The 72,089-nt window shown below is 37.6% G+C and overlaps 1 long non-coding RNA gene and 1 pseudogene across 1 annotated transcript; one reads left to right on the forward strand and one right to left on the reverse strand.

The window, feature by feature from the left end:
- Positions 1–33,237: 33,237 nt before the first annotated feature.
- On the forward strand, positions 33,238–34,963 carry LOC145548736 (uncharacterized). The gene is made up of 3 exons (XR_014084741.1): positions 33,238–33,777; positions 34,262–34,376; positions 34,471–34,963. It is a non-coding gene; the product is annotated as an uncharacterized LOC145548736 (long non-coding RNA).
- A 17,563-nt stretch (positions 34,964–52,526) lies between these two features.
- LOC145548562 (uncharacterized) lies at positions 52,527–56,030 on the reverse strand (annotated as a pseudogene).
- Positions 56,031–72,089: the final 16,059 nt, after the last annotated feature.

A 72,089-nucleotide genomic window follows, 5' to 3' on the forward strand; every position in this document is an offset into this window, starting at 1 on the left:
GGTGTGTTTCTGTATGTGAGTCAAGACATCTAGCCTCCAACATTACAATATGTCTAAACTTGATTTTGTGACATAACTGTAAATGTAAGAATTCTTATGAGTCAGTGTTATAAAATTGTCTTTTCATTATGGTCAATTTTAGAGCAGTTCAAGAAAATTGATTTGTGCAAAGAAACATTTGCACAAGAATTTCTGGTAAAATCATAGCAATGCAGTAACAGAATGAATTTCACAATTATTGCACAATTATGCTTAAATATTTAGACAGCAGTACATCAATTTTAGGGACTGGGGGATCTTCTAAAAAACATTACAAATAAAGCAATACAGATTATTTAGGAGACACAGCTAACTTCCAATTTATAAAGGCTTTATACAGAAAAAGAGGACAAATAAAACATTTGAGTCCATTTCAACTCTCATCTTCACCCAGAGCTTTTCTTATAAGGCTGTCATATGGTCACTCCACAAAACTGGCCCTCAGGAAGTCAATGTGAAAGAGAGATAAGTTTGTGGCCTTTAAAATAAAAGAATAACAAAGAAAACATATTTGTAGTGTCTAAGTATTTGCTTCACGTTAGTGAGGGACATGTTTTACAGAACCACTCCATATAAAATTTATATGGAACATATGGATGCATTTAAAATCAATGGCATTCATTAAAGAAATAACTGAAATTAACTGTTTTAGGTATCTTTCTTTACAACATCGTTTCCTAATTGTACAAGATAATGAATGTAATTAATTTATTCAAAACACAAAGTCATTTTTAAGTGGATCAGGTTTGCTGATGTCATCAGTTTACAACAAAATTCTGTACAGTAAAGGCTCCTGAAAAATCTAGTGCAGATTGGATGGTCTAGATTCTGGACCATCTAGACTCTAGAAGGAGATATAGCTAACAGAATAGCCTGGGGAGTGCAGTGGATTGAAATTACAATTTAATCCTATCGGGCTCTTTACAGGTTGATAAAAGTAATCCATAAAAAGTTCAGTGTCAATCCCATGATCCATGTATGATTTATAAATGACCGTATGCATTCTGTATTTCATGGGCTCCTATTGTGTTTAAGGTTTTGGGAGAATATGTTTATCTGAACAGCTGGATTTAAGTGTTATCTCGTAACTTATGTTGACATTAACAGCATTGTGTTTTCAGCAGGACTCCCTGGTGAAGTATGCAACATCTGGTGAAGATCGGCCGTTGTAGCGAGGAGATATAGCTGATGGAATAACCTAGGGGGCGCGGTGGAGTCAAATTACAATTCAAGGCTGTTGGGCTCTTTAGCGGTTAATAAAGGTCATACGTATCCAGTTTGCTGCCAATCGGAAGGTGCATTTTATGATTTAAAGACAATCGTGTGCATATGGCGAGGGACTGTCATTTGGCCACGCCCCCACAGGTCAGAAAGCATTGACAGAGTTCATCATCAGGTCATTTTATGACATTTGGCAGAGGATTAATTACATATGAATAATACAGTAAAAGTAAGACATACAGTAAAAAAAACAGGTGACTTCCTGTCGGAAGTGGGCGGGGCTAAGGTTACGTTGTCATATGACCATGAGAATGTCATGAGTGTTCGTCAGTAGTGAGACATAGGAAGTCTTACGCAGCTGTGACCTTCTTTCTGGAAGTTATCTCACTTTAATGTTTCATGGCAAATAGTCAAAGTTTGGCACTTGGCTACGCCCACATGCTTTGAAATACAAAATCTCTTGTGATAAATTTTGACCTTTAATGTCTCAACTCTCTGCTGACTGTGTTTGAAGTCTGTATCTCAAAATGCGACATCTATAAAAAACAGGAAATAATCAAAAATGGCCGACTTCCTGTTGGTTTTGCACCATGGTTCCAAGAGACTTTTGTAGGGCCTGAGAAGATACACATGTGTACCAAGTTTTATAATTCTAGGTTAAAGCATGGCTTGGAGCTGATAAATTAAATAATTATATCGGATGCTATAGAGAAATTAGGCCACGCCCATTATCGACTTTTTTGGATTCCTGTTGGGGGTTGGAAAAGGATGCATACTAGTGATTTTGGTGCAACTGGGTTGAAACGTGGAATGTAGAGTCAAACGTGTATTGGTGGTTTGACCTCTGATTCGCCTTGTTGCCATGGCCACACCCTCTTCTGAACAATCTTGGCGCTTTAACGCAAGTGAGACCAACCTGTTATCTGTCATCCAACAGAATCATCTTCATTAGGTTGAGCTTTCCAATGAATAAATGGCATTTCCTTTTCTGAGGGGGCGGGGCTTAGATGACGTGAGGCTATGACCAAATATGATCGTAAGGGATCCAACCAGGATCACTCATGTCATGTTTGGTGCAGCTCAGCTGAAAATTGTGGAATCTAGAGCCAAACGTATGGACACGGCGTTACAGGTCAATTCGCCATGCTGCCACGCCCACCTACTACAACGAAAACTAATAAGGTGGGAATCCCCATTACATCAACATGTTTTCTGTTTGTGGACACAGTTTCATGTTAATTAGGTCAAAGGGGTCAGAAAGGTACTGTTAAGGGTAAAACATGTTACTTCCTGTTCTCCGGGGCGTGGCCTAAGTGATGTTATCATTTGACCATTGCTTATTGTTGTGGTGTTAATGATATGTACAGTTAAAAACTACAAATGGCCACCTGTGATGACATCACGGGGCACGTCAGGCTTAAGTAGACAGGTGACGCTGATTGCTGCAGAATGTACATGCTGAGAGTGGGTGTGATGCGAAATAAACTAATCACGATGATACAGTTGGACTGAACGCACTCTTTTGTCAACACGACATGGTGTCAGGAGTGGCGCTGTAAATCGTCATGAGGCTGTAACTTTATTCGGCTACCGGAGACATGGCTGAGGACGACGTACAGAGAGTTGGTTCTGCGGGTCCATCTGCAACGTTCAGTATCCAGCCGCCAGAGTCTTTCGACTTCACAAAGCCGCAGGAGTGGTCCAAGTGGATACGGCGATTCGAACGGTTTCGTCTGGCAAGTAACCTGAACTCCAGTTCTGAGGAGAATCAAGTTAACATGCTCATTTATTGCATGGGAGACGAAGCTGACGATGTTCTGCGGAGATTAGCGTTATCTGACGCTGACAGGAACACGTATCAAGGAGTTCGTGAGGGTTTTCAAGCTTTCTTCGTTGTCAAGAAAAATGTTATTTATGAGCGAGCCCAGTTTAACATGCGCAAACAAGAAGAGCATGAAACCGTGGATGCTTTTGTTACTTCACTGTATGCGCTAGCAGAACATTGTACGTATGGAGCGCTACATGATGAACTGATTCGCGATAGACTGGTGGTGGGACTTCAAGATAAAAGGTTATCGGAACGTATGCAACTCGATCCAGATTTGACATTAGAAAAGGACATTACTTCAGCAAGACAAAGTGAAGAGGTGAAACGGCAGCAGTCCTGCCTGTGTACTGATGCTAGATCAGAAACAGAAAATGGCAAATCTGTCGACAAAGTGTACGAAAGCGGTGTTAAGCCTCGTAAGACTAAATATCGACCTAAGATGCACACTGCTATAAGTGCAAAAAGAGAGGTTCCGCAGTGTTATAAGTGCGGTGGTTCTCCATCCCATCCCAAACGTGACTGTCCAGCTAATGGGGAAAAATGTCATTATGTGGAAAAAAGGGACACTATAAGAGGGTGTGTAGAACGCTCAAGACTGTACATGCTGTGGAAAGAGACGATTTTTGTTTTTAGGCAGCATTACAACGGAGATGAACCTTGGAGGATGGATGTTGAAGTAAATAACCAAATGATTTCATTTAAGATTGATACGGGTGCCGATGTTACAGTTCTGCCATATGCCAGGTTTAAAGACATCTACAGAGATGCAAGTTCCTCCATTCTGAAGAAAGTCACTAGACAGCTGCTATGACCTGGGAGAAATGCACTGGATATTGTGGGGGTTGTTGAGACGTTAATGAGAAAAGGGGACAAGGTGATACATGAAAGTGTATATATTATAAAACATCTGCAGACTGCATTTTGGGCCAGCCATTCAAAAACTGGAGCTTGTAGCTAGATTAAATGAGATAACTGCTGAAACAATGAAAGCTAGCTATCCAAAGCTCTGTAGTGGTCTGGGAGAAGTGAGACAGCCTTATGCCATCAAACTGAAACCAGGAGCTCAACCATTCTCATTAAAAACACCCAGAAGGATTCCACTTCCTTTGATGGACAAAGTCAAGCAAGAACTGTCCCGCATGGAAAGTATGGGTGTGATCAGTAGAATTGAGGAGCCCACTGAATGGTGTTCAGGAATGGTGGTTGTTCCCAAAAGACAGGTGCTGTACGCATATGCGTCGACCTCACAAAGCTGAATGAGTCTGTGTGTAGAGAGAAGTATATTCTTCCGTCTGTAGATGAAACACTCGGTAAACTGGGAGGAGCTAAAATCTTCAGTAAATTAGATGCTAATATGGGCTTTTGGCAAATACCTTTAACTGAGGAAACAGCAAAATATACAACCTTCATTACTCCTTTTGGTCGTTATTATTTCAAGCGGCTACCCTTTGGTATAGCGTCTACCCCTGAGCATTTCCAAAACAGAATGGTAACAGAGGTCACAGAGGGTCTAGATGGGGTAGTATGCCATATGGATGATGTGTTGGTGTGGGGGAGAACACAAAAGGAGCATGATGCTCGTCTGCATATCGTTCTTGAAAAGATTCAAGACACTGGTATTACACTGAACATCGATAAATGTGATCTTTAAAAACACACCGTAACATTTTTGGGCCATGTTATCTCTGCAAATGGAGTTAGCCCAGATCCCAATAAAACAGAAGCTGTGAGAAAGATGAAAGAACCAAGAGATGTGAGTGAGTTAAGAAGCTTCCTTGGAATGGTTAACCAGCTGGGGAAGTTTATTCCACGGTTAGCAGAGAGAGACAAACCTTTAAGGGATCTCTTGTCTAAGAAAAACTGTTGGATATGGGGAGTTGATCAGGCCAAAGCATTTCAAGATCTGAAAGAGATGCTTTCATCCCCGCCAGTGTTAACTATGTACGACACAAACATGGAATGCAAAGTTTCAGCAGATGCATCAGCTTATGGTCTGGGGAGTGTGCTGCTTCAAAAATGGGGTCAAGAATGGAGACCTGTTGCATATGTGTCACGAGCATTAACACAGACTGAGCAGAGATATGCACAAGTGGAAATAGAACCTTTGAGTCTTAGCTGGGCTTGTGAAAGGTTCAGTAATTATCTCACTGGCAAACATTGCCAAATGGAGACTGATCATAAACCACTTGTGAGTCTGTTGGGTTCTCAGAGGTTGGATGCCCTTCCACCGCGCATTCAGCGTTTTAGAATGCGTCTCATGAGATATTCCTATTCCATCTCATATGTGCCAGGGAAACACAGCTGACACTCTGTCACGTACCCCCATGACAGAAAACGTAACAGAAACAGAAACTAAGTTGGTTGAAGACTCAAATATTTATGTGGACAGTGTGATACAAAACTTGCTTGCAAGCACTAGCTACCTTGAAGAGCTGAGAGAGGAGCTGAAAAGGGACAGCATATGCGTGCGGGTGATGCAGCTATGTGAAGGAGGATGGCCTACACACTACAACAGTGAACCAGCACTTAGACTGTACTGGGCTGAAAAGCCATTTCTTACAGTGAAGGATGGTCTTTTGTTAAAAGGAGAAAGACTTGTTATTCCTTCCACTATGAGAAACGATGTGCTCATGAGACTACATGAAGGACATCAGGGAGTGGTGAAATGTCGAGAGCGAGCGCAGCAGTCAGTGTGGTGGCCTGGACTGATCCAGCAGCTAAAAGAGCTGGTTCTAAAGTGTCACACCTGTAACAGAGAGAAAGTAAATCATATTGAGCCACTGATGCCATCACAGTATCCAGACAGACCATGGCAAAAACTTGGGGCTGATCTGTTTACTTTGCAAGGGAAAATGTATATTCTGGTTGTGGACTATGCATCAAGATTTGTGGAAATTGCTCAGTTAAGTCCCACAAGGTCAACAGATGTGATTCCCCACTTGAAATCTGTGTTTGCACGTCATGGTATTCCCGAAGTATTGATCACAGATAACGGTCCCCAGTTTTCATGTGCTGCTTTGCTACATTTGCAAAGTTATATGGATTTCGCCATATTACAAGTAGCCTGAGATACACCCACAAGATAACGGGGAAGCTGAGCGTGCTGTTAAAACGGTAAAAAACTTGTTGAAGAAAGCAGCTGATCCATATCTCGCCTTACTCGCCTATAGAGCAACACCACTTTGGAATGGATACAGCCCAGCAGAGCTTCTTATGGGAAGAAGACTTCGCACGACGGTGCCAACACTTCCATCTTTATTGACACCAGTTCTTCCGAATAGTAGGATGGTTGCTCAAAAAGAGAAAAAGAGGAGGACACAAGATGCAGAGAGATATGATTTACGCCACAGAGCAAGAGTTCTTAGCAAACTCACTCCAGGACAAGGTGTGTGGATTAAAGACCAAGGCACAAGTGGAGCAGTGGTTACCAGTCATTCGACTCCACGCTCTTATATTGTGGATCAATTAGGCGAAATCGTCATCATTTGGTTGCCTTGGAGCCTTCGACAGAGCCAGAAGTACCGGAAGGGGACCTGGCTCCAGAACAAGCTTAACAGAGTTCCGAAGAACCGACACAGCAGAATCTTCCTGAACTTTCACCTACTCCTAGAACCAGGTTTGGGAAACGGATCGTGAAACATGATAAACTGAATTTATAGTGTTGGAGCTGAAATACCATCTAAGGAGTTGTTTTTGCGAAAGGATTCTTGGCAGTTCTCTAGTTCAAACTGACCCAACTCCCTTCCTTCCATTTGTGTACAAAGTGCACAGATGGACTCAGAAGGAATGCGGTCTCGACGGATAGCATCAACAAATTGGTCTGTTTGGTAGTTCTGAGAAGGAGCAGATGATTAGGTCTGTTGAAATCATGAGGTCTTATGTCCTTATTTGGACTCGTATTAAAGGTCGCCCAACAAACACTGGAGGAAAGCAGCTGAGAGTCTGTTGGCAAAACAACACCCTTTCTCCATTGGTTGAAACCTTCCAATGAACACTTGAGAGTATAAAGACTGTTGAATTTGAGACTTGAGAGGGATTTTTGGTATGGAAGATTTTACGTGTTGAACTGACGAGACAGATTCCTTGGGTGTAATAAATCTCCGGCTCGTCTATGGCCTAGCAGCAAGAACTACATCTATGTGTATTATTTTCTTTACTTATATATTTGAGAGTAGCCACCCTTTAATTCCTCAATATAAAAGGTGACACCCGACGTTTGATCGAACAATTGAACAAGCAAGGGAAGAAAGGTGGCTCGCTTCAGTCTGACTGCAGACGGGGTCGTCTGGGCCCAAATCAAAGCAGGAGGTAAGCTTTTATCTCTTTTTTTTTTTTTTAAACAGAGCGGTTTCCTGTCTGCTGGCGGTCTGAAGTGCTAAAGTGTGATTAAGTTTTTCTGCTCCCATAGACGAGTTTTTTCTTTGCGCAAAGAAAGAGCTGCAAAAATCTGAGACTCATAGGTATCTCATACATTCTGGAAATAAACAGCTCGAAAAATAAACACTTTTTCAGTCTGGTCTCACCCATTTTGGTGACGGTAACTAAGGAACTTTCCACTTATAAGTTACCATATATCAGCCCATCTGGTGTAGTTCACTTGAACAGGCATTTTCATTGTGCTGGCTAATAAATAATATATCGCGATTTGTTAAATTTGGCAGGAGGCCAACAATCTTAACCTTTAAAACTAGCTGAAACCACAAAGAGAGATTGGGATCTCTGTGAAAAGTGCTATAGAAATAATAAGAGGCCAGGAGGGACATTTATTATGCTGTGTGAAAGCCATCGTGTCTCTCGGGAGAGGGGGACGGTGGGTTTCCGTAGCGGAGAAGCGTGTGTGTTTTTTCCCCTCCATGGAGTGACCAAAGCCTATTTTCCATTCATGACAGCCGTCTGGTGGAGAAGCTGTAAAATCCTCCATGTAAAAATAAGTAGGCCTGAAGATGAAAAATGAGAAGTTCAAGTGAATAAAATAGAGTTTTTACAGATTATTTTGTGAGTTAAACTGCAGTAATTGTTCTTTAATTTTTGTCTGAGATTTTGGTGAGGAGTTTTAAGTGTTTCTGTCAGCCTTGGCTAATATAACTGAAGTCCTACTATAATTAATTGTGTGCACACATTAAAATTGGATAATGGCTAATTGAATCCATAGACAACTAAATTTATATCTTTATAATAAATAGTATAAATCCCCGGGGAAAAGACAGAGTACAGGAAAGTATAATAGGAGTAAAGTGCGAATGGATGATTGTTGCTGAATGAATGCTGAATAATTGGGAATGTATGTTGTCTGTTTGCAAGTATTGATGGCATGCCTGTAAATCTTACTGTATATATCGTAAAATTCTGAAATGTGCATGTTCTTGGCTTATTGAGTAACCGACTGCTTTCGGAGTGGCGTTAAGATTTAGTCTTCATTTTGAGTGCAAATGTTTTACGCTGTTGTAACTTGTAATATTAAGCTGTGCTATATAGATAGGAAATATTCATACCTCACTATTAAATTTAGGAAGGTATTACAGTTGTTTGCGAGGCAACTCTTTGCTGGAGCTTCTCCCTCTTTGGAGAAGAGAAAAGAGTTTCTTGGCTGATTTCCCAGAAACACACATACACACACACAAAACTTCCCTCCCAACCTTTCTCTCCCTACCCTATCCCTCCCCCTCTCTCTCTCTCTCTCTCTCTCTCTCTTTCTCTCTCTCTATTTTCCTTCTCCACATTTGGTCCAGGATCCCGCGAGATTTGTTAACACCCTTTTGTAGTCCATAAGATTTAGGACAGCCCACTTCCCATTACGTGTGGGAAGTGGTTGGCCCCCACCTTTGCTCATTTCGGTCAGGCAGTCTGAAACTTTTTTTTTTCTCTCTTCTGCTCATAACGGTGAAGAGATTTTAAGCCTAAAGCTTTGAATCAATTTAAATAATACAGACTTTTATCCAAATAATCATTGTTTCTGCAACACTGAACTATGTTAAACATTCCTCAAATGTACATTTTACTGTAAATAGAGTGAATAATTGTTAAGAAAAAACTTGATAAACTGTTGGATCTATTAAAGAGCAATTAATATACTCAACAATATTTAGCAACTATACGCAAAAATACTACAGGAAAAATATAACAAGTACAACTAACCAAATCAACTTATTTTAATAATTTTTGAAAATTAAAAGTGAAGGAAACAAACTGCAGAAGATAGTAAAACAGAATTCTAATAGTGAGACAACTACTAAATAAACAAAATGAGCAACATACCGACTGTCATTATTGGTTCAAAAAACCCAGAATATGCTTCTCAAATTCCAAAATGTCTAAGAAATGGCACAAACAGACTTCAATCTCCGTGGCCGGAAAATGGGAGCTTTGACTTGTCTCTTTGTGAACAGATGGAAACTCGGATTGCAGACTACAAAGCAAAAAACAAGGGAAAGAAAAGACAAGCAAAAAGAGAACTAGAATTAAACATTTTACAGCTATTCAAGGAAGAAGGTGAAAAATACAGAAAAAACGTAAAGCAGCAGTTTGTTGAGCTGAAAAATAATTGTGAAAAACCCGATGATGATCAAATGAACCCTGCTGTGTTGTATCCAGCCCTGACAGGAGTTCTGAATATCACAGGTGATTTTGGATATAGGAATGATGATCTAATTATGGACTTTAAACAAGATAAAAACAATGAGAAGGAAACTCAATCAGGTAGATCCTCTACAGGACACACACCACGATCAACAGTAGTTCAAACACCAGCTCCACCCAAAGATGCTCCACAAACGAGCACAGACGCTACAGATAGTAGCACAAATAATAAACACTCAAAAAGTATGGAACCAATGACGTCATATGCAAATGCGGATGGTTATAAGCCAGCTGGCAGATATGACACATCATTACCACCGTTCCAGACCAGAAGTCAAACCTCTGATGCCAGATGCTCCACAACACGGACAGTTGGAAATGTAAAAGTTATTGATTGCTATGCAGGAGGTAATAGTTCTAATAAATATTTTGACGGCTACGCAAGTCATCTGAAAAGACGCAGAAGCGGAGATGCTTAGTGGTTGAAGTTAGGCCCAGAAGTCCTTGATATAGAACGGAAAGAAAACCGAACACAGATACAGGAAATAGAAGAAGAAATTGATGAAGGCCTTATACAGTTAGCTGAAAAAGAGCAAAGATGTGACAATGATGAAGACGGAGCGATGGCTGGTCCATGTACAAGCACTCCAGTTAAAACACAACAAACCAAACCAAAAGCACCAAACCAAAAAGAATACGATTTGAGATCCAGACCTGACATACGCAAACCTGATTATTACAACCCCTCAAAACAATTACCAATTTTATTAAAAGGAGATATTGCTCAATATTTGCCATTTGCCTCGATGGATCTGGTTGGGTTAGTCGCGCGGCTGCCAGACATTCACAATGGTGCAGGGAGATGGATAAGAGCACTTGAAGAAGAGAAAGTTGGCAAAATGTTGGCACTTGGAGACATCAAAGCCATTCTTGCAAAAGTTCTTGGAATTCCCACCATGCAGAGCATCTTGAAGGGTCATCCCTGGATGTTACAAGAAAGAGCAGATGGAATTGAACTAAATGCATGCCGGACAATGATCTGGACAGCCTTGAGGCCAGAATTTCCAAACAAAGTGGACACTAAGAACTTGAAAGCGGAACCAATTGGTGACTCGGAGAATCCAGCATCCTATGTCGCCAGCCAGTTGAGAAGGTGGAACGAGGAAATGGAGTTTGACGTTGACGAGTACCCAATGATTGCAGGTGTGTTTCAGAAGTCAATGGTGGATGTGATGCCAGAACCAGTGCGCATCAAACTCGAAGACGTGGTAGCTCTGATGTCTATGCCACACAAGAAATTTCGTGATCATGTGGTACATGCAATAGAAAAATACAGAAAAGATTAACAAAAAGTCACTGACCAAGACAAAAATATTCAAAGGAAATTGGCTCAGTTACAGCTTGGAGAATTTCAAAGAAAAACAAAACTAAGACCCAAGCTGCAGTGGTAAGGGGAGATCCAACCCCAAATGAAGCCAACCTTCCTAGCTCAGTGAGTTCAGCGCCACAGATGTATACTCCAGTTCCACAGATGACTCAGCCTTTCTCGAGGGAGACAGCAAAGAAGCCCTTCATGGCCAAACAGGGGATGAGGCCCAGATCATCCGGAGCATGCTGGATATGTGGTTGTTTTGGACATTGTGCTGACCAGTGCTAAAATGTTGACAACTCATTCCAAAGACAGCCACGTGACAGAGCCAGACCAGGTCCACCGTCCCATACAATCTCCAAGCAGTTCCATATAATCAACAGGGAACTCCATACGATCCTCAAGGAATCCCATGTGATCCACAAGTTCAACAAAATTCACCAGCTCAATACAATCCACCAAATTTTGGATACTAAGGATGCGCAGAGGGCCCTAGGGGAGAAAGTCAGTACCCAATTCTAACTACACGTGCTGACGATGAACCAATATTGAAAATTCAAATTGAAAACAGAGAAACTCCAATGTTAGTCGATACAGGAGCACCTTACACTTGTGTAAGTCCAAATTATGCAACACATCTCCCCATGTCTGATAAATTTGTATCAACAGTAGGGTTCTCGGGAGCAAGACAATTAATTCAAACGACAGCTCCAGTTCGACTTACAACAAATGACAATGAAATAAAAATACCAATTTTGGTATCTGATCAAACACCAATAAATCTGTTTGGAAGAGATGCTCTATGCAAATTAAAATACAAATCTGGTGTTCTCCTCAAGGTGGGTATGTTGAAAAAGAAGGTGTGGATCTTCAAATGTTCATGCAACAACATGAAGCCAAGGTTTATTGGCTAGGAGACATTAATAGCTCTAGGAGGTACTTTCTAGATGGGAACAGTACATTCAAATTCAAATTCCAGAAGCTAAAAACCATCTCTAGATTATCATTGCACAATGTACTATGACATTTCAAAAAGTACAGAATTTGAAAAACAATGGGACAAAGAAACACAAGGTGAAGCGGTGAACCTTGTGTCTCAATACATCATTATTGGGACACAAGGAGCAGCGTTAAACATACAAATGAATGATTTCATTTCTCAATGGTACAATGTTGCAGAATCTGTACCACACATAACATTGTTTGTAAATAAAAATTTCCATGCCAAAGATCTTGGACCAATGATGAAAATCGTGACACAGATTAAATGGGAACAAACAGAAAGCCCATTAATTTTCCAATCAGAAGATGCAACAATGATTAAAATGAAAACCACAAGTGGTAACAGTACCAATTACTGACACAGAACAAACAAAAGAAAAAAATGAGTCTGATGAAAACCCATTAATGCAGGACATGTTAAAGCAAGTTCCTGAATCAGTATGGTCAAAACATGAAACAGATGTAGGATTAGTGAAATCAGCTAACCCATTTAAAGTTGAACTTAAACCAAATGCTAAACTTCCATTCTCTGTCCTCAATATCCATTCAAACCAGAAGCAGAAGAAGGTATCAGCAAAACCATAGAAAGATTGTTAAAAGCAGGAGTGTTGGTGGAAATTGAAAGTCCATGCAATACCCCAATTTTCCAGTTTTGAAAGCAGACAAGTCAAAGTATCGCCTGGTACATGACCTTCACACAATAAATGATGTAGTGGAAGACAGATCATCGGAGGAAATGCCCAACCCCCACCCACTTCTAACAGAAATTCCAGCTGAAGCACAATTTTTCACAGTAATTGATCTTTGTTCAGCATTTTTTACCATTCCTTTAGCGGAACAATCTCGATACCTGTTTGCATTTACTTACAGAGGTAAGAAGTGCAGTTACACTCGATTACCACAAGGCTTCAAATTCAGCCCACTTTGGTTCAATCAAGTACTCAGACAGGACTTAGAAGGATTGGAAATAAATAGCAAATTACTTCAGTTTGTTGACAACATTTAATTGCGTCACCTACATTGGATGACTGCCATCATGACTCAATAAAAGTCCTTGAAAGACTGGCTGAAGGAGGATATAAAGCCTCCAAAGACAAATTATGGTATTGTCAGACACAGGTAAAATACCTGGGTAGACAACGCTCAGAAGGGAGCATTGGCATATCACCTTCTCAATTAGAGGGTGTCAGCAAAGCTCTATGTCCACGAACAGTTGGAGAAATTATGACATTTCTCGGCATGACAGATTTCAATGCTGATTGGATAGAAAGTTATGCAGTAAAAACAGCATCACTCAGAGAACTCATGAAAGAACCAGGTCATCAAAACCAAAGAATCTCCTAAAATGGACACTAAAAGCAAAAGTAGCATTTGAATCCTTGGAAAGTGAAATGCAGAGTGCACCTGCACTAGCAGTTCCAAACTATAACAAACCATTCTACCTATATGTTGCAAACAAAAAGGACATGTATGTCACAGCAGTTTTGATGCAAGAAACATGTACAGGTCGAAAGAAACAACCAACTGCTTATTACAGCACAAAATTGGACAATGTAGCACAAGGCTGGCCACCATGTTACCAGGGCTAGCAGCAGTCTACCATGCTTATGAAAAAGCTTCAACCATAACAATGGGTTATCCAGTTACAATATTAACTCACCACAAAATCGCAGAGTTAATAAACCTAGGAAAGTTTGTCGTGACACAAGCAAGAATTTTGCAGTATATGTTATTTCTGACATATATTGACATAACTATTCAAAGATGTATCACCAATAATCCGGCAAATGTGATTCCTCTGGATTGTGACGGCGAACCACATGAGTGTGTAGCGGAAACAATGAAATACACAAGACTCAGACCAGATTTGGAGTCCACTCCTTTGCCTGACGCAGAAATCACATACTTTGTTGACGGGTCATGTTTCAGAGATAACCTAGGTAACCACGCAGGTTTTGCAGTGGTACAACAATTAGGTGAAAATTTTGTAACCGTCAAAGCTGAAAGATGTGATCAACCATGTTCTGCACAACTCGCGGAACTTAAAGCATTAACTGAAGCCTGTAAGTTGCAATGACATTGTTGTAAGAGGTAACAACATGGCAGATGAATCAGCAAAAATGGCGTCCAAGAGCCAAATGGCCTTCTTGGCACCGGTACTGGCCTTAGAACCAGCCGTAACACCAGAAGATGTCATTTTGATGCAACAACAAGCGAGTAGCAGTGAATGTGATCTTTGGGCATGGAGAGGTGCTACAATGAGTGAAAATGGCTTATGGAGGTCACACCACGGCCTACTAATAGCATTGTTAACATTATTGGTCTCAGAAGCCCATGGCTTAGACCACTGTGCCCGAGGGAAAGTCATGGAAAAATTGAAAAAACAAGGTTTCTGGTCTCCATACATGCAAGACATGGTGGACGGAATTCTAAGCCAGTGTGAAATATGTGCCGAAAACAATGCTCGGAAAGGCATAAAACCAGGTATTGGACACATTCCAGTTCCAGATGGACCTTTCAAACACCTGGTGATAGATTATGTAGACATGCTCAAACCAGTTCAAGGTAAAAGGTACATGTTAGTGATAATCAATTGTTTCAGTCGATGGGTCGAAGCAGTACCATCACATACCTTAGGAGCAGACACAGTTATCAAAAATTTGACAAGAGAAGTAATTCCAAGATTTGGAATTCCATCTGAAATCAGTTCAGACAATGGCTCAGCTTTTGTACAAAATGTTGTTAAAGGCATTTTGCAGAAGCTACAGATCAAACAACGTTTTGGCGCGGTCTACCACCCTCAGAGCCAGGGAATGGTGGAGCGCATCAATGCCACGTTGAAAGCTTCGGAAAATTTGTGCATCAACTAAACTAAACTGGGTAGATGCTTTGCCATTAGCACTAATGAGCTATCGCATGCAAATGCACAGAAGCACGCATTTAACACCGCATGAAATGCTGACTGGCAGGCCTATGCCTGTGCCACAATGGAGGTTACCTTTCAAGGGACCTCCCCTCGAACAGTTGCAAACTGAGTTGAAAGACTATGTTGAACAACTAACTGCTATCCATAGAGCTATCTATTTGCAGGAAAAATCCAGAAGTCCAGATTCGACGGTGTGGGAACCACCGGTGAAACCTGGCGATGACTCAGAGACGAATGTTCACGACACAAGATCCATCTCCAAAGATAAGTACCACACACCTTATAAAAGTTGTTAAGGAAGAATTTTTATATTACTGGTAAATTTAGCAAAACTCTGGCTCTGATACTTCCTTTGATCCCGGGTTTTCTCGCGTGGCCACGTGCGGGGACAAAAACACAACAATGCGTGTTGACGTCACAGAATTACAGGATTTAATCCAATCAGAAGAAAATATAAGATAGTACAGGAAACTGAAGAAAGACAGATACAAACATTGTTACCTGAGACAAGAAGACAAAGAAATATCAAGGACGTCCTTGGAGAAAGAGCTGGTGCAGAAGTAAAATAAATCAGCTTTTTTCTGAATTGTTTCACTTGTGCACAAACTTTTATACCTGTAGGTGTATTTACCTCTTTAATGTATTCAAATAAGGCGTATCTCTACTTGACCAATTGGAAGGCATCTCTGGCCCTTTTAAATTTTAGAAAAAGTCCCGCAGTTTGGTCGCAAGATCAAACACCTTTTGTTAAATAAGGTGGAAGCAGACTCTCCGAATCCATGGTGGTTTATGGCTTCACAGATCAGTGTGAAAAGCTAGAACTTCCTACTGATTGTTTCCAGACAGACAAAGAGCAGATCAGAAGATCTTGGCAAACAATCTGCTTTAACTACAGTAAAATATATCAATAGGTCAGAATATGTTATAATTTAAAACTATAATTATTGTATTTCAATCAAGTCATGATAAATTCTAAAACTAACTTATTTTAAATTTATTTTCTTAACACTATCCGGCCTCCTGTGGCTCTACAGCCATCTGGGCAAAGAGAAACAGATGCAGGAACCTCACAGGTAGCTGTGAAATTCTGGTTTCTCTTCTGCTCTGCCAGGAACAAACCTTTAATACTGTACTTTTAATTCAATGAAAAGTTCTCCAAAATCCCAATTTGTTCTTCTGCACTCAGCATCTCCACAGTTTAGTCCTGATATCAAACCAAAAGCAATAGATAATATCAACAGAAAATAATGAAGTACAATTCCTGTTTTCTAATTAGGAATTAGAAACAAATAAGAATTACGACATTCATTCACCATAAACCTAAGTATTTTCTCATACTAAACAAAACATTTTCATGTGATTCTAATATAGTCAGAAATAATACAATTTCAAATACATTCATCATTAACTAAATTAATTCTAAAACAAGATAATAGAATTTTAGTCAAAACATGTTATTAATAACTAAGAAAAATGTCTTACAAATTAAATGTTAGTGATTTAAAACATTTTATGTTATATTCAGTTTTTGCACCATGTCAGATGTTAGTTCTGGAAGACTTCTCATCCTGGTTACGTGAACCGACCAAAGTTCCCTTTCTCAGAGTAATTCAAGTGATACTGTCCTCCACCTTCCTGCATATGTTAATTTATGACCTCCTGTCTTTAATGATAAGACCCCAGGGGTCTGAGCTGAAGCTCTCCTGCAGATCCTATAGTTCTTCGGGTTTTAAATCACCAACACAAACCTGTTCAAACTTAAGAAATTCGTTCTAAAAAGGTTTAAACTGTGTTAAACACTCAAAATAATAATTTTTCTCAACAAAGTCCAGACAAGTACATACCAGTGTTCTTTCCAGCAAGATTCAACTTGGATGTTTCCAGAAAATTGGTTCGTAAAACTAGACATGTGCACTCACAATGGAAATGGACAGCAAGTTTAACAGATGTCAAATTTCAACCTAATTCAGAAACAGAGTATGAAGGCCATGTTAGCTATGCCAACCAAAAACGGTTTGGCAGAGCTCTTAAAAAACAGAGTGAAAGATACATCACAGATCAATGTTTAATCGTTATGTACATTGGAGATGAAGGATTTGGCATAGAAGTGAAAGTGGGAAGACGGTGGAGTGCAGACAGTGAATTCAAACATGACATGATAATGACAAACTTTGATACAACGACTTCAATAACAAGTAAAGGAGATTTAAACCGAGTACTAGACGCAAGGAAAGAAGGTATTGTTGAAATTATCAATGACAGAGTTAAAATACATATTTCAACTGATGATGTTGGTGACAGCATGTTAGGAAGAGAACTAATACTCTCAAGGATAGTGTTCGAAGGTGATCATTGTGAGATATGTAGATGGTTCATGAATGTGGAAAGTAATGTCTTAATTAAAGACCAAAAAGATACAAACTGTAACTTAAAAGTCATAAAAACGACTTGCGATTGGACAATTGAAGCAAATGTTTTAGCTTTTCGAATAGATAAATCATACGAAATAAAAATTACCCAGGGTGTAATGGAAGAGATTAAAGTTATTTGGAAGTTACCAGGAATAGAGACAGCAGTAAGTAGTTGTCTAATGCTCATTAGATACACTAACAAACCAGAAACAACTGTTAAGCCGATTACCACTGTTAGCATAATCAAACCTGTTACCAGTGCAGCTCATACAACCATGAAACCTAATGGAGAGATTGAAATTGATGAGGAAATTCCAATAGTAACACTCAAAATTGCTACACCCGCATCTCTTATGAAAACAGCAGCAAAAGTTCAGTCTATCTTAACAACGAAAGCCTTGCCTACCCAAAGACCTTCAAAACCCAAACCAATTGGGTTTGGGTTTTGAACCAACAACGTTAATTGATGTGACATTGATGTGACCCGTAATGGCTCTTAAGACAGCAGGAGATTCAAACAAAAACTCAATTATTGAAAATAAGCAAATTGTGACACCCAAGACACGGACACTCACTACCGTGACATCTAAAGCTAATAAAGTAATCGACACACATGACTCCATCGACAGCAGTGATGATTTAGATTTTATTCAAACTACACCGGCGCAGGACCAATTGGCTACTGTGTCAATTTCAAATAAATATGGATGTTCTGAAAAGGAAGGTTGTCATGAATACCATGGTGGTCTAGATACATTCTATAATGAAAGACAGGACACTAAAGTAACTCCAAGAGCTACTCATGTATTAAAGGACATTAAATGGACCTCCTTTCGGCCAAAAGGAGATCCACTCTGGCAAAGAGCAATTCAAAACACATGGTACACGTGGTCTTGGTATACTGCAAGGGAATTAACAAAAAATGATTGCCTAGTTTGTACTACTGCTCCTGGAGCACCACCAATTGTTATTCCAGAGAAATACACATCTACAGAATGTGCACTAAGGCAACGACAAATATGCAAAACAGGTAAATTTGTTCCGGAATCTAATGTAGTTGCGTTCTTTAAGCTACCAATGTGTGGTATGAACTGTAGATTATTGTATGGTTCACGTGATTCACACCATTATTTGGAAAAGTGGGCAGGTTACAAGTTTGAATCTGTTTGTGCAGAGTTTAATATTACCACTACGGAGTCTGGTCCTCCAGTAGATTATGAAGTAGATTATGATGCTGGATATGAATGTTTTGCAAATGGCGGATTAGAAAATAAAGGTGGAACACCGGTAGGTAATACCACAGTTCATTGTAATGTCACTTGGGTTTTATCTTGGTTCAAACATGCTAAGATGACACCAACATTTGTCATAAACCCGATCTGGTATCAAAATCCGACCTATAAAGAACAAAAATGTGTCAATTTAACTAGGACTGTTCCCAAACTATTTTTTCTCGGTGATCAAACATATCCGATAGCAGACAGTTACTGGATGTGTGGCGATGACGTTTTAATGAACACATTGCCCTTAAAATGGGTAGGCCTCTGCGCCCTTGTTCGAATGAAAGTACCAGTAACCCTAGTATATGAAGGTGTTAAAGACTTGGTAGGAATGCACCGTAATAAAACAAGGCTTCGAAGAAGCCTGGGGGATTATGGGTTGAATGAAGGAGTATATTTGAATCTTATAGGTCAACCAAGAGGAATTCCAAATGAATTCAAGGCGCAACATGAAACCCGCGCAGGTTTTGAATCTACCTTACCTTGGATCACAATTAACAAAAATGTTGAATGGATTAACTATGTTTATTACAACCAACAGAGAATGATCAACTTTACAATTGAAGGATTTATGGCCCTAGGACAACAACTCCATGAAACAAGTAGAATGGCAAAAACAGACAAGCATTAGATTGGATCTTGGCCAATATGGGAGGAGTTTGCCATATGTTTGCTAATGAATGCTGTACTTATATCCCTATGAATACTTCGCTAAAAGGTACATTTAAAGCGGTAATGACTAAGTTGCGGAAACTGAATTTGGAATTCAAAGAAAATGCAGGAAAGAACACCTGGTCATGGAAACGTCTGGAGGAAATTCTAGGTGAATGGGGAGCCTTAGCAGCCAAAATAGGAATAACTCTGGCAATAATACTAATTGTTATCTTTCTGCTTGTGTGTTGTGTGATCCCTATTATGAGGAAGTGGATCTTGGGGACTGTATACAGATGGATGACCAAAGACGGTGAACATCAGAGGGACTAAGCACAAGGCCGCCCGGACCAGTGAAACCATGACCAATTCAAAGGACTGCTGAGCTCAAGGACAGTAGATGCTGAACTAAAAGCTCGACGGGATATCAAGATCTAAGAGTTCAAAGGAAATGAAACAGAACTGGGTTGGAATAAAACAGACTCATGGGGAAGATACTGTTAGCATGCACCGTTACACATATTTGGTACACAACTTATATACAATTTATATACAATACAACACAGGTGGCCCACACATAGTTAAACACACTAGGAACATGTGTGAATGAACATGAATTGTAAAACAGTATGAGTGAGTGTAAGAGTGCGTGAATGAGCACAAACATCAAGCGACCATATGATTAGTATTTCAATCACACAATCACTCTGATTATATGTGCGTTATGGACACTTCCTCATAATTGTCATCAAGATTATGTATTAATGTTGCAGTATTGGCCATTACCATGAATATCTGATTTGGTCACTGTGGATACATGATTGTATTACATTTGTGGAATACTGGCGGTCGCCCATGACGAGCGGGGACCATAAGGTAATTTTTCCCTGGAATTAACACAAAATCTACAAAAGGCCAACAGGGTTTTTGACCTTATACAAATGGAAGAACAATCATGGAAGCAATGCCCAATTGTGTTTAATCAATGTAATGAAATTGTTATATTAGTTACAGTTACTCAAGAAAACAATGTTTACCCCCACTGTTCATTATTCCATTTTTAATTGACTTTCTTATATATTTCTAAGGTTATATACAGAGTTATGTTCACAGGTAACCATGTAAATTTAGTATAGCAAATAACAAAATCAACTGCTAAGGTTAATTAGGATTCCACTTAAAAGCGGAATAGGGGGGATTATGTTGGAGCTGAAATACCATCTAAGGAGTTGTTTTTGCGAAAGGATTCTTGGCAATTCTCCAGTTCAAACTGACCTAACTCCCTTCCTTCCATTTGTGTACAAAGTGCACAGATGGACTCAGAAGGAATGCGGTCTCGACGGATAGCATTAACAAATTGGTGTTCATTGGAAACCTTCCAATGAACACTCATGGAGACTTGAGAGTATAAAGACTGTTGAATTTGAGACTTGAGAGGGATTTTTGGTATGGAAGATTTTACGTGTTGAACTGACGAAACTGATTCCGTGGGTGTAATAAATCTCCGGCTTGTCTATGGCCTAGCAGCAAGAACTACGTCTCCGTGTATTATTTCATTACTTATATTTTTTGAGAATAGCCACCCTTCAATTCCTCAATAATAGTCAAAGGGAGTGAAATGATTTGTGTACATGTTACGCTAAAGTTTAGGAATGATTAAATGTGTATTTCTATTTACAATGTTTTCTAGTCTTAGGTAGAGACAGACCTTCCAGCTACAGAGGCAAAATAATCCTCTAAGGTCTGTTTAATCAATGATAGATAGTCCACCCATTTATTTTACAAAGGGGAGATGTGGTATTAATGTTATGTACAGTCAAAAACTACAAATGGCCACCTGTGATGACATCACGGGGCGCGTCAGGCTTAAGTAGACAGGTGACGCTGATTGCTGCAGAATGTACATGCTGAGAGTGGGTGTGATGCGAAATAAACTAATCACGATGATACAGTTGGACTGAACGCACTCTTTTGTCAACACGACAATTGTAGGGGACACGATGATGATCAATCACAGAAAGTTTGGTGCCTCTGTGAGTTTTGGTGTAAGAGTTATAAGAGTTTTGTGTTTCATGGCAAATAGGTGAACTTTGATCTCAAGAAACCCCACTTTTGCAGGCACAAAAACGAAATGTTTCTGGTAATCACATCGCTTAAGGCAGCTTGTCAGTTTCACAGTGTTATACCCCTAAAATGATTCCTAAACAAATATGTACGGACCAGCACAGTATGCACTCTGTCTTGTTTGAATAAGATTATTCAGCATGTGTGAAACAAAGAGATAAATCATGCATTCCTTCCCACAGCTGTCATCAGCATCACTCAGTATAATCTGAATCTGTCAAATCCCCCTGCTAATTCCTAAAATGATGTTTGAAGTAGATAAATTTCAGCCTCTAGGGGAATACTAGTGTCAGATTTTTTGTCTTCATTATATCCATATTCCCAATTATGTTCACTAGACACGGCTTTGGAGTTTGAAATGCCTTTTTTGTTAGGATGTCTCAAAAAGTATAAGGCTGCTGGTTTCAGGAATACCTCCTTTTACACAGCACAATGAGATTTTTCCATTTCTCATTTGATCAATACAATAAAAACTGTTTAAACATCAATTGCATAGAAAATATATATATATATATATTCAAATTGAATAAAGATTTTACAAAATTGTAATTGTTTAAAGTAATCCAGTTTAGGCTTCATCAAGCAGAATACACACAAAACTGTATATTATTTGTTTAATAATATTGGGAACTCATCATTCCTGGATTTGAGTTACCGTCTTGGAAACAGGCACAGTTCTTTATGATCTTTGTGGATGGAAAGATTAGTGCCAGATATCAGGGCAGTTATGGAGATTCAGCATTGCACCAGACCCCCGATGACAGATCTATTGTCATCTGGGATTGACAGAAGGTCTGGGAGACGATTTTGAACCCTTCCATTTCAAATGTGGGCAAAATGTGCAATTGCAATGTTTTAGATTTAGATTTAACCTGAAGTAAGGTAACAGCTTTCATTAAGACGAAAGTGAAATAGCCTAATATCATTAGACAACCTTGATGTATAACAATAATGCTTTCTAACTGCACTAACACCAGATGTGTTTTTATTGACCATAAAATTGCTCAATTTGAATTTTGAAAGTAAATTAGCTTTATGGAAACTTGTTTTTTGCTAAAAACGTTTTCACACTGTTTTGAGTTTTTTTTAAATCATATTTAAATAGGTATAATTGGTAAAATTGCAAAGGAAACACTTTACGAGCCACGTGATCAACAACCAGCTGTTACTGGCTCAAACCACAAAGAATTAGACTACAGGAAGTAGTTGAAGGACGATGATGCAACATGATTCTTTAATGACTTTAATTGCATTTCTTATTTAATGAAAACACTGCAATTGCACATTTTGCACACATTTGAAATGGAAGGGTACAAAATCATCTCCCAGACCTTTTGTCAATCCCAGATGACAATAGATCTGTCATCGGGTGTCTGGTGGAATGCTGAATCTCCATAACTCCCCTGATTTCTGGCACTAATCTGCATCCACAAAGATCATACAAAACTGTGCCTATTTCCAAGACGGTAACTCAAATCCAGGAATGATGAGTTCCCAATATTATTAAACAAAAAATCTGCAGTTTTGTATTAGTGTGTATTCCTGACTGACAAACTTTAACATGTAGCCCTGCACTATCTTCCTTCGTTACTTTGAAAACCTCATCTCACATGTGAAAGGAAAATACCCATCAGGTCATCTGATACACTTTGGTACATGAGTTCAAGAGGTGATCACGCTGGTTTTACATTTCAGACAGGAGAGAACCCAACGCAGCTCCTTACCACGCAGATATCACTGTTAAAAGGCATACATGACTGACTTTTTCCTTATATCTGATTATTATTTTCAACAAATTCTCTTATTCTCTCATTCTCTTTTCAACATCTAGAAATTTTTTTACCATCCTTACATTTCATTATTTAATTTTTCTCATTTTCTGTCTTTTTTTGCTCAAAATCATGTTGCAAACTCGAAAGGAAGCTTAAACAACCAGCCACTGTATGAGGCAGAAGGATGAAAGAGTCAGTCAATCAAACTTCTGCAAGACTTTTTATACAGTGAAGTGTAACTCAACATGCTTTACAGTGTCGCTCTTCTTTTTAGAGTAATGGAGTCGAAACAAGCTTGATACTTGCAGTGACAGCTTTCTGAAGCTACATATCTGATCAATGATTAAATGATAAGCCAATGCCGGTAAGAGACTTGTGTCAGCAGATGACAAACAAATAATCAGATCTTATGGCAACTCAGTTCTGCAGGAGTACCCCACTGGATTAACCTTTAAGGAAAAATGAATATTTTTAGTGTTTAATATAGTTAATCTTACAGTATGTGTAAAAGGTATATTGAGCATGGTCATTTTGAACAAATGTCTTAATTTAGAACATGCTTGTGTTAATGATTTAAAACTAAACTATTGATGGGTAAGTATTTATGGGAAGAATCAGAAGGAAACTCTCACTGAGGCTCGTGTTGTGCTTTCAGAGAGGACAGGATGCCATAAAATTACCATCTGCAGGAAGGCAGAATCAGTTGGATGAGTGTGGGAGAGAGAAGTTTTCTCAGTTCACAGAAGATCAAAAGTCTTCCAAAACTAACATCTGGGATGGTGTAAAATTGAATACAACATAGAATGATTAAAACCACTACAATTTAATTTGTAAGACATTTTTCTTAGTTATTAATAGCCTGCTCTGACAGAAAATTGTATTATCTGGTTTTAGAATTACTAATTTATTCAATGATGAATGTATTTTGAAATTGTATTATCTGTTACTAGATCAGAATCAAATAGAAATTGTGTGAATGAAAATGTTTTGTTTAGTATTGGAAAATTGCTCAGGTTTATGATGATAGGGTTTTGGAGAATGATTGTGTTAATTTTTATACTTAGGATTGAATATTATATTTGATAGGTTAGAAAAAGGAATTTTACCCAATTTTGTTCTGTTGATTTTATATATCACTTTTGATTTATGGCAGGACTCAATATTTTGACATTCTGAATGCAGAAGAACAAAATTAGGTTTGTGGAAATAACATTTGCTTCAACACTACATGATTTTAAGTTTCTTCCTCAGGAAGAAACTTAAAAAAAGCAGGAAAGATTCCAGATTTCACACCTCTCTGTGAAGTACCTTTATCTGTTTTCCTTTGCCCAGATAACCTTAAAACAGCAGGAGTTGAGGAGAAGCTATGCTCTCACTTAGTTTAAACAAAGGGGACAAATGGCCTTTGATCTAGGAAGTAAATTGGATGGAGTTTCTAACTTTCTCAGAGGGTTCAAGATAGCTTCGAGTCGGACAAGTGGAGGTATGCCTTATTTGAATATATTAAAGAGGAAAAACACACCTTTACTATAAAACTTTGTACGCAGGAGTAACAATTCAGATTACTGCCTTGTTTTGCTTTTCCATTCAGCACTCTCCAAAGATGCATCTTGGCCTTTTTTCTCTATCCTCTTTGTATCAGGTAAATGAAAGTCTGTTTTAGTCTGTATGAATTGTCTGTGTTGTTGATGTCAAGTTATACTTATACTTGTTGCACAACACCTCCCCCCCTTCTCTCTCTCTACTTCCCCTTCTCAGAGGAGGGAGATGTGCAGCCAGCTCTCCATCTAACGGGTGAATTGAGTTTTCTAAATCTGATGGGATTTTACCCTGTCCAGAACTAAGTAAACTCTGTTTAAGCTGGAACCGAGAAAGACTAGCCTGGTTTCTAACGACCTCCATCCAGATGTCCCACCCTTCTTCACCCTGTGAATTAGCCAGATTGAGCAGCCTGCAATCAGCTAGCTTCACAGAGCACACCTGTTAATGGTCGCTCTTTCTCTTTATTACAACTTGCACTTGTTACTGAACCAGGTTGGTTTTAGTGACTCGGGAGAGTCCCAAGGGTGTTGTTTTAGTTTTGGGCTAAAAGCAACCTATAAAACATTTCTACTTTTTCCTCCCATAATCAAACTTCATAGATATTTTATGACCATCAAAGAACTTTAAGGTGCCTCATTAATTGAATGTCCACAACATCTTTTAGATTTTCTTAATGCTAATTATTTATTAGTAAGGAAATTTTGCAAGGGTCAGTGCAGCTTAATTCACTAGCAGAAATAATCAAATAAGTAAAATCAATAATCTAGACTATCTTTCCCTAATGCCGACACTGAGAACTAAAAAAGGGAAACTTTGAGAGAGACGGACGGAGTTTGACATCTTGAACCCCAGAACTGGCCTGATGAAGATGAAGGTGTTGCAGCAGCAGGAGGCTCCCAGTACAGGAAGAGTACTGACTTAGAGCGGCAGGTCTCGGGCCTCAGGGTGACTTCCTCATGCGCGTAGCGGTCCTCAGCTTCTTGTCTTGCAGCTCTGTAGCTCCCTTCTCCTCGTCTCATGATCTTCCTGGTCCCACGGAAGGAACACACTGGTTCTTCCTCTTTGCCTTTGTCTTTATCTTTGTCTTTATCTTCATCTTTGCCTTGGTCTTTGTCTTTGAGGGTCTAAACCCAGCTGATGTGAGAAGTGCGATTTGAAGCCACATGTTGCGGGGCTAACGGGTTGGTCCCCATGTGCAGAACAGTCTCTGGCTCTGTGGCCCCGGCTCTTCTTCAGCTGCAGAGTTCTTCCTCTTTCTTCAGGAAACCAGCTCTTCCTGTTCTATGACTCTCTTTCTACCTGACTATGATTTTTTTATGATTAAATAGAAAAAAGTAGAATCTAAGCAGAGTTTGCAGGACACAATAACAACACACACAACCAGATTCATTTTATTACTGTCTGACTCTACTGTTGGGTTTTGATGTCAGCTGTGTAATTAATTTTAAGGTAATTTTATTTATTATTACTATTAAACTAAAATCTCCAGCATGGGGAGGTGGGATGAGCTCGACTTTTCTCGACAGTTAGAATAAACTCTGAAAATGTATGACGTGGAGCATTGACTGCCATCTCTGTGTGGCTTTTGTTTCCACGCATGGAATCATTGAATCCAGGAGAACAATAGAATATAACGAGCCAGAAGTTAATGATTTTATTCTCTTAACACTGGCCATTAGTATGGTGTTGATGTGTTAAGGTTTGTAAGCAGCCTGTTGTGTCCAGTCAAATTGCTGGTTACTCTTCTACAGTCCTGGTAGAAAGTCAATGATCTGGCTTAGCAATTTCCAGTTTTACAATAACTATGCGAGGCGTGTTTCAGTTACCGGTACCAAGGTTTTCAAAACTTAGGGTTCCACAAACACTAACATTTTCAATCTCCCAAAGGTTTGGAGTTCTTTTAATGAGATGCCCGACAACATGCCAGAGTAGGTGCAACACAGTAAGGCCTCAGCCTTACCCTTCAGTCTACTCTGTTGTCCACTCGACTAAATCGTCGCTGATTTTATCATTTGTACCCTTCCCACTACGATGTGTTGGTACTCTCTGTGGACAGTCAAATAGAAAGATTTTTTACCTGCGTACAAGATGATACGCTCACTCAGAGGGTGGCGCCAATCACATAACAGATAGTAAATGTCATGGGTCAGACCATGAGTAGAATAACAACAAAGCTTTATTTTGAAGGAATTCCATGAAGAGCTTAATTCTGAATCAATTAGGATGATATAACTGCATTGATTTCCAGTTGAGACCCTTGTTGTCTCTTTTGTTTTTCTTTTTCTCAGAATAACCATCCCTCAGTACAAATCATCCCATTGTCGCCCTCTAAGAGGCTGCATTGTCAACTGAATATCACTGATTGAAGTGTGGTAGTTCACCAGAGCTGAAAATAACAGAGAGCCCTTCTTACCCATAAGGTCCAAGCAGCTTGGATTTTGATTTGCCCCTCCCACACCTCTTGCTGCACACTGCGATTAACTGACTGGAAGAAGTCTCAAATACTTTTGTCTCTTTCATATGATTACAGATATTTCTGTTTGCAATAAACGAAAGGAACACCACCCATCATTCCTGTTGAGGTAATTCTTTTTTCAGACTGAAGCTGGCAAACTAAGTGGTATGCCAATTTACCAGCTGGCTGCAGGCTCTTTGGGGACCTCCAGGGATTTGATTTTTTGTTGTTTTTTTATAGAAATAAACAAAAGAGGTGAAATACTATACTCTAAATGTACTTCATATTCAGTGCATTGTATTTTTAGTAAACATTTTTGCTTAATTCTACATATTATATAAACATATATTATTAAAACTTATCCAATTATTTTAGACTTTTTTTGTACATTTTTGCATATACACCTTAAAACCAACTGTATTCAAGATTATCATAGCTCGAGTATTTCACACAGAATCATGAGATTCTGTTTGTGTTTTGGCAGTTTGCCAAACACAAACAGCTTGTTTAGCTGTCCGAAATCAAAAGGTTTCAATGCAAACAGTCTCCTTGAAATCGAACTTGATTTTCCAGCATAGAAAAAGCAGTCTTAAGGAAGACCAAAGGAAGGTTTTGATTCCAGTAGGAGGCCACAAGACACTGGATCGAGTGGCAAAGATGGATCTAATTAACCGCAGTGCAAAAAAAAAACACAAAACAAAACAAAACAAAAAACATGAGGATTATATTAAGAAATATCTGAGAAATGAACACTCCTCTCTAGCATGAGCGCTTTTATTGTTGCTTCACAACAGGAGAACAATAATCACCAGTGTGCTGGGGAAATTTATTGGCTCCAGGACTATAAATCATCTCTGATGTTCACTGAGATAATTAACCAGGACTAGGGAAGGAATGACTGTGACTCAGCTGGGACACGCTCAAAGTCATGGGGATCCAGTTGAAGGAACTAGACTTTTGAACCCACAGCACCGAGACCCTCTATCTCCTGTTGTGCCATTTCTTGCTGTTATGCTAATCTAATTAGCAATGTTGCAAATTCGCTTACATATAATTAGCAATAGGCGTGACTCATGCACATTATCGCTGCATTTGCTGCATGTGACTGCATAGATCCAATCAGGCAGTGCTCCATGTTTCTCCTTCTCTTCCCTTCTGGGCCCTTTTGATTTGCACATGCAAAGCAATCATGTACATTTCCTGCTGCGCAGTGGAAGAGTTATGTTTTCTTAAAAGATCTTGATGTTAAGAGTTTTTTCTTAGCAAGCCAGGGGCATCAACAATAAAGAATATGTAACCTGTGTGTAGATGTAGAGTTCCATTTTCTGATTCTCTACCCTTTTCCTTCCAAAATTTTCTCAATAGTGGATATATAACTGCAAATCTTGTGAGAATTACTAAGCAGCCAATTGTTGTTTAGTGTCTGAGTCACATGTACCACCTTCGGCCCATAAGCTAGATATATTAGATGGAACAAGAAGCATGGAAGATTAGAACGAGTTTGGGAGAGCAGAGCTGCAGGTCGGTTTAGCATAATGTTCTGCTTTATTTCTTTGATCTTGTATGATGCTGATAAAATTGTACTAACTTCAGGAGTCTCCTGTCGTGAGCTGAGAGATAAGAGAAACACAAAACCGATTGTATGCCTTATGAACTGCAGAATTGGTGAGTCATTTTTGAAGACTTGGCGTTAGTCAGTATCAATCTGGATCCTCTATTGCGATTCTGAACAAACAAATCGGAGAACAATGAGGTGCTTTAAGTATGTATTAAAGTATTTACTTAGCATGATGCTTTTTACATTGTTGGTCTTGATTTTGTACGGAGCATATTTATTGACTTTTTATGAATAAGATTTATCTTGAATCTTTGTATTTATTTTGAAATACATATTGATTAGCAAAATGATTATTGGGATTATTTATAGTGCAATGAGTGCCAGTTATTTGTGTGCACACTGGGATGTTTTGATTATATATATTTGAGACTGGTCCTGCTTTATTATACAGGCCAGGTTTGATGATGAGCTGAAGAATCAGGTCCAAGAACCTAAAAGAATTTCACCTGTGATGTCAAAAGATTTGGTTTCCCCACCAGGCTGGTGGGAGACTTCCTGAAGTGGGAGACTTCCTGCAGTCTCCCACCAGCTCTGATCTCACTTTTATCAGCCTAGGAATTGCATCAAGTGCTCTAGCCAACTCATTGAACCACCCTAGTTCGGGGGGTTTATAAACTGAATGGTGTGGCTTGTTGCTAGAACTATGGAACTGATTGATTATGTTTCTTTGATTCAATAATTTAAGTGTTTCCTTGTGTGTTTTCTTTTATTTAATATGGCCATTTGAATGTTTTTTCCCTTATTGTAATGCAGACATGTATATAATTATTCACTGTGAATACAAGGTACTCACGTCTGCAAACTTCTAGTCTGTCTACTCCTTCATGAGTCGTATCTTGACTTCTGAGATCTAGCCCATTGACCTTGTTGGTCATAATCTAATTTCAATTGTTTAGAAATATAGTATACTGTTTACATAGATATGCTACAATGAGGTAAACTGAAACCTGGATTGTGTGAGCAGCAGAGTTTGATGATTTACAGTCTTTTAGAGTCTGGTCATTTGCGCTTTTGAATCACTGCTGTGTAACGCCAGAAGACTAATAAGCAAATATTAGCTCGTTCATAAATTAGAATATCTGTTGTGCAGATATTCTAATATATGCAGGGCAGATATTCTAATTTATTTATATTCTAATTAATAAATAGTCAGCAGCTTCACATGTCTGCTGCTCGTACTCTCATAATAGTGCTGCTTTATGAAGACTGGTAACTTTAGTTTTCCACCAATGACTTTGCAAACAACTGAATTTGGTTTTCTGTTAAGGAGAAAAAATTTAACCCCCCTTTCTAACCAGACATATGTTGGAGAAATATCGAGTCATTTCCAGAACTTTGTTATGTCTCTCACAAAACTGAAGCTATTTTGAAGCTTCTTAAAACCCAGGCAGTCCCTCCAGGGTTTCACAATTGTTTTCTGATTCCCTTGCAAACAAAATCACAGATTTTGTGGCATTGCATTAGCAATATGTGCAAGGGATTTTACAATAACACATACCAAAGGTACCATATAGCAAAATGTGCAAAAATGATGCTCCTCCACTTTCATGGAGAACAGAATGATACAGATTTGCATATGACATTCAACTTTTTCTTACTTGCCACATCGATCACAGACTGAGTAAGCAGTCTAGTAAAAGTAAGAGCTACTGTCACCTGCAGACGGGAGTAGCATTGACATACTCATTATTTCTTGATAATTTTTTGAAAAAAATTGCAAGAATCTCACAATGACCCAGTCGAACATGCAAAAAGGAATGCAAATGCCCAGGTAGGACTTGCTTGTGGAAACATTCCAAGACAGAATACAACCTAAATGAAGATGCTTTTTTATTTATTATCATTGCCATTCTCTTTTAGACACATTTCAATAACAGTTGTTTGAACAACAGTTTTAAATTAAAAACCAAAATGATTTGATTAAATTTGAAAATGAGACAAAGTAGTTAAAGTTGTTGGAATGTAACCATGATTGAACAATACATATTCATGCTAGCATACTTGAGTTGAATTGTAGTAATTCTAATGGCTGATATTGAAACCCATCAAAATAAATGTTTATTGTGAGTAGCTGTTAGTCTGCTGCTAAAAAATACCCAGTTTTAAGAAACTGTGTAAACTCACTCTGCCAACCCAGATTCTACCATCTATAAGTGACATAGCATAAGAATGTCAAACTTTTGGTCCACAAAAATCATGTTTAATAAATCTGAATATAAGTGTAAGTTTTTAACCCATTCCTATTATTTTTTAGGTAATGTTTTCTAGTATCCATACACCGAGAACTGACTGATTTCATATGGTGACGTGTTCTTTGAAAGAATTTAAACATAAAGAACATTTGTTTTATGCTACAATGTGTTTTTTTCATGATGGAGAAAATATTTACTTTTCAACAGCAACAACTTAGACATTTTGACTCTTTTAAGACTAATAAAAGTAAATTTAATAATTTCTGTTAAGATTTATGGTAATAAAAATGTTTATAGAAAATGTTAATATTTTAGTTAAGTCATACTGGCCCTAATGTCAAACACTAGCTCTGTCAAACAAATGTGGGACAAAAACATGCATGTTTTGTAAAGTGATCTGTAGATCAAGATTTATTGGGCAGAAATGCCAAAGAACAAAATGACGTCAGTTCTAAAACAAATCCACACGAGACAAATTCAATGAGTCATGGGGTCACTTTCAATAAAATCAAGCCACATGGTGTTAATGTGGACATAAAAAAACAACACTGAACAAAAAGAAAAATGCAATAAAATAAAAGCTCCTTAAAAACATTAAGCAGAGATAAGTTAAGGATAATTACTGTTATGGTTTCCTTCTGTGAAATATTTTTCTTCTCAGCATCAGGCCGAAGTTATCTAACCCCTCATTTGAAAATATGTCAGTTGATCTGATAACAGAACATAAGCTGGAGGACAATAACGCTGGGCTAGATTCACAAAATAGGATGTTTTGAGTTTTCACGGCGGTTGCGTGAGAGCGGAGCGCCACTGGTTAAAGGCCAGGACTGAGCATTCAATGATGATGTGCAATTGTTTTTGCACAGTGCGGTTTGTGAGGAGCTGTAGAACATGTACTGATGGGGGAACATAGACTGACTTAAATAAAAAGTCTCAGTACACAGAAGGGTAAAACAGTAGAGGGTGCCCATAGTAAGAGCAATACCGCACTGCAAAAACTAAAATCTTAGTAAAATTATATATCTTAAATTAAGGAGATTTTTCTTGTTTTCTTTCTGACAAGATAATTTTTCTCACCAAGAGGGATTTATGTTAGAATATTTTTCTTATTTTAAGTGTTTTTGTACTTAATTATCTCAGTAAGATATAAAAGCTTAATATTAAGAAAATATTACTTATTATGAGTAAATATGTGCTAGAATCTAGAATATCAATATTTACCTATTAAACTTCAAGTCTAGAACTTATTTTATATAAGTAAAAATTTCTTATTTCAAGCACAGAAAGCGAAATCACATACTTAATGAAATGTCTTCAGATAATTAAAAGAGACTATGTCCAAATGGAATCCTTTGTGTTATTGACAATGAAAAATAAAAAAAACCCATGAACTTATACTCTTGTATAAATTGGCAGAGTGTACTGGAAATTATAATTTAATATTTAAACGGTTGACATTTAACACAACAATTTCAGAGACAATATCAGTTTATATATCAAGATAATTCTTGGCATGTTTCCGTCTGCTATGGACCTTAAAGTGATCTTCTTGATGCAAGATGTGGGACCTCTTACTGACATGTCATGAAATTTCTATTGATGTGTGATTTGAAATGGCTGGTATTCCACACAATGAGATTAGAATCAACAATATTGATTAGCTCAATGTCATGATAAATATTTAAACTTTTGGTTTATATTTCAAATTCTTACTTTATAAGTTACTAATATTAGTTTGAACAATATTTTATTCATCATGTTTGTAACCCCTTTTATGACATCATACAATCCAAATGGGAAAGCGCCCAAAATGTCAGTGAGATAGTATTAATGTTCGATACAACAGATTTTCTTTCTGATCCAATACTGAGCAAAATTTAAGCTGGTATTGGCAATACAGATCCCATACTTTGTGCAAAGACAGTTAGTTTGTTTCTTAATTAAATAAAAAATAAATGTAATCCATATCTTGGCTTCATAAAAAGAACACAATGTACTCTGATGCACTCATTTTAAACTCAGAAGTACATTGAGAACAATTTCGTTTACTATAAACTATTTTAATTCAGCTGAAATATACAAAACATGTGAAAATGGAGTTGCAAACTAAAAAAAAGAAAATTAGTAAAGTAATAACCCTACTAAATATACTGCTCAAAAAATAAAGGGAACACTTAAGTGTCTAAGTGTTCCCTTTATTTTTTTTAGCAGTGTACATCATTGTTTAATTATTAAAACTACTATAAAATGACAGCTGAAATGGCTCCATGTCACTTTTATAATAATCTGTCAACATGTTCATTTCTGAGTGAGTGAGCGTCAGCAGCACGCTGCGCTTGGGCATTACGTCCTTACACATTACATACTTACCAGGCGGAAGAAAAAGTAGTTCCCATTAACAACGTTTCATTTAGGCAAGATCTCAATAATTTTGTTACTTTCTAACTTGCTCTTGTTAATCTACATTATCTCAAATTACTAAAGTGTTGAAAGTATTGATCCTTGGATCTGACAATAGATTTTAAAGAATTAAGTTCTGGTATCGGAAGAATCGATATTTCAGTATCAATCCGCACATCACTAACGGCTACGCCAGAGCTCATTTAACTGCCCTGATTAACGGTTAATTCAGTTGTAACAGCCTAACTAAGCTTTTATCTACTGTACTTTTATAAGATTTTCTTTTGGCAAATTTTCTAATCTCGGTTGGACATGAATGAAGATGGAGGACATTTTTACGTGTATAGATCCTACAGCTGCTGTACTCAGAGGTAAGTTTAAAGTTGTCTGTCTTTCTAAGATAAGCTAACTGAAGCTAGTTAGCATGTCGTGATATGCCAATTTTCATCCGCGGTTAAAGAGCCGCTCTTGTGAATATGAGCTTTGAACAGTTATTAACCACAATAGCTGTGGCTTAAAAATAATATCGACACGGGTTCATGGTAGCTTCCGTTTTTTAACATGGCTAAGGTGGCTTCTCATTCCTAGCTTCTGATTCGGGAAATGGTTAAAGGGCAATTCCGCCTAGTATTTCACTAACTGAGGGTGTTTGATGTGCTGTAATTTAAAAACTTAAATGCAATGAGTCTACAAGGTTAGATATTCCACACTGTTACCAGGATATTTTAAACACTATTTTTAATTAGTGAATAGTCCTTGTTTGATTTAATTAAAATAACTTTCTTGCCATGTTGAATTCATGTAATATTGTAATTGAGCACATGAACTAAAATAAGACTTGTTTTATTTTTCAAGTAAACCAAACTGTTGCCATAGTGAAGCCTATGCCAGACACATCGTCAATCACGTATTGCACCATCTACAAGAAACTTTGGGAATTGCAAGTGACGACGTCCTTCACATTCTTGAGGTAAGAAATGTATGATACTGATTCATCATTACACTGATTAGTCCCTAAAACGTGGTTTGTTTTGTGATTGTTTTTCTGTCTGTGCTCCAATTAGCAGATGACCCAACAACTTCAAACAAGACCACTTTTCAGCTCTGCGGTGATCGTGAAACCAACTTTCTACTGGCCATTGGAACCATGCCTTCCCTGATCTTCTGAAAGGAGGACATCATAGCTACTACACCTTTCAGCATCCGTGTGTGTGGCCACTCCTCTCTGTGCTGCTGACAGATGTCTTGAGAACAGCGTCTGTAACTGAGGCAAGACTTCCACATATAAAAGGCTATGGCTTATTGGAAGAAGTTCATTGCGGAGGAAGCTCCTATTGTTGACATCTAATCCCAAGATTTTTTTTGCTTTGGACAATTTGGTTTGCTTGACTCTTAGGGCATCTTATGAGTGCGGCAGATGTGTCAGATCGTCATTGTTCTGTCATTTTACAGGATTGTTTCAGAATCAGATGCCCATCCAGACTTTAAATTCTGACCAGTAGTCATGTTTTATTGTGCTTATGTGAAACTTAAACGTAATAAATATGTTAAAAGTAATTGAACTCATGTCTTCATTTCAGCAAGCCAATAACATCTCTTGTTCCAGTATTCACAGGATCAATTTTTGGATTTTTGTCTTAGCATAAGAACCTTGAGTAAAGTTATGATAAAATATATATTTTAATCCTATGCAACAATAAAAATAAACTAGATTTAGGTATATCACTGCAAAAAGTCCCCTTTCAAAAACAAGAAAAAAAGTACAAAAATAGGGTATAATTTTCTTAAAATAAGAAAAATTATCTGCCAACAGAACAAGAAAATTTATCTTGTCAAGATTTTCTAAAACAAGAAAAATATCTAACCAAGATAAACCTACAATATCTTAAAATTAGTGTATTTGTACTTAAAACAAGCCAATTTTACTAATACAAATAGAATATATGAGATTTATTTTCTTAATACATAGAACATTTTTCTTCAAATAAGAAAATTTTACGCTATTTCAAGAAATTCAGTGTCGAGTAACATTTTCTTTACTTGAGATAATTTTTCTTAAAATAAGATGATATATCTTACTCGTATAAGTAAAATTGGCTTGTTTTAAGTAAAAATACACTAATTTTAAGATATTGTAGGTTTATCTTGGTTAGATATTTTTCTTGTTTTAGAAAATCTTGACAAGATAAATTTTCTTGTTCTGTTGGCAGATAATTTTTCTTATTTTAAGAAAATTGTACCTTATTTTTGTACTTTTTTTCTTGTTTTGAAAGGGGACTTTTTGCAGTGGGATTACTTAAAGCACTTAACTGAGTGATTAATAATTCATAGAGGTGTCCTTAATGAGGAATATAATTTACCCTATACTTTCCAGATTATGTAGATAGTTTGAATATGCGTCAAGTATGTTTTGATAAGAATACAACTCTAAAAAAAATCTAAGGAAGGGAAAGAAACATATCAGACACTAGACAAGAAAACAGCACAATGTTTCATGCATATGTTATAAGTAGGCCCAAGCAGCTAAGTCCTGCGAAGGTCTATTGTAATCGTACTCTTTATAAGGCCCGTGCAGCTAAGCTCTGCGAAGGCCTATTGTTTTTGTACTTTTTATTAGACCCGAGCAGCTAAGCGCTGATGAGGCCTATTGTTTTTGTACTTTTTATTAGACCCGAGCAGCTAAGCACTGTAATGGCCTTTTGTTTTTGTACTGTTTATTATTAGGCCCAAGTAGCTAAGTGCTGTGAAGGCCTAATGTTTTTCAAATGTTTATTATGCCCGAGCAGCTAAGCGCTGCGAAGGCCCAATGTTTTTCAAATGTTTATTATTATTATTAGGCATGAGCAGCTAAGCACTGCGAAGGCCTATTTTTTTCAAACGTTTACTATTATTAGGACAGAGAAGCTGAGCGCTGCGAAGGCCTATTGTAATTGTGGGACTATTGTAATCGTGCGGTAAATTGTTAGGCCAGAGCAGCAAACCGCAGCGACGGCCTGTTGTAATCGTGCTGTTTATTAGGCCCGAGCAGCTAAGTGCTGCAAAGGCCTATTGTAATTGTGCTGTTTATTAGGCCCGAGCAGCTAAGTGCTGCAAGGCCTATTGTAATCATGCTGCTTATTAGGCATGAGCAGCTAAGCGCTGCAAAGGCCTATTGTTTTTTGAATATTTATTAGGCCCGAGAAGCTAAGCGCTGCGAAGGCATATTGTTTTTCGAATGTTTATTATTATTATTTATTTTTAAATTTTTTTATTAGTTTTCTTCTGTCAAATGAATTGCCTTTTTGGGGGCTTTAACATATTCAAAAACTCTCCAAAATTGGTGGGCCCATAGAGATTTACGTATTTTAAGGTCTATGCAAAAATCGCCAAAAAAAATGGCTACACAGCGCCCCCTAGAAAATTTCAAAAGACCCTTTCCTTTCAGTTACTTTATTGTAGAGACTTGAAATTTGGTACACTTGTAGAACTCCCCAAGGCACTCAGAATTTATAATTGTTCTCATAGTGCATGTCAAACAGGAAGTCGGCCATTTTGGATTGAATTTGCAAATTTCACCCCATTTTGGCCGTTTATAGCCTTCGCATTTGATCGAACTCCTCCTAGGACTTTCGATGGATCAGCTTCAAACTTGGGCAGTTGGTTCAGAAGGCATGCCCGATTAAAATTTTATCAAAATGGTGAGTTTTTGTGCATGCTGAAAGGGTTATACCAGGGGTCAAAGTTCACTGACTCACCATAGAAAATAATAAACAGTTATATCTCCTACAACGAAACTCACAGAGCCACCAAACGTTCTGTGTGTTAACACCTTTGGATGACCTACAAGACCCAATCGTGAAATTTTGAGATCACATAAGCCACGCCCCCTTAGAACAGGAAGTGTCATGTTTTATTGTGATCAGTTCTTATCTGACCTCTTTAACCTAATCAACATGAAACTGTGTCCACAAACAGAAGACATGTTGTTGTTTTATGGTTTGCCATGAAATACTAAAATGCAATTACTTCTACAGGAAAAGTGACAACTTCATCAGACTTTCCATGTCTCATTATTGGGCAGCCTTGATCACATTCACAAGGTCATATGATGACATCACATTAGCCACGCCCCCCTCCAACAGGAAGTCACCTGTTTTTGTCTGCCGGAAGTCTTACTTTTACTCTGACTCAAATGGGTTCAATGCTGTGCAAATTGATATAAAATGACATGATGAACTCTGAATGTTGGCTGCTAGCTGAAGCATGTGGGCGTGCCTTATTAGCAAATAGCAATGCCAGCCATGTCTACGATCATCTCTAAATCAACCAGGCTTCATCCAATTTACACCAGATTTTCTATGATCGACTCTGGTGGACCTCTAAAGATTAGATTATAACTTGACTCCACTGCACCCTTTCGGTTAATGAAATAGCTGTATCTCCTCTCTACATTGGCCAATCTGCATGAGATGTTGCGGGTTGCACCAGGGAGCGCTGCTGTAAACACAATGCAGCTAATGTCAACACAAGTGAGAAGATAAAGTATCAATCAAGCTGTTAAGATGCACATACATTCTCCCAAAACTTAAACTGTCGTAAACTGTTGGTGGTGGTGGTGAGAATGAATGCTGAGACCAAGATGATGATGATGATGATGTTTATTATAATTTAATAAAGAGAAGCTCAAACACAGTCCAGTACGGGCAACATGGCAGGAAATCTTGCACACATCTAATACAGGTAGCCACAGAAACAACTGAAGACTGAATGTGACAGCGACATTATAACTTGATTCCACTTAGCCCTGTAGGTTAAGTGGAATCAAACAAAACCAACTTTATTTACAAAGCACTTTAAAACTGCCACAGCTGATACAGTGCTGTACATTAAAACACGACATAATAAAAATTAAGACATAAAGCTTAAAAATAAAACATACAATTTAAAACTAGACCCCGCTGGTTTTGAAAGTCAAGTAAAATATATGGTGTAGTGGTGTAAGCACAGCAGCTATGCCTCACTGATACACATCTGAAAGATGCACTCACAGTTGCAGTTTCAAGTTACACACCACATTATGGAGTACTGGTGAACTGCATGCAATGCCAGTCTTCTCATTAATAAGGAAACCAATACCAGATGTCAGTGGCAACATAGCAGTGTCATGGCAAAGTTTAATTAAAATATTGAGGAATTGTGTTCAATTTAAAAGTGTGTTCATGACATGCAAGAGTTAAAATTTTCTTAAAAATTCAGCAGATTTGGTCATGAGTTCAAAATGTGATAAGATTTATTTAAAATTATGTAAGTTGATTCTTTTTTGCGGCAACATTCCATGTCCCCATGTTTTGCTTACAATTATTTTTTGTAAAATGTGCCAAATATGTACAACAAAGTATTTTAATTATACATTTAGATGTTTCCACCCTAGCTGGAGATGGGCACCAGCAACCCTCCCGACCCCACTAAGGGACAAGGGTGCAGGAAAATGGATGGATGGATGGATTTAGATGTATACCATTATTCAAATATAAACGAAATGCCTTTGAAATATAATTTTGTTCTTTACACACCTTTTTGTTGATGGACATGTTCAATTTCATGTGTCCCCAGTAAAGCGTAATAAACTTAATCATGACATTTAAACTATAAAATATATTTATATTTATGTTTTTCTTCAATAAGTTGATTGACTGGACTACACCTTATTTCAATATGCAATTTAATCTACTGAAACAATTTTCTCATTTGATATTTTCTTCATCTTATACATGTGCCAGTACTAACTTTGCACCCTGTTATGATGTTTCATTTCTGCCTTCAAAAAGTCTAAAATTTCTTAAAAACCATTTAATGTAAGTGACATCAATTGGTTTTTATGTGAATTCATCCATGGAAAACAAAGTGAGCTTCAACTGTCACCATCTCTGTAGTCTTACTTTTACTCTGACTCAAATGGGTTCAATGCTGTGCAAATTGATATAAAATGCCAATATCTCGCATAAAAATTCATGCGAGATATTCCCTTATCCAACCAAACTGTTACTCTATATTTAGATTAGATTATTGTATTCGAAACTTTATATTGAAATGCATCAATATAGTTGATGTAAATTTTAAATGGAATTGTATTAGAAAGCCTGCCCCTCACTAAAGTGTATCCTTATAGAGACTAAGAATCCACGTTATGCTTTTATTTTGAATATCAACATCTTATTCTTTTACATCAACCTCCTCGGGGTTAGTTACATGAACACATTATAGCAGGTTTATGAGCAGACCTGTGGATGAAGATGAAAGTTGAAGTGCTGTGTTTTCTGTTTTAAATGTGTAGAAGTTGTAAGTTAGCTGTGTCTGTTGAAAGTCCGTCTGTTCGTTTAGCACTACATTACCCATGTTGCATCTGTTCGTTTTTTCGAATGTCACGAAGATGAGCGAGTCATTTCTTTGCTTCCGACCACCTGGGTGGCATAAAAAAAATCCATCCACGGATAGCATCCAATATTAATCATTTTTAATCCCGTGTGTATGAGACCTGTGTGCGTTTTTATTATATAACCACACACACACACACACACACACACACACACACACACACACACACACACACACACACCCACACACACACACACACACACACACACGCACACACACACATATACAAAACCAATATAACCACATCATTCCTATCGCCACCTCATCTGTACCATCCTATGTACCCGTTATTATTCCATCAATAAACCTAAGCTGCACCGGTGGAGTTGGCCGGTTCCTTCTGACCGAGGAAGATTCACCTGATGAGAATTCTGAAAAATAGCGCAAGTTAGACTCACAGTCTTCTACAGTGTCTATTGGATAGCTTTCTCTTCTATTTTTATTACATAATTTATAACTTTTGCTTGGGATAACCTCCCTCTTGTTCTTACAAATGTATCCAGTGTCACTATTTAATGACAATTCGAGAGTACTAGGGGAAATTCATTTTGAAAATTACCCCATTGCAGAGAAGGATCTCAATGATTTTGCTCAAAGTTCAATAAATGCTGTTGTAACATATATTAGTGATATTATAAAAATAACCAATGAATTGATGAAATAAGATTAGTAACACTTTATTTGAAGGGGGTGAATAAGACTGTCATAAAACTTTCATAAACATTACATAACACCTGTCATGAACATAAATAAACCTTCATGAATATTTATGACTTGTCAAAGTGATTCAGTAAATTATGACACTTTTAATACAAAGTTGACATTCAAAATATCCTTGACAACTTGACATTAACCAATAAATCATTACTGTTTAAATTTTACTTTTAATAAAATAAATGTACCTAATTTTAATAATACAATTGGTAAAGAGATTTTGTAAAGAAAAATTCTTCAAATCAGTTCTGAAAATCCAATATGTGTTTTCCTTTTCTAGAAGGAATTTAATCAGTTGATTGATGGATTTATGAGACAAATGATGAAAAACAGAAATAATCCAGTTGCATTCACAATGGTCCACTCCAGAGTGAAGATGTTTTGACAGTTGCCTGAATGTCTTCCATCAGGTTTGAAGTTGACAGGAGGTGATGTTTCCTTTGATGCGCACTATGGGTCTAGCTCATCAGTCTAGTCGACTTGGCAACAGAGAGAGAGAGAGTCCTGGACCTGGAAACGAAATCTGTACCAGAAATCTTGCCTGTTAAAAAAACAGACCTTAACCTGGAGTTCTCTATAAAAAGAAAAAAGCTTACATTAACACATTCTTCCCCCTCACTGTAGTGAAATACATTTATATTATAATGAAACTCATGTGAATACTCATACATTTCAACATAGAATGGACTGTATTCTACAATTCAAGTAGTTTCAGTTTAACTGCTTCATTGGTTGTTAGTTGATATGAGGTGATGTTTCCTTTGATGCGCTGTATGGGTCCTGCTCATCAGTCTGGTCCACTTTACAACAGAGAGAGAGAGTCCTGGACCTGGAAACAGAATCTGGAACTGAACTCCGAAGAGAAATCTGACCTGTTTAAAAAAAACAGACCTTATCAACCCAGGGTTGTCTATAAAATAAATAAATCTTAAATTTAAACATTTTTCCCCCTCACTTTAGTGAAATGCCTTTATATTATAATTAAACTCCTTTGAATACTCATACATTTCAACATAGAATGGACTGTGTACTAACCATGTCCATAAAGACATTTTAGTGCAGTTGGTCAGATGAAACTCAACCCATATTTGAACAAAAACAAAGATTATTTATTTCGTTTATTTTTTTGCTAAAGAAATTACAGAAAAAAGATTCTATTCTCAAGCAAATCTTTAAATAAAAATAAATTAACGTGAATCTAACAAAAATGAAATACTGTGTCCTGGCTACACTTTCTTAATGCAAAAAATATATATTTTATTAAGAAGAGGTTTCAAATTTCATGCCTGTTTTCAATGTGTTCCATGGTTGTGCAATAAAAGTCACATCATACAAACCATTTTTAAAAAATTATACACTCTTTACCTGTCAATTATTTGAACAATAGTAGGTTAAACATAACAGGAGAAAGCTAGAATTGGATCACCAATTTGTGGAATTGTACATTTCAACTATTTTCCTCTGTATGATTTTACATTACCATCTTGCTAAAATGCTCCTTCAAATTTGTTTTGCTTTGTAATAAATGTAGCCATAAATTATGATTTCAAAACACTCGCAAAACAAATAGTACAATGCTAAAATTTTTGTTAAAAAGCTCTAGTTACACCTGGATTTCATTATTGTACATTTAAATATGAGGCACTTTAAACATGATAATTTGCAAAATTATCTGGACTCATTGCATAAAGCAAATGCAGATATTTTTCTATTTAACTCCCAATTCTAGATTAAGAAAAAAAATGTTAAACTGTTCATTTATATAATGTTTTTAAATATTTAAAGCTTATGAGGTTTCATACTTTAATTTTTTTTACCTTCAATTGTCAGCACAAATGTAGTCGGGCAGTCCTGGGAATTGAACCCAGTTCCACAAATGGAAGTACCAATAAACTGCCTTTGCTTTTTTGTGCTATGTGACAAGGTAAAGCAAACCCTGCATTAAGAACAGCTTCAAAGATTTAACACACGTACATATTAATCATTATTCAAATTCAAAAATTCTTTATTGACCCCAAAGGGACAATAAATATCAATAATATGCCAATTATTAAAATGTTGCTTTTTCATTATTCCTTTTAGGTCTGTATCCAATTGTTAATTTGTCAAAGCTTAATAAATAACTTAATGCAAGAAACGAAACCTTTTTCTAAGGAGAGGTTTTAAATTCCAATTTTATGTAGGAACTGTCCTCCTCTGATCAGTGAACTTGAATCTGATATGATTGTGTGGTGTAGATATGCAAGTGTTGTGAGTGCAAGCGGGGCTCAAAGACCCCTTGGTTTGGTTTATCTTTCCCCATTTCCTTTTGTATGTCAGGTGTGTGTAAGTGGGATGTGGGCATCCCTTGTTTTTGCTCCCTGTCTTTCCCTCTTATTAATGTGCTTAACCAAATTTAATTGAGGAGGCAGTAGTTCGGAGACAGCTGCAGTCGTCTTGGAGTGGGTATCTTCTAATTATTCCCCGACTATCCATGTGAAAACAGCATCCCACTTCCCGTTTAAGTGCGGCATATGGAACAACTGCTTCACTTTTCAAGCCTAAGGATACCTAGGCTTTTCTTTTCATCAAAATCTTGAATTGTCAATCCTGAAAGACTTTTAACACGACTCACGGCCACATAAGTTTGTCCCGAGGCAAAGATTTTACTAAAAGAAACAACAGCTTCCTCAACAGTCATTCCATGAACTTTGTGTACAGTACATGCCCATGCTAACTTGAGAGGAAATTGCCGCCGCAAGCCGCCTTTAACAGTGGCTCTGTCCTCCTCAGGTTCAATAGGTGTGGATCCAGCCAAATCTGATGATGTATAGTGGCAACTCTTCCTCTTCTTAATGCCTACTCGTTCATCATCAAATTTAACATACACCACTTTAGGAAACTTGTCCTTTTCAGGCATTAATATTTCTGTCACAGTACCAACAACACCATTAGCTAAACCATCATTAACATCCACATTTTTACACAACATAACACGTGCTCCTTTGCCCAATAACAACACTTCTGATAAGCAGGTATTTGAAGCTTTTGCATGACTCCCTTCCAACAACCTCAATTTTCCGTTTTTTTATCATTTACATAATCCTGTGCCCCAATTCTAACAAATTCAGGGCAAGTCTGATATAATTGATGAATATTGTGCTCGCTCACTTGTTTATTAGTCGCAAATATGTGCAAGGCTGAGCTAACCTCACCCATTTCACAATGTTTTAAAATGTTTATATCATCCGCCAGCATTAGTGTACTTTTGGAACAAGTTCTCATCTTGTTTAGCAGTTGAGAAAACGCAGCATCTTTTTGCCTCACAATTTCAGTTAATTCTACAATTTGAAATAACTCTGACCATATATTTGTGGCAACACCCTCAGCGTATATCGGCTTACCTCGAACAGGGGGGAGCTGATAGACATCGCCGACAGTAATTATACTGATACCCCCATATACTTTCGTGGTTTGTTTAATCTGACGCAATCGGCCGTTAACATATGATAAGAGATTGTGATCAACCATTGATATTTCATCTATAATAAGAAGTTGAAGATCACTATATTTGACATGCAAGGAATTTAGTTTATCTTTGCCCAAAGGAGTATACGGTAGGTGTACATCCTTTCCAATAGAAAAAGTGGTGTGGATTGTTGTCGCTTCTAAATTATACACAGCAATGCCAGTGGGAGCTGTCAGTAATACGCATGTATTATCAGGAAACCTACACACAGTAGACAATAACCGTTTTGATTCATATTCAATTGCCTTAATTAAATGACTTTTCCCTGTACCGGCCCCCCCTGTAATAAATATGTGCAATGGTTCTGGATTTTTTCCATTAACCTTATTTAAACACCACTGCCGGATTTGATAAAAAACAGAAAACTGTTTTTCATTCAAAGATCTAATCAATACAAGGCCTTCAGATCTACTCATTTGTTTTTTCTCAAATACTGAAATGTCTTTAGGGTTAGAACTTAAATCAGGAATATGTTCCTGAGCATCATTTTCTATTGGTTTCTCTTTTCGTAATTCCACACACTCCAAGCGTTCCAATTCAACCTCAGGACACAACTCAGCCCATGTATCCTCCAGCATGACATCACCAGTAACATTGTCCACAGCCTCAAAATGATCAGATTCCAACTCAAATTCACTCCTATTTAAATCTACAACAGACTTTACAGAATGTTTTGTTCCATCAACAAATCCAATAAAACCAGTCCTGTAAAAGTCACCATAGGTTTCACAATGTGCAGGTTTAAGTTCACTATCAAAGCGGTAAGGCAGAAATAACTGCATTATACTTTGATAAAACTTTTCTGGCTGTTTCGTTTCAGAGAAACGTGCATATCGAACAACTGCTGGTTTTGTCCGAGTTCTTTTTACAACAATCCCAAAGCCATTGTTCAACTTTACTGAATTTATACACTTCTCATTTTTTGACAAAACACGATACTTTGAAGCAAACGTAGCCAGGCACATATCAGAAAACACATCTTCATTCGGCCTATTCTTATAGCGGTCAACTATACCGGTCATAAACATGTCTTCTGGGGTAAGATCCTGAGAAGAAGCTTTTTCTCTCAAAACAGAGATGGGTAAACTCATTTTCACAATATTATCACCTGTTGGAATAAAAACAACTTTCCGAGAGCACTCCTTTAAATGCATGTTAGTCAGTCGGTACACGGCTTCTTGAGCAGAAACATCCCGGTTATGTAAATAGACACTACCGAGTGTCTTTAAAGCCTCTTTAGCACTAACATTACCATCTTTAGCTGCTTCTCTCTGCGCATTTCCCAACAGAAGGCCAATTTCACGCTCACTTTTGGACATGTAAGATACTATATAAACACAGCATGCATATGCATCAACACAGTACTGGATATCAATATTTGCATTCCAAGCTTTTAACAGCGGCCTGCTATATTGATTAATCCAGACTTCATTAATTTGTCTTTTCAACACGACATGAGTATTCCTACTGGATCGCTTATATGCAGTTTCAAATAAACCTTGACTTATCCCCAAAGCTTGAAACATTTCTTCCACAGTAGTATATGTACAGTTCTCATCCGAGATGGCATTCTTTACACTAGTTAAAATATCACTTGCTCTATCTCTCTCAATTTGTTCCCAACTTTTCTTGTCCTTGCTAAGACATTCACAATGTGGCTCATCAGTTTTATTCAAATTGCATTTGCAAGTCTTCACTGGATCTTGATATTTTTCACCGCGACAAATAAAGGTTCGGCAAGATGCAGGCCGTGGGAAATTGAAACGACAAACGGTTTTTTTCTTTTTACAAGATTTTGAATGTCGTTTTGAATGCTGCTGTACAGATGTAACAACTTCAAACAACGGATCTTCTTCAGTTGGAATTTCACATGTTACATACTTATCAATAAATGCAGTAACCTCTTCATCTGTGTTCTTGTCGAGAATTGGAGCACCAGAAATCCAAAAAGGCAATGACAATGGGGAGAACCACGCTGCTGGAATTCTACACGATAATAGTAGTCTTCAATTTTTCCAATTGGATTTGAAGGAGACATTAAAACTTCTTTAACAAAAACATGCCATCTAAAATCAAACATTCTGGCAGCAGTAACAGGATTTTGACGCAGCAATTCACACTTATCTGCCCACTGCAACTGTTCCAAAGTCTGCGTTCGCCCTTCCTGCTTCAAAATGCTGTAAAGTAAATTTTTCCATCTCATATCAGCAGACGAAAACGAGGCAAACCATGTGGGTTTTCCTAACATTCTAACACAAGCTAGCAAGTCGCGTTGAGCCGACTGCCAGAAGGCAGGTGTGCCTCGAATAGGTTTCAAGAAGCGATACCCATCATCAAACTGTAACAACTTATTTAAAGAGTCCTCATTTTTTAATACCTCAGTCATATTTTGAAATGTAGGACTTGTGCCTTTACGCAATGCTATAGACACTTTAGAGACAACTTGCTCCAGTTCTGACATGTATTGAGCAAAGAAGATGTATTCTACATTACGTGCAAATCTACCATCAGCATGAAGAAGTCTGTTATTAAAGTAGCGGCTTAAAGTCAAACGATATTGCCGCTTTTCATGGTATGTATTATACCCCAAAGGAAACAAAACAGGGAAACATTTTGCTTCATTTGTACAATCAGAAAGCAATTTAACCGGGTTATTATTTTCACTTGGTGCAATATTCAACACATTATCAACATATTGATCCAAAGCTTCTTGTCCTATATCTACTGGCATAAGACAAGTGTCCTGGAACATGCAGTGTTGCTGTCTGTCATGTAAAAGGTCATCATCATTTTCATCTATGTCCTCATCTTCTTTAAGACTTTCATTCTTTATTAAAATTGAACTATTTTCTTCTGGAGAAAACTCATTGATCCAAGATTCATTGAACTCTACATCTTTATAATGAGAATTACAATGTTTCAAGTACCGAAGAGCTTCCTGGACATGCATTGTATCAACATACTGATAATCATAATGACCTTTGTATGTCAATTTACGCTTCAACTTCACAGGTAACAAAGAGCCTTCCATATTACTTCTTGGCAACAGGCTGCAAGTTTCAACTATATTTGTAGGGACACATGTAACAGGTCCATGCACTCCATTTTGTCCACCTTTGGGCAAAGCCAGCATTTTCATAAATGGTAGATGTAAAGCAATTAAGTGTTGCTCCAAAGTATTCAAACATGCCAACTGAGGTGGGATGGGATCAACAGATAAATTATTACATGAACTTTCTGAGGGTATTTGACCTTTACTCATTTTATAATGGCAAGAATAACAGATATACAGCCTATTTCGACAGGTATTAAGAGTGCATGGAGATGCACACACATCATCACACCTATGCACATAATCGTCACTTATACATTTATCTGCAATTAAAGACATTTCTTTAGTTTTTCTGTACTGGTCTTTGTGACAATTCAATATCTGATGCTTGAACAACAGACGAAAGCAAACGCAACAAACAAAATTTGGCCCCTCTTTTACCTTCTCCAAAAATTGTGCAACAACAAAATCAAACTCCTTTGACTTTTCTTTAATCTCCTGTCTTTTTAGCTTTACATCTGATATTATGTGCAACTTATGTCCTGGATAAAGGTATTGCTTTTTACTTGATTCTTTTACTTTTTGTCTATGAGATTCATTTTCATTATACTTTTTAATGCTCATTTGCTTCAGTTTGTCTCGATAAGATTCGTCTTTCTTATATTTCGCAATGATAATTTGCTTCAGTTTGCCTCTATAAGATTCGTCTTATATTTTGCAATGCCAATTTGCTTCAGTTTTTCTCGATGAGATTCGTCTTTCTTATATTTCTTAATGCCTATTTGCTTCAGTTTGTCTCTATAAGATTCGTCTTTCTTATATTTCGCAATGCCAATTTGCTTCAGTTTTTCTCGATAAGATTCGTCTTTCTTGTATTTCGCAATGCCAATTTGCTTCAGTTTGTCTCTATAAGATTCGTCTTTCTTATATTTAGCAATGCCAATTTGCTTCAGTTTCTCTCGATGAGATTCGTCTTTAGTATATTTATTAATAGTCCTCAGCTGAACCTTTTTTCGATAAGTCTCATCATCATGATATTTTGTTCTACTAGAGTTTTTCTTCTTTTCCTTGTATAAAAAATTTGTCTTGTATTTGTTATTCTGCTTAAATTTTACTTTTTGCATATATGTCATTTGAGTTTTGTATTTGATCATTTCCTTCCCATTCCTTTTTTGTCTTAAATACATAGAAAAACTGTAGTTTCTTTTATTGCTTGTTACAGTTTGTTTTGTATCTTTCTGTACTTGGGAAGATCTTGTTTGAATGGATTTTGTCTGTAATGAACCATTTGGATTACAAAGTTCAAAGCAACAGTCTTTATTAGCCTGCTTTACACACATAACAGCATCAAAATGATTATTACAGTTCTGAAGATACAGAGCTTCATGAGTAAAATTACTGTTTTTTGAACTGTATTTGCTCCACTGTGTGCCATTAAATACATAAATGTCCAATCCCAACATGATTGCAGCAGATTTAAACTCAATTTCGGTAGCACAGTGACCCAAGTACTTCATCTGTGACTGGTTAACATATTCTGACACAGAAGCATAATCTCTTCCCAGAAACTCTTCACATTCTTCTATATTCTTGGTTATATATGAAACTACAGCAAGTCTAATTTTACGGTGATTATTCTGTGAACCACTGAGTACATGAGATATAGCTCTGAAAAAACTGTTGGCATCATTTACAATATTTTTAGTTTTACACACACTTCCTAAAGGCCCTCCCAATTTTACTGGTTGGAAATTGTTTTCTTCAAAGTCTATTTTTAGTTTGTTGCACAGAGTTTTAGCAGTAACTTCAGACAGGGGAGTAAATAGCAAAGTCTCTTGATCATCTTGCAAAATACCCACACACTCCTCTTGCACAAAACTCTCAGTTTTGACCATCTCTACAAGAGCGATTTTTTGTTTTGCAATAGCTTTCCGAGTTTTACATTTCCCAGAAACATCTTGATTTGTGCAATAACCATAACATATTTGTGACTTGGGCTGCTTTACACAAAGAACATTCTCATAATGATTACCATTAATATTTTGCAAATAGAGACCATGATTGCACAAACTGTTTGTAGATGTATATTTAAGCCATTTATCACTACAATAAGTAAAGATATTTATGTCAAAAAAGTCAGCTGCTGCTTGAATCTCTACTTCAGTTGCCCAACTGCCAACATATTGCATCCTTGAAGTCCTAATATATTCTGACATGGAAGAATACTCATTTCTGAGAATACTTGTATATATTTGGAAATTCTTTTTTAACTGGTTTGTGACAGCAAGCCAAATTTTGCGATGAGATTTCTGATTGCCACTGACAGCTTGACTAAGTGCTCTAAAAAAGCAGTTTCCATCACCTACTATTTTTTCTGTCATACATGGCACACCCAGTTCACCAACCACGCAAGATACAGAATGTGCCCGTTCAAACTCTACATTAAACTTGCCACACAATGACCGTGCAATGTCTTCAGAGATGGGGTTAAAATACAATTCCTTATTTTGGACATCAGTAACAACCACATCATCATCACCATCATCCCTGTTTGATGTTTGCAGTTGGAATGAAGGTCCTCCATAAGAATCCTCCTGTATATCACCATTGCTCCCTTCAAACAGACTAGTGCTACTTGGAACAGCAGCTGAATGTTCAGATACACTTTTACTTGAGTCCATCTGAACAATATCAACTCCACTGATCTCAAAAAACCTCCGAGTGACATTCAGTTCAGCAGAAAGCCTTGTAAGATATGCAAAGACATCATCTATACAGTTAAAGTAAAGAACAACGCTCTTACCATGTGCATCTACCATGCCCTCATTGTTACGTGCATGGGAGTCTACAATAGCATAACGCCCACTATTACTGATGAGAGCACAAGTACTGCCACATACTGTCATAAAGCAGGTTTCATACTTTCCACACATCTTACTCAATCCATCCCAGAGAGTAGTAAGCACACCCTCCTCTATTAACTGTCCTCCCAGTATATCCACATCTCCAGAAGCATAATCTGCATGATAAAAACATTCAAAATGCTGTCCATCAACATGAATATTTTCAGGCAAGTCTGGAATAGCAAGAAGCTCATGTCCACCACTGATTAAATGGCCGTCATGCAAAGCTGTGTACAGCTCATCACCTGCAGTCAGTACATCGTCCAATATCTCAATATTCCACGAAAAAAACGCTTGTCAGTGTGTGCTTTGTTAAAGCAACAAGTCTAATGGCTGCACACTGAAGTCCACCATATGTAAAGCGATCCTCACCCTGATGAAATGACCCACTGAATGATGCAACATGGCTACTGGAAGCATGGCATGCATCTGTAGAGTGTGTGTCTTCAGTCAGTGCTGTGCATGTTTCCATATTACTGCACATCTCTTTTACAGAAATGGCATAGATTGCATATCCGGTTGCATATAAGGATTCCCCAAGTTTGTTCAAATGAACCATTAAATCAAGTAAGCTTGTGTTAAACACCACTACAGGCGTACCAGATTCTGATGCTAAGCCCTCCGAATTCCGTGTTCCAAAGTCTACAACAGCAAAGTACTCTCCATGCTGGATTACCAAGGTAGTTGCATCATGAAGACAAAAGATACACATTCCATTTCTCATCAAATACATTTGTAATAGTTCAAAGAGTTCCCCCTCCTGGTCAAAATCACATGTCACCATGTCACAAATTCCTACATTCCACTTTCCACCAAAAATAGTCTGATCTTGAACCAACTTGCACAACTCTGCCTTTGAGCCTATGCTGGGTCTTTCTCGAGCAATATATTCTGCCAACTTGCGACCTTGTACAGAGACTTCATCTACATCCGACGTCTTCCAGGTACAAATGGGAGAAATGTGATGTTTTATTGCAGCTACAATACTGCATGACATGAGGGTCCGAGAGGTAGACCGATTACTACCAAAAAATGTCCCTGGGACAAGAGCCGACTGCAACCCCTCCAAACACCTACATAAAAGATCAGTCTTACCTTTGGATGACGTCTGCGTGCACTGCCAATCATTAAGTCTTTTTCCGTAAATGAAAAATGTTTAGCGGAACTGCACAAAAAGTTATTCAATAATCTCAAATAATTGTAAAATATATGCACATAATTTGAATGTTTCATTTTAGCATTTCTTACAACATAAATAAGTAACATGTACAAACAATTAAAGATTATTGTAGTGAGGTTCCAGCTAAAATGTGTATTACAGTGGTCCTGCAATCAGCGTTTTTCTTTGCATTCTGTTAATTGGTTATAAATGTCAGAAGACACAAAACATTCCCTACAGTCTAACTCTCATCTACAGTCTGGTTCTTTTCCTAAAATATGTTAGAAAGCAAACTTGCATTACTTTTTTCCCCAAAAGACAAATCAGATAACATTAAACATGATACCCATCTATATTTCATTTTGTACATAGTATACCACATGGAACATTACTTTTTATATACATATTTGTGCCAACACAGCAGTCACCATTAAGCTCCAAACAAATGACGCATTTGCAGTAAACTATGACATCATTTAGTATATTACCTTCAAACGTATTTAAGAAAGTAGACATGCACAACTGCTACATCCAAAAAAATAAAAATGTACAAACACTTCCAATACAATTGAAAACCTCACCCTTTTCTGCTGCATTTATGTTCTAATCAAAATAAGCATGATCTCTTGAGCATTTTTGGCCTAAAATATATGCTAAGATTTCCTCTTTATTTTAGAGATTCTACATCTACTCAAGCTAAAACTACATCTGAAACATTGTTACAATCCAAAGAAAGAACTTTTGCATTATCTTAGTTAATTGACATTTCAGTAATTCATTGAGGGGATTCTGATTAATTGCTTACAGTTTGTTACTATTTGTACAGATAATATGTCCCTGCAAAATATTTACATGTAACGTTTCAATGTTATGGATTGAAACATATCCAACATTATGCATAACACATTAAACAAATAAGTTATACTGTATTATTCCAAATAAATTAGATTTTATGACAATTAGAAAATATTTTTCTTAATACACACAAACCTGAAATGTTTGTTATAGACAAAGTCTGTGGAACATCAAAAGAAGTCAGCTGGGAGACAGCAGGTTTGTGAAAACATAAGTTAATAATTTGTTATTGTAGAATAAAAGTATTTTGCAAATTAAGGTTTAATGTATAATGAATATTGAGTTGTTTTAACTGAAAACATGTTATATTGAATCTTTGTTGACTTTGTGCAAAGTAAGTTTAATATTTTGCTTTGGTCTTATTTGGTTTTAGGTTGAGGCTAAAGCTAAAGTAGCCAAGATGTCTGTCTGCAATGTGCTGCCTTGTGAATCTCAGGAGATGTTGAACTGTCTTGGTCTGTCGGCGAGTCCTCCCAGCCAGTTGGTATGTATTGTGATGTTTATCGTTGTATTCTTTATAAAAGAAATACTAAGATGGTAAATGGTACTTCCAGTCTTCTGCAAATTACTTCATTGCCTTTGTGAACATCTGAAAGGTCTGATGGAGAGACAGTTTCCATGGCAACCAAGATATCAGGTGAAAAGCGGAAAGGATTCAGCAGAACATAACACTTTCTTAATGATACTGGAGTTCCATCAATCTGCAAAATAAAAATTTGAATTAAGATACCAGTAACATTTACAATTAGATCTTATAAATCGCTACAAGCCTCAAATACCTTGTGATGAACCACCTTTTTTTCAGTGAATCAGAAGAATCCAATTCCCCTGAGTGGTTCCTCTGTAAAGATAGAGCACATATGAGTTGTTTAAGATATTTAACAGTTAAAGAAACATCTTTCTTCTACTGCAAGGAAACTGCAAATATATCGATACCTTTCTGCCAGATCTCACAAGAGTCCACTCTGAAGATGGCAAAGATGGGACTCTTCTTTCCTCCCCTTTCACAACAATGCAAGGAACAAATCTTGGCTTGTAACCAGTAGCTGCCTGACTCTGTACCGGTGGCTTTGGAGTTGACATTTAGAGATATCAATAAGCAAACATCCACATGAGTTTCTGGAGAATGGGCATGCTGTGGTCATCGCTGAGGTGGATCTGCACACATTACAATGAGAGATAAAATTATCATTCCATAGAAATGCACAATTTTACCTTCCTATTTTGAAAATGACTATGTACTCACGCCATCAGGGCTCCACAGATTGAGACGCTTCAGAGGAAAGTAGTCAGCTACAGGAAAATAGGGGATACCTGAAAAGACCAGGACAAAATAAAAATAAAAAAATCATACATTCCGTTCACCAAACACAACATACAAAGACCTATAATACATTTTACCAAAGAGAAACGTATTAAATACCTACCAAGCTTTGCTGCCCTGCGATGAAATTCTTGCTGAAACAAGTTCTGCTTCTCTAGGGATTCAGTCAAGCGCAGGGGGAAGCCAGTACAAAAAACCTAAGAAAAACAACCCATTTAGACATTTATGCTTATATCACCGTTTCTCAATTCCACTCCTCAGTGACCATTGCTCTGCATTTTACATATGTCTAGCAGAAGGGAAATACCTAAAACATGCTAGACAGTGGTCTCTGCAAACTAAAATTAATGAACACTGCTTTACATTCATGCTGAAAACACAGTACATTGTCGTGAAATCTGGTATAAGCATGTGAGATCTGTCCAGGTACACGCAGAAAACGGATTAAAGGCCTGAGAGATAACAGTAAACTTTGTATGATGATTTAACAATGATTATGGTTTGTAACAGGTTAAAATAATCATACATATGCCAATGAAGGAATGTCTGTAATATGTAATCAAAAATATATGTTCTGTACCTTTAATCAACTGAGTGTTATAATGCATTGTGGAAAATAAGGGTTGAATAACTCGATCGCGGCATGTTAATCAATGATTATTAAAGATTAAGAATAAATGTGTGAAGAAGAAAGATCATGAAGTAAAATGTTGATTATGTTTTGTGAGGAGAATAAAAAATGAGTCACTGTATGCTGAGCGAGGGTGGGGCAGAATCAGAAACAGATGTGCAACGGGAAACAGAGGCAGCGCCTCAATGAGGTAAAGAGGCAGAAATGAGTCATCGGAGGCTTGGGACAGTGAAATGCAGTGAGCAGGCGCTGAGGTAATGCACTGAGGTAATGCAGCCCTGCCCAGTAGACCGCCCCGAGTTGAGAGCTTAAAAGCTGAAACACAAGGCAGAGACGGGGTTCTTCGTCCCCGGCGCAGAAGAGGAGCCAACAAGAGGAAGCAGGCTAAAGACCAGCGGAGGACTACACCCCGGGACCGAGGAAAAGCTCAAAGACTTCACGCCGCCAAGAAGGGACAAGTTCCACCGGCCACCAACCCTGGTTCCAGATCCGACCAACTCCTCTGCCTCTACCCAACGCTCTCAACCCTGCCGCAGCCGACTTGGAAAAGAGACGGAGGTCATCTGACAAAGATTCTGCACGTTATAAGGACAACGCACGGTTTTGCTCCGCTTCTCTTCAGAAAGGGGACTTTGCTCCGGCTGGACAAGGACTCTGACCAAGGGCGTCTAAAGATTACAGCTGCCGAGAACAAGAACCATCGGGTATGAGTTGACCTGCTTCCCCCAAAGCCTCGCTCAGTGAACTTAGTGACCCAGGTTAGGGTGGATGATTTATATTTGAATCTGTTATATAATTACTTATTTTATAACTTTTGGGAAATTAACCTGCCTGTTAAATGCCCCTGCTAAAGCTTGCTTAATAAAATCTTATACTAAAGTTTCAATGAGAATTGTGAACAGTGAGTTTAATTGTGTCAGTCTTAATCATTGCCAGTTCTCCTGATTACGGTAAAGTAAACATACATGATTCTAAAGATAGGGTGGCTTTGTGTTTTCCTCTGGTGAGTGTTAAAATAATGACCCTGGGACTTAAATCTAAGTCACTGAACTTAATCTAGCCGTTAACAAGTGCCGTTACATTAGGAGAGGAGCTACCGTTAACAGGAGTGGTTGTAGGGGTTAGGCAGCTGTGAGGGCTACTCAGCTGATTGCTTCTCAACTGTAAAGGGTCATAACTTCTGGATTGAAGGTAGTTAGAGCTGGACGAGTCCTTTCCGACCCCAGTTTAACTAGATAATCCTCCATAAACTATCATTAGGGTAAGACTCAAGTTTTGGGGATTTTCCGGACCTGTTAGACAGAGAACTGGGCAGTAGTGAGTCCGAAGAGTTGTGAGGAGTAGGCGGACTTACTATTGGGTAGTAACAAACAACATACTTTAGGCCAATGATACAAGACGGTCAAAGGTACTTTTCAAATTCCTCTCCCGCTTCCTCTGGATTAAGGGATGCAGTAAGATTATTTGAAGGAGCCGTCACACAGACAGCATCAGGCTGACGGAGAACAATAGCTTGGTAGGCCTCAATGCGCAAGTTAGCTGCAGACGCACCAGGAGTGCACATCACTCCAAAATCAATGCACCTCTCAGAAATCTTAACAATCCTGTCAACAAACAATCGCAGATGAGACGCGCCAATCAGCAGCACAAACTTCAAAACAGAGAAAAACATAGAAAGATGAGAAATATGCAAACACATTCTATTTGAAATTAATTCTAATTACACTTACTTTTCCATCAGAGCGCTCCTCCGGAATTACAAGCTTGTGACAATGATTGGTAAATGAACAGGAGGGCCTGTCTTTAACTCAATGTCGCCAGCCAGTTCCACTCCCTATTGAAGAACAAGCAAAAATAGAAATAAGCATTTAAAAAAAAGTTAAATATGTACTCCTAATATTTCATGTCATACAAATATAAAATCACATTTAAAAAATTTGATTAAAATAAAGACTGACGTGAAACAAAATCAATGAAGGTCTCTGGGATTCCTATTCGGACTCGAGCTGTTTCCATTCGTCGGAGAGCAGCCAGAGATCTTCGATAAGATTTTCCTCTAGGCATCTGCATTTAAACATTAAAGGATTCAGTGGCATACAGATTTATAGATGATTACAGCAATAATTGAAAAATGTATTAAAAACACTTTAAAAACTAAAATATGAAACATCACTTAACTAAATTTAAGATTTTTGATATTGCTTTTAGATATTAAAAATCATACCTTTCATAATTTACATTATTTAAAAAAGACAATCACTGAAAGGAATCCAGTAGAAAATGTACCCAAAAAACCAAAATACTGTCATTTTTACAAAATAAAAACTCAAACTGCAGCTTTCACAGATTAAAATTCAATCCCTTAAAAAATAATTAAATCCCCAAAACACCTGTCAAGTCTCAAATTTGAATGCAGAAACTACCATATTTCTCAAAAATATCACATATTATACTAATTACAAATATTTATTGCAGATATGCAACCCAACCTGAATGAAACACAAAATGGAGATGTAATCAGTAACAGGGTTTTTCCAGTTAAAAATGGAGCAAAGTGGATCATAGAAATGTGCAAATGCCCTAACTGAGTTGGTGCAGTAAATATTTCAAAAATAAAGCTGTACATTTAGCATATGATCCATATTGTTTTGGCAAAAAAGACTTGTCATACAACATTGGGGATTTACCCAACTTTAAATGAATTATTAATAACCATCTGCTGCTACAAACTTCATATTATACAACAACCCTTATGACAGTTTTCAAAACCCTGAATTCCAATAATGATATTTAATATTGACTCAGTGAAGATCCAAAAGCATTAAATACCTGTCTCCTTGATTCTCCCCATTTAAAGTGAGTTGTCCTATTTTAAGTAAATAACCTGGCAATGCCATTACCAACACAAACGAGCAAACCATGTTATTTCTATGTTCTTGGGCCGCCTAGTAAAGAATTATTTTAATTCTACTGGAGATTCATAATCTTGTGTCTCTGTAAAACACTAGATTCCCCCTACTTCAACAAACCCTATTCAGATGATTGCAATTCAGCAAAACCCCTTTAATCAGCTATTAATTAAAATCATGTGAGCTGAAGCAGGGCAAAATCTAAAACATGCAGGTCGGTGTGTCTTGTTGAACAAGGTTGGAAAACGTTGCATTAAACAAGTCTTTTAAAAAGAGAAAAAAATGGATCATATCCTAACTATATGCATATATATTCTTGAGAGATCGCATGTATTCTAGTAAATTCAGGGAATTAACTTACAGCTGTAATCCATTTAGCTAATTTTTAAACCGGAGAAATCCACTTCCTAAAGCCCATCTGAATTCCCCCACGTCATGCATACCACATGTCTACAACCCAGCAATAGGGAGGGAAAAAAAACAGCAATATGTAAGTCTACCGTAGCTCTACAGAGACTTTGCTTCACTTTCATCCGCACCAATGCCCAGCCGGACGATAATATTTCCCCTATTCTCAATCCAACACTACAAAAAGCTACTGTGTGTACAATATTCTTAATTAGCCCCTGTATTGTGTTATAAATAGATAAAATTACACTTCGCCCCGACTTCATTCAGGTAGCAAGCCATTACTAGCTTCTCCAAAGCTAATGCCAATTACTACAAGCCTCTACTTTTTTGCAAACGTAACGAACATCATTCATAACGTCTTTAAAAAACACATTTTACTTACCTGGATGAAAATATCCTCGAAGAGTTGATGAACCAACTAAATATGCTTAAAAGCTATACAGTAAAGTTCCAGTGTCTGGAAAGTTTGACAACTCAAGCTCACACGAAGCTAACTCAGAGTGTGTCTGTAGAAGACTGGCTCTTTTCTCACGTGGAAGAACATTAAAAAGGCAAACAAAACAATTGTTGAAAACAACCAATGAAATAACAGTATAACTCTAAAACAACCAATAGAACACACTGCATATGACATCACCGGAATATATGCGTTGCTCATTCGCTCGAAACCATATTTGAAGGCCAGAGCATATTACATGATTACGGATATGGCAAGCAGCTTTATCATAAAGTTGGTTTCATTTGACTGTCCGAAGTAACATTCCAGGTATCTAAGAATGCATTTTTACTTGAAAATACTACATTTTAGCATTCTGGGATAATTTAAGGGGGCGTTTACACGACAACGATCCAACAAAAATGAAACTTTTGTTCAGTTTTTGTTTGATCGTTTACATGAAAACGTTTTAATTACGATCTGTGTTTACACAGTAACGGTACACATCGAAAACATGTAATGCTCTCGCTGCGCCTAGTTGGTGCTAGGTTCTTTGAAACTTTGAAAGTGCGCATGTGTTTAAAAAAAAGTTGTACTTGAAGGCATGTGGTTTCGTGTTTCCCCATCAGGTACCGTTCTCCCATAAATTGGGAGAAAACACGCATTGTCTGATTAGGGTGCATGCAGTTGGAAAAAGTGGGATAACTTTGCTGAAACATGTTTGAGCTTTCACGGTGTCTGTAGCGAGCTGCGGACTGGAAGCTGTTTATTGTTTTTACTTTGGAATGGCCAATAGTGTCAGGTTCTGTGTCTTCCCCAGTTATTTTGTTAGTCTTTTCTTTATTTTTGTTTGTTTGGGTTTTTTTTTTTTTATTATGGATGGAACCGTTGTTACGCCTGGTGTCCACCAGATGGCACATGCACACACAACCCCTGAGAAGCTGCCAGGTTCAACCCGTACTCACACCTGCGACTCGTTTAGGAGGCGTGGACTACGGATATAAGCAGCAGCACCTCTTCGTCTCATCGCCTGAGTGTTTGCTTACATCGGTAACATTCGTTCCAGAAATAGGCCTTCTGTGATCTGCTCCAGTCTAACCCCTGTTGTCTTCCTCGTCAGATTATCCTGCCGCCTCCTCGTTGCTCTGGTGTGATCCATCGTCGCTGGGTTCTGAGTGAGTGTGCCTATTCCCCTTCGTGGATCATCAGCCTCCTGTGTGTTTTCCCGACGCTGTCGGTGTTACCGGTCAGACGCCACCCCTCGGGTGTGCCTACCTTCTGTGTCCTCCCTCGACGCTGCCGGTGTTACCGGTCAGACGCCACCCCTCGTGTGTGTGCGTATTTTCCCCTCTCGTTGATCCATCTCCGGTGGATTCCCCTTCGGGACGCTACGGGTCAGGAGAGCCACGCCCGAACCCCCCGGAGATCAACCTCTGACAGACCTAGTTCCAGGCTGTCCTCTCAGGTGAAGTTACCTGACCGCTCTCGTACAAGCTCACTGCCTTCGCTCCACTCCATCTACACCACCTACCTTCCAAGTAAGCCCTCATCTGTTTCTCCCTGAAAATCACCGCTGATCTCCTCCTAACTCTGTGTTCCCCTGTTGACAGTCAGACGACCCGGTCCGCTGATCCAGTACTCACTTCCTGTTCTTTCAATAAACAATCATTGTACTTTACTCGCCTGTCTGATTGTGTTCTTGCATGTGGGTTTGAAAACTAAATCGCATCATGACCAATAGTCTGTTTTTCTTATATCAATTTGATAATAGGAGCTCCCGCACTTCCCATATCCGTGTCCCCTGTCACCTTTATCAGCAGTAAAAACAGTTTAATCCGTTGTTAACAAGTCATAACCTGTTTTTCCGAGCCGCCTTCAAACGCAACATGAACGCTGAGACACTTGCGCTGGGTTTACACCTGTTAGACACCTGCTGCTGCTGCACATCTGTATTAGAATTATGGCAGCAAAACAGAAAAACGTAAATATCTTTGCACAGTTTTTTACCCCAAACTAATCGACTGAGTTGAGTAAAGCTGTTGGATTCAGGTAATGATAGCTAAAAGATGACTAGCTAGCTAATATCAACACAGCACATTAAGCTTGTTAACAATTAGCCTGTAGGCTACTGATGTTATCTATGTTCAGCTATGTAAACTCATAGCTCCCCCAAAAGAAGTCGGTGCCCCCCTGTTAAACTCGTCTGGAGCCGGGGCTGGTCCTGGTCGGTAGTTCTCTAGATAAGAGCGCTGAAAAAGCAGCCTGTATTTTGCCACCTGTGCTGTGTGGAGCTGTGAAGAGACGCTGAGGCAACCGTATCTGATGGGGAAATAGTAACACCAGCATTGTGAGTAGTTTCTTCTTCTGTGAATTGTAGGAAGCAGCTATGCTTTGCATCATACTGAAGAACACATGTGTGTACGAAGTTCACATGTATACATCCTTTTTTGTCAGGATGTACAAAAAAGTCTCTAGGAACCATGGCCCAAACCTAACAGGAAGTTGGCCATTTTGGATCAAAACCGACATTTCCTGTTTTTCATAGACGTTGCATCAGATCGAACTCCTCCTACAGCTTTTGAGATACAGACTTCAAACTCACTCAGCACACACTTAAGACATTGAAGGTTAAGAGTTATCAAAAGGATTTTCCTACATCAAAGCATGTGGGCATGGGTAAGTGTCAAACTTTGGCTTTGTGCTATGTAATGTTAAAGAAAAATCAACTTACATATTTTAAAATAAATCTTATCACATTTTGAACTCATGACATGCATTTTTAACAAAATTATAACTGTTATATGTCATGTACACACTTTTAAATTGAACACAATTCCTCAATATTTTAATAAACTTTGCCATGACACTGCCATGTTGCCACTGACATCTGGTATTGGTTTCCTTATTAGTGAGAAGACTGTCATTGCATGCTGTTCACCAGTACAAAATAATGTGGTGTGTAACTTGAAACTGCAACTGTGAGTGCATCTTTCAGATGTGCATCAGTGAGGCATGTTCTGTGTTTGATCTTGATGAAGTTCATGTCAGAACACGCTAATTCACAGAGATAGGTTGAACCAAAAAGGCTGGCAACCTTCATAGCTGCTGTACATACACTACAGAACCATCTATTTTACTTGGCTTTCAACACCAGCGGGATCTAGTTTTAAATTGTATGTTTTTGTTTTTAAGATGTATGTTTTAATTTTTTATTATATTGTGTTTTAATGTACAGCACTTTGTATCAGCTGTGGTTGTTTTAAAGTGCTATGTAAATAAAGTTGGTTTGGTTTGGTTTGATTCCACTTAACCTAGAGGGCTAAGTGGAATCAAGTTATAATGTAGCTGTCGCAGTCTTCAGTTGTTTCAGTGGCTCCCTGTATTAGATGAGTGCAAGATTTCCTGCCATGTTGCCCGTACTGGACTGTGTTTGAGCTTCTCTTTAATGAATTATAATAAACATCATCATCGTCATCATCATCACCACCGACAAACCACAAATCATGACAGTTTAAGTTTTGGGAGTATGTATGTGCACCTGAACAGCTTGATTGATACTTTATCTTGTCACTTGTGTTGACATTAGCTGCATTGCGTTTACAGCAGCACTCCCTGGTGCAACCCGCAACATCTCATGCAGATTGGCCAATGTAGAGAGGAGATACAGCTATTTGATTAACTGAAGGGGGCCAGTGGAGTCAAGTTATAATCTAATGCTATTGGGCTATTTAGAGGTCCACCAGAGTCGATCATAGAAAATCTGGTGCAAATTGGATGAAGCCTGGTTGATTTAGAGACGATCGTAGACATGCCTGGCATTGCTATTTGCTAATAAGGCACGCCACATGCTTCAGCTAGCAGCAAACATACACAGAGTTCATCATCATGTCATATCAATTTGCACAGCATTGAACCCATTTGAGTCAGAGTAAAAGTAAAACTACTGGCAGACAAAAACAGGAGACTTCCTGTTGGAGGGGGGCGTGGCTAAGGTGATGTCATCATATGACCTTGTGAATGTGATCAAGGCTGGCCAATAATGAGACATGGAAAGTCTGTTGAAGTTGTCACTTTTCCTGTAGAAGTTATTGCATTTTAGTATTTCATGGCACAAAGCCAAAGTTTGACACTTAGCCACGCCCACATGCTTTGATGTACGAAAATTCTTTTGATAAATTTTCACTTTCAATGTCTTAAGTTTGGGCTGAGCAAGTCTGAAGTCTATCTCAAAAGCTGTAGGAGGAGTTCGATCAAATTCGACGTCCATGAAAAACCGCAAATGGCGAATTTGATCCAAAATGGCCGACTTTCTTTTGGGTTTGGACCATGGCTCCAAGAGGCTTTTTGTAGGTCCTGACACGCTACACAAGTGTACCAAGTTTCATAATTCTAGGTTAAAGAATGGCTTGGGGCTGATTATTTAAAATCTTCAAGGGGGCGCTGTTGAGACATTAGGCCACGCCCACAAAAAATAACACTGGATTCCTGTCGAGGGGCCCACAAGGATCAAACCTAGTGAGTTTGGTGCAGCTGGGCTTTAAACTGTGGAATTCAAGGCCAAACGTAAGGAGACGGCGTTAAAGGTCACTTCGCCACGCCACCACGCCCACCTGCTGCATCCAAACCAAACGGGGTTGGACACCCTGACACACCAACATGTCTTCTGTCTGTCGACAGTGTTTCATGTTGATTAGGTGAAAGGGGTCAGATAGTGAACGTTCGCAGTAAAACATGACACTTCCTGTTCTAAGGGGGCGTGGCTTAGGTAATCTCAAAATTTCACAACTGGGTGTCGTAGGTCATCCAAAGGTGATCACACACAGAAAGTTTGGTGGCTCTGTGAGTTTATTTGTAAGAGATATAACAGTTTATTACATTCTGGTGAGTCGGTGAACTTTGACCCCTGGTACGACCCCTTCAGCATGCTCGAAAACTCACGAATTTGATAACTTTGAATCGGCCATGCCTTATGAACAATCTGACCGAGTTTGAAGCCGATCGATCGAAATCCCTAGGAGTTTGATCAAATGAGACGTGTGTAAACGGCTAAAATGGGGGAAAAATCGAGATTTCAATCCAAAATGGCTGACTTCCTAGGATACTTGCACTATGACATTAATTGTAAATTCTGAGTGTCTTTGGGAGCTCTACAATTCTACCGAATTTAAAGTCTCTACGATAAAGTAAGTGAATAGGAAAGGATCTTTTGAAAGTTGGTAGGTGGCACCCTTGAGGCGTTTCTTGTGTGATTTTTGCGAGGACCTCAAAATACGTAAATTTTCACCAGGCTCTATGCGCCCGCCAAGGTTGGTGAGTTTTTGAATATGATAAAGCCCCCAAAAAGCCAATTTATTTTACGTTAGAATCATAATAAACAGCACGATTACAATAGGCCTTCGCAGCGCTTAGCTGCTCGGGCCTAATAAACAGCACGATTACAATAGGCCTTCGCAGCGCTTAGCTGCTCGGGCCTAATAATAAACAGCACGATTACAATAGGCCTTCGCAGCGCTTAGCTGCTCGGGCCTAATTAAAGCTCCGCGGAGCATCGAGCGGCCCTCGCAGCCAAGCGCCGCTCGGCCTATAGCCACCGCGTGGTCCCAGCACCGCCTTCCCCCAGCCACCGCTGATGCTCTGACAGAGCAGCCGAACCCGCCCTCCTTGAATTACTCAGTGTTTCATATTTGGCTTTGGTCACAGACAATGCACAAAAATCTGTTGCAGATTGGCTGCAGCGAGTAAATCAGGGGTCACCAACCTTTTTGAAAATGAGAGCTACTTCCTGGGTACCAGTTTAACACGCTCTTCTGAAATAACAAATTTACTCAGTTTGCCTTACTCATTATCAATAATGATTAATGATTCTCATCCATGAAGTAACTGATCACGTTAATGATTTCTTACAATAATTAGCAATAAAAACAAGGTCGGAAACGGATATCAATATTCAGCACTTTATCTCTTTTAATCTCATTAATTGGGTGATTCTTTTTTGTGGCAACATTTCGGCCTCAGGATTTTTGAAAAAAAAGTATTGTTTTAAGTTTTAAATATTTTGTTACAACACTGACATGTTTAACAATAAGAAATTAATAATGGGCAAGCTCATGATTGGATAAATTAATAATTACATGTTTTTTTTTCACCATTGTCTCTGAATGTGTTCCACCCTGTTATGAACATTTACATATGGACCACAAATAGTTAAACATTTAAATTTTGAAAAATAATAACTTTTTCTTAGAAAGAGTGTTTCCCTTTTATAATGTTTTATTCTTGATATTGTAACACATCATGAAGTTATGGTTCCCCCAGCAACCACTGATGCTCTGATGGAGCAGCTGAACCCGCCCTCCTTGAATTATTCAGTCTGTCATGTTTGGCTTTGCTTACGGACAAAGCACAAAAATCTGTTTCTGATTGGCTGCAGCGAGTAGATCAGGGGTCACCAACCCTTTTGAAACTGAGAGCTATTTCGAGGCTACCGAGTCATAAAGACTACCAGTTTTACACGCTCTTCTGAAATAACAAATTAACTCAGTTTACCTTAGACATTATCATTAATGATTAATGATTCTCATCTATGGGAAGAAACTGATCACGTTAATGATTTCTCACAATAATTAGCATTGAAAACTCGGTGGGAAACAGATATCAATATTCAGCACTTTATCTCTTAATCTCAGTAATTGGGTGATTCTATTTTTGTGGCAACATTTCGGCCTCAGGATTTTTGAAAAAATATATTGTTTTAAGTTTTACATATTTTGTTACAACACTGACATGTTTAACAATAAGAAATTAATATTGGGCAAGCTCATGATTAGATAAATTAATAATTATATGTGGGGGGGTTTTCACCATTGTCTCTCAATGTGTTCCACCCTGTTACAAAGAGTGTGTCCCTTTTACTATATAATATGTTTTATTCTTGAAATTGTAACACATCATGAAGTTACAAATCATTTCTCACTGTATTGTAAAGAAAAATCTGTTTTTTAATTCATTATTACTGACAGCATTGAAAATATTGGTAATTTTAAAAAACTTATACCAATATTTGCATTTATTGGTCTTCAACTCCCAACATGGCTCAGAAAAATCCACAGTACTTAATGTTTTTGTAACAATATTTAATTAAAATGTGTGGAATGGGACAAACCATGGTGGATTTTCCCATAACAGGGTGGAAAATCAAAGTCTTTGATTTTAAAATCTGATTATTTTTTTAGTTGCAGGATTTGCTTTTTCAAGTCAAAGTATAGGTAGAGTATTTGTCCTGGCTCTATTTGGAAAGAACATGTGATATCTATATGACTTAAAATTATTTCTTTTCACCCTAATTTCTTCCTTATTTTGTTCATGAACATAACAGGGTGGAACATAAGAGGGTGGAACTTTTCTAACTAATTTACCTGTAGTTCTTTATGTGGTCAACATTTAGCTAGCGGAGGTACGACCATGCCTTATGAACAATCTGACCGAGTTTGAAGCCGATCGATCGAAATCCCTAGGAGGAGTTCGAACAAATGCGAAGGCTATAAACGGCCAAAATGGAGTGAAATTTGCAAATTCAATCCAAAATGGCCGACTTCCTGTTTGACATACACTATGAGAACAATTATAAATTCTGAGTGCCTTGGGGAGTTCTACAAGTGTACCAAATTTCAAGTCTCAACAATAAAGTAACTGAATAGGAAAGGGTCTTTTTAAATATTCTAGGGGGCGCTGTTGAGCCATTTTTTGCAATTTTTGCTTAGACCTTAAAATACGTACATTTTTCAGAGACTCTATGGGCCCACCAATTTTGGTGAGTTTTTGAATATGTTAAAGCCCCCAAAAAGGCAATTCATTTGACAGAATAAAAAATAAATAAATAAAATAAAATAAAATAAACATTTGAAAAACAATAGGCCTTCGCAGCGCTTAGCTGCTCGGGCCTAATAAACATTTGAAAAACAATAGGCCTTCGCAGCGCTTAGCTGCTCGGGCCTAATAAACATTTGAAAAACAATAGGCCTTCGCAGCGCTTAGCTGCTCGGGCCTAATAAACAGCACGATTACAATAGGCCTTCGCAGCGCTTAGCTGCTCGGGCCTAATAATAAACAGCACATTTACAATAGGCTTTTGCAGCGCTTAGCTGCTCGGGCCTAACAAAAAATAAACATTCGAAAAACAATAGGCTTTCGCAGCGCTTAGGTGCTCGGGCCTAATAAACAACACGATTACAATAGGCCTTTGCAGCGCTTAGCTTTCTGCTTCTTCTGACCCTTTTTTCTTTAGGTTTTGCTCTGTTTTACTCCTTCAAATATTTCTGGTTTTTCTGCTTCCGCTAATTTAAGCGTTTTGCTGTTTCACTATTCAATTGTTTCAACTATTACTGGGTTTGCACTAAATTCCTATTTAGCTAATTGTGCTCTTTCTTACGCTTTGTTTCACTTTTTGACTTTTCAAATAATTCATGTTGCACACAAACGTCTGCTTCTTCAGCTGAATTCTGCAACACTTTTGCTAAATTTCACTACTTGGCAAAGATTTTATACAATATATGACTAGCTTTCTTAGGCTTTTCCAATTAATTACTCTTTGTTCTCCAGTTTCTTATATTTCTCCATCAATCATTCTGCAAAATGCTTATTTGGACCTTTATGTTAAGTTTCACTTTTTCAAATATTTATGGTTGTGTACTAATTTCAGTTTCAGCTAGTTTCTGCTGTTTACTACGTTTCACTGTCCAACTGTTTCAACTAGTTCAATTTCTTCTGCTTTCTTAAACTTCTGAAGCTTTTCTCCACATTTTCTTGCATTTCTGAGGCAGTCATTCTGCAAATATGCATTCTCACGGTGTTTCGCAAGGAACAGCTATTTTCTAATCAGTGAGAATGCATTCTCACTACTTGTGTTTCTGTTTTTCTTTATTATTATAACGGCTTCCGTACGTTTTTGTCGTTTAACTACTTCCACTATCTTTCACTAATTGTACTAATTTATATATCAAAATGTTCAGCTTCTTCGGGATAATGGTGCTATAACTTTTGGTAAACTTCACTATTGCACTTTTTGAAATAATTGCAAATACATATATTTTAAATACATGCATTACAGAATACGTGTATTCTGTAATACATGTATTACAGAATACACGTATTCTGTAATACATGTTTTAAATACATTAAAATACATGTATTTTAATGTATTAATGCCCCATTAAAATACAGGTGGAATTCACTTAACTTTTGTCTAACTGATTTCAGCTACTAGAGTGTGCACTCTAATAACTGCCGATTTTAAACTGCTGCTTTTTTACAAAAAAATTATGCTGTTCATACATATTTCACTGTAGAGTAATAATTTATGCATTCAAATGTAGCCACTAGTGTCTACTTTATGGAATTATTACTATCATTGTTACTGGTTCTACTGTTTTCTTTCAAATTTCTCTGTAGTACAGCCTTGTCACACTTTCTTCTATTCTTTCAATGTATTTTTTGTTGTCCTCTGTTTTTATCTGTTTTATGCATTCTGCTTGTCTACTTTTCTGTTTGCCTTCTGTTTCCATTGGTTTTACTATCTTTAAGATCTTATACAATCTCCAATCAATTTAATATATTCATATATAAAACTTTTCTGCTTCTTCTGACCCTTTTTGCTATTGGTTTTGCTCTGTTTTAATCCTTCAAATATTTCTGCTTTTTCTGCTTCCGCTAATTTAAGCTTATTGCTGTTTCATTATTCAATTGTTTCAACTATTTCTGGGTTTGTACTAATTGCCTCTTGTGCTAATTATTGTTTTTCTTAAGCTCTGTTTCACTTTTTGACTTTTCAAATAATTCATGTTGTACACAAACTTCTGCTTCTTCAGCTGAATTTTGTTATAACTTTGCTAAGTTTAACTAATGCATATATATACATTTATATATACATTTATATATTTATTTATAGATAGATAGATAGATAGATAGATAGATAGATAGATAGATAGATAGATAGATAGATAGATAGATAGATAGATAGATAGATAGATAGATAGATAGATAGATAGATAGATAGATAATGACCTAGATAACGGAATCATTCTGCTGTCTGTCTTCATGAAAAAATACTAAAATCATTTATATCTGCTGTCTGTCTTCATGAAAAAATACTAAAATCATTTATAAAGATATTTTAATATTGTGGTGTGTACTATAATGTGTACTATAATGTAAGAGTAGATACTTCATGGACCGCTCTCACCTATTGTGGCTGGCGACTTTTAGAGCAGCTATCTTGGAAGAGTCGACACCTGATCTCAGTGTAATCTGTTTTACAAGCGCAATCATTTATCAGCATGTTTAATCAATAATAAATTGATTAATAGTAATCCAGTTCTCATGTATTTAAATATTAGGCATACACCCATTAAACCGGCATGTTTATGGACATGGTCCAGCATATCTGCATAATCATGGTGGTATACAATATTTGAATGTATGGCAAGTTGAGGAAGATACAGTGAAAGATGCATTTCATTCTTTCTCTTTCTCTAACACACGCACGCACGCACACACACACAGACACACACACCCCCACACACACAAACACACACATGTATTTATTGTTAAACGCAAAGGGAGAAACCGTTAAGTACACCTGAAAACCATGTCTTTCTCTCTCTTTGTCAGCACAGCTACTGTATGGCTAGCTCCCTGTTATCAAACAGTATGTGTGTTCTATGTATTTAATGTACTGTTTTATTGTCACTACCTGTGTATGTAATGTGATTTGTGTGCTGAGAAGTGATCAGAAACGCAAAGAACATTTTCGAGGTATTGCATGGTAGGCACCCATTTTCTACACCCAATAGAACGCCTCTTTATTATTAGGCACCTATTGTTCTACACCTAATAGAATGTCTCTTTATCAGGGGCATGCCATAGCAATGCATAAGGAGAGCTTCGCAAGTCAGTCACTGCCTCCATGCAGTGCATGACAGGCACCTATTGTTCTACACTCAATAGAATGTATCTTTATTATTAGGGGCATGTCAAAGCAATGCATAAGGAGAGCAGTGACTGACTTGCAAAGATAGAATTGTCTCCTCCTGTGTGTCTCTCTTTCAGCTGGCACCCTGTGGCCTAATTACCATAGCAAGAGAACACAGGCCACAGCTGCTGATTCAGACTAAAACAATATGGCAAACATTCAGAAAAAGCAGAAGGCTAGTATATAAGTGGTTTAACATAAACACTGTTAAACATTGGATTTGTGTGACCATGTAGAATGATGCTTAATAAAATTTTCAAAATTAAAGCCTTGATCATTTTTACATCCTGCAATTGCTCTATTGGTGATTAAAAAACTGGTGTTACCAAATCACTATTACAGACTGGATTAGTGTGGCCATTTATAAAGATGCTCACTGAACATTTCAAAATAAATACCTCAACCATTTTTACATCAAACAATTAGTTTTTTGGGCCTTACATGACTGTTTTAACCAAACCACTGTTACACATTGAATTAATGTGGTAGTTAAAATGAAGCTTACTTAAAGATTCAAAATAAAAGTCTGCATATTCCCCTCAGGTTAGTGCACCGCCATAGGCAGTGGAATAATATCTACCTTGTTATATTTCCTTTTCTCAGGATAGTTCATTAACATTAGCACAAACATTAGCATTTCACAGCCCTTGACTAGATGCATTAGCGCTAGCCTTTTACCCAAAGTTAGCTTTTAGCTAATTTTCACATTAACTAGACATGATTTGTATACTGAATGGAGCACATAAAATATATAGAACATGGTCCTTTTGCGCCACATGCTACTGCCAGCATTTAGGCTAACATAAGCATATGGGTTAATTTTAGCTTATGCATTAATTTTAATATAATGAATGGTATGTCCCTATGCAACATAGAACTAGTTGCTGTTTTGGGTAATATATTGCTGGACTGTTACAAGTTGGATTAATGTGCCCATTAATCCAATGTGTAACAGTAATGAAGCTTACTGAAATTTTCAAAATAAAAACCTTGACATTTTTTACATAAGGTATTTACTCTTTTTGCCTTTATGTGACTGGTTTAAACAAACTACTTGGTGTGGTAGTTAAAATGAAGCTAACTGAAAGTTTCAATATATATATATATATATATATATATATATATATATATATATATATATATATATATATATATATATATATATATATTGTCATTCTTAAGCTTAATGAATGGAATGTGAATTGCAATTAAGAAAATGCAATTTTAAGATTACAAAGCCTCTAATGAATTAAATGTGACCAACCTCCCACCCCAACAAACGAAATCAGTTTAAAATTTAGTATCTGAGTATAGTTTGTCCTATTATTAAACTATACTAGTTCAAAACCCTCATTCTAATTTTTCCAATGATTAAAATTAAAATACAATGCTTTTCTGTGATCAGTCATTTCCTTTCCCTGAGGTCTATAATAGCTGCTCAAATAGCATACATTTGGCAGTCCTTTGCCATACCATTTTACCAGCTGATACCCCCTTACATGTATACAGGATTCACAGTTGTGTAATATGTGACTACAAAATATTACAATAAAATAATTTACTTCTCGTAAAGATTTTAAAAAAATTTTCTGTCCTTTTTGTTATCACCATAATCACTAATATCAACAGGCGACCAAGCATTACACTTTGCATAAAATAAAAAGTTTACACTGGGAGTCCTGTCTTATTCCCACGTTTATTAGGATTTAAATAATCCTGCTATTCTAAAACACCTGAGATTCGATATCTTACATATTTTAAAATTTCTCTAGCTGACAATAACCCAACATGTGGAAACCTGACTGGAAAAAATAACTCTTTTGTACTGAACATGATATAAATCTGCAAATCTACAGATTTTAGCAGAATGAAATTAACTTAATTACAAATTTTTCTAAATTGTGTATAGTTCACATGCATGGTTGTTGTGAAGATGAATCTGGTGATGCAAGCTAAAATAATAATCATAAAATTGTGTCATTGTGAAGATAAAAATGGTCACAATGATGGGGCCTTTCTGATTGCCACTGCAGCTTCCTTTAACCTGCTCAGTGTTTGCCCAGCATTGGACAGATGGGTGCAGATCTTCAGGAAAAGAAGTGGGACACTTTAACCCTCTGACCAAACAGCTCAAGCGTCTGACTTCTTCCTACTCCTTTTCAAACATGTTAAGATAATTGTAGTCCAAAAATATCTGTCTTTTGGATTTCTTGTTCCTGTGCATGATTTATACTATCATATTAAAATAAATCAATAAATAAATCAATAAAGTCACAGTCCTCATCACAGCTCCCACAGGTGTCCTGGAATGCTGACTGTTGTATCATGTCATCTGTCGCAATGTGTTTTTCTGTTGTATCACGCTATCAGGAGGGCCATTAAAGATGAAAAATAAATACGACAGTCAGCTGGACAAAATTGTAGTTATATCTCAGTTAGTTAAACAGAAGCAACATTGAGTACTCACCAGAGTCAGCTGCACCTCATCTCTGCTGGTGACAGGGATGCCATGGAATTCAGACATGCATGGGAAAATCCTTCTGAGAAACCAAGAGAAAACACGTGTTGTAATGACCTATAAACAGTAAACGTCCTATGACACATGATAGGTAGTTACCTTCAACCTTGTCCTTTTTCCTTCAGTGGCTCACCAGTTGTGAGCTGAAAGAATGCTTTTCACAGCTCATTTAGAAGTGGTAAAACACCATTAGTGCTTGACTTCTCTGAACTTACAAACCTGCAGGTAGCAGCAAAATCAGGCAAACACATCTCCTCATGAAAGACACATCAATGTTACTGTCCAAAGCTTTAAGCAGATGTGGATTGTAAGCATTTATCCAGCACACTTTGGGATCACGCTTCAAGTAGATGATCAGGAAGCTGTGCCGAGATGTATTTATCAACAAAATTACACACAGTTTGATCATCTTACTCATCCAGTTCTGTTGCTCCTTCAACCCATAGCATCGTAAAGAGGTGTGGACTTCCTCTGTGCTGAAACCCAACTCTGTGAAAATAGTCAATCACTCTTCCCAAAGGCTGAGCATCTGACAGCAACAAATCTCTGAAAAGTGCCTACACTTGCTTATCGAATAAACGCATGCAGGTGACAGGATTGGATCACAGAATCTCAGACTTGGCAGTCCAGTCATGAGCATTGACATCAATTTCCTCACCTTGTTGCCTCTTTATGGCTTGAATGATTCCAGGCCATCTGAACTCTGCAGCTGAAAACGTGACAAAAAAACAGGGGGTGCCAAGTTGACGAATTGTACTGAACAAGTCTTTTGTTGTTTTGTGCCAGTGTGCTAGAGATCCTTTGAGAGGTTGCATAAATCTCA

This window comes from Poecilia reticulata, chromosome 18 (assembly GCF_904066995.2).
Source record: "Poecilia reticulata chromosome 18, P_reticulata-male-v2, whole genome shotgun sequence".
Classification (NCBI taxonomy): Eukaryota; Metazoa; Chordata; class Actinopteri; order Cyprinodontiformes; family Poeciliidae; genus Poecilia; species Poecilia reticulata.